General features: G+C 37.2%; 1 protein-coding gene and 1 non-coding gene across 2 annotated transcripts; one reads left to right on the top strand and one right to left on the bottom strand.

The window, feature by feature from the left end:
- Positions 1–57427: 57427 nt before the first annotated feature.
- Positions 57428–58198, bottom strand: LOC145002562 (uncharacterized). The gene has a single exon (XM_078961807.1). It carries the CDS (start codon positions 58196–58198, stop codon positions 57428–57430), a length of 771 nt encoding a protein of 256 aa, XP_078817933.1.
- An 886-nt stretch (positions 58199–59084) lies between these two features.
- Positions 59085–59191, top strand: LOC145003666 (small nucleolar RNA R71). The gene has a single exon (XR_013662114.1). It is a non-coding gene; the product is annotated as a small nucleolar RNA R71 (small nucleolar RNA).
- Positions 59192–72089: the final 12898 nt, after the last annotated feature.

Here is a 72089-nt window from a genome sequence, read left to right as displayed (position 1 = left end):
CACCCCTTGATGAAGATCTCGAGTTTATGGAGTTTTCTAGGAGTATGATCACCAAAGAAACTTGTTTAGAATAAGAGATCTCATGTGAGAGGGGAGTTTTGAAGCTTAGACATGGAAAAACTTACCAAAGGATGATGATAATCTTGAAGAATCCTCTTGAAACCCAAGCCAAATTTCGAGATTTTGGATGGAGAGGGAGGATAGTTCCTTGATTAATCTAGAGAGAGTTTGTGAGAGATTTGTGTGTGTGTGCATGTGTTTCGGCCGAGAGTGAGTGAGAGGGAAAGGAGAAATGATCTTTGAAGTGATATGTTCCTAGGAGTATGGGATGTGCATGGAAACATGTGTTTGCATGGAGATCCATGGGAGAATAAAGAGGTGGCAAGCAAATAGTCAACTCTTCTTCATCTCTTCTTGGATGTGGGCCTTGGGCCGAGAATTTTGAAGAAAAAAAAAAAGAAAATTTGGGCTTTTTGCCCCTAAGCCCAATATTAGAGTTAGTTAGGGTGTTCATTGGCCTTATAAAATAAAATTGTGATTTTCATGCTTTGTTAAGCTAGATTAGGTTAAATCATGGATCAAAGCTTTTAATTCATTTCATTCTAGGCCCAAAATGACCCCAAAATGTTGAATTAAATTGATGTGGGTCCAATTAGAGCCCATTAAGGGTTCTAAGCCCATGTTAGTCAAATTGGAATCTTATTGGTCCATAGAGTCCAATAAGGAAGTCCTAGTCCAAAATGGACCTAATCAAGAACTTCTAGGGTTTCCAATTGTCTGATGTAGTGAATTTGGGGTTTAGTTTTCCATTGAGTAAGCATCATACATGCTCTTGAGTTTTTGAATTCAACATTTACTTGAGTATAGTGATTACAAGACACAAAATTTCTAGTTGTGACGTCATCCCCCCGTTAAAGGGAATTTCGTCCCGAAATTCTGTTTGAAAGCTAGATTTGAGAATGCTAGAATAGGTGAGGGTACTTTTTCTTCATTTGGTCTTCGCGTTCCCACGTGAATTCTGGCCCACGCTTTGCGTTCCACCGTACTTTCACGATCGGGATGCGACTTTGCTTAGTACGCTTCACCTCCCTGTCCATGATTTCAATTGGTTCTTCAACGAACAGGAGATTCTTGTTGATTTCGATTTCGTCAAGGGGAATGATGAGGGTTTCATCCGATAGGCACTTCTTCAGATTAGAGACATGAAACACAGGGTGAACGCTGTTCAGCTCTGCAGGTAGTTGCAGTCTGTATGCTACCGGACCTATTCGGGCGATGATTTCGAAAGGTCCGATGTATCGTGGGTTCAGTTTTCCCCGCTTCCCAAAACGAATAACTCCTTTCCAGGGTGAGACTTTCAATAGTACTTGATCCCCGACCTGAAATTCTAAGGGCTTTCGCCGTTTATCAGCGTAGCTTTTTTGTCGGTCACGCGATGCTTGCAATCGAGCTCTGATTTGAACGATCTTTTCCGTTGTTTCACGAATGATCTCCGGTCCCGTTAGTGCTTTGTCCGACGTATGTGTTTTTGCTAGTTGGGTGTCACCTACTTCAGCACAACATAACGGTGATCTACACTTACGCCCATACAGTGCTTCGAAAGGAGCCACCTTGATGCTCGAATGATAACTATTGTTATATGAGAACTCGACTAAAGGTAGGTGGGTATCCCAAGACTTCCCAAAGTCTATCACGCATGCACGGAGCATGTCTTCGAGCGCCTGGATGGTTCGCTCGCTTTGACCATCCGTTTGTGGATGATAAGCGGTGCTCATGTCGAGGTTTGTTCCCATCGCCTTATGGAGTGATTGCCAAAATCGTGACGTGAACCTACTGTCCCTATCCGAGATAATAAACGCTGGTACTCCGTGGAGTCTCACGATCTCTCGAATGTACAGACGTGTCAATCTTTCCATCTTGTAGGATTCTTTAATTGGCAGGAAATGAACAGATTTCGTCAGTCGGTAGATTATTACCCATATGGTGTCTAATCCATCCGACGTTTTGGGTAGCTTGGTCACGAAATCCATAGAAATCCCCTCCCATTTCCACTCTGGGATTGCCGGTTGCTGTAACAATCCTGAGGGTTTCTGGTACTCCACCTTTACCTTGGCGCACGTAAGGCACTTACTAACGTAGATCGCAATTTCCGCCTTCATGTTAGGCCACCAATAGTGTTGTTTAATATCCAAGTACATCTTGTCTAAACCGGGATGAATGGAGTATCATGTCTTGTGGGCTTCCTTCATAACAACATCTTTAAACCCTCCAAGTTTAGGGACCCAAATACGGTTCATGAAATAGTATACTCCATTCTCCTTTGCCTCCAGGTTCTTTTCCATTCCGCGCAGTGCTTCACTTGCTTTATTTTCCGTCTTCATGGCCTCCGACTGGACTACTGCAATTTGAATGGCCAGATGAGATTGAATGGTTATCGAGAGAGCTTCCGCGCGGCGATTAGAGTACTCCTTCCGACTTAATGCGTCAGCTACCACGTTGGCCTTGCCTAGGTGGTACTTGATCTCACACTCGTAGTTGTTTAGCAATTCAACCCATCTCCGTTGTCCTATGTTCAACTCCTTCTGGTTCAAGATGTGCTGGAGACTTTTGTGGTCCGTGAAGATGATGCACTTTGTACCATACAGGTAGTGCCTCCAAATTTTCAAGGCGAAGACCACGGCTCCCAATTCCAGGTCATGGGTAGTATAATTTACTTCGTGTGTCTTTAGTTGGTGAGATGCGTAAGCTATCACCCTTCCACGCTGCATGAGAACACAACCTAAGCCCTGATTTGACGCGTCGCAATAGACTACAAAATCTTCCGTTCCTTCCGGTAGAGATAGTACAAGGGCGCTACAGAGAGCTTGCTTTAATGTCCGAAATGCAATCTCTTGTTTGTCTGTCCATTTGAATGGTATGCCCTTTTGCGTAAGGGAAGTAAGTGGCTTGGCGATCTTAGAAAAGTTTTGAATGAATCTCCTATAGTAGCCTGCTAGACCCAAGAACTGACGGATTTCCGTAGGTGTTGTCGGGATTGCCCCATCCTTCAACAGCTTTGACTTTAGAGGGATCCACATGGATTCCATCTTGGATGACTACATGACCTAGGAAGTTCACATTCCGGAGCCAGAACTCACACTTGGAGAGTTTGGCGTAAAGCTTTTCCGATCGCAGAGTTTCTAGGACTTGTCGAAGATGTTGGCCATGCTCTTCCTTGCTTCGAGAATAGACGAGGATGTCATCGATAAAAACAATGACAAAGTTGTCGAGGAACGGTCGACAGATTCGATTCATTAGGTCCATAAATGCGGCAGGGGCATTCGTTAGACCGAAGGGCATTACGACAAATTCATAATGTCCGTAGAGGGTTCGGAAAGCGGTTTTTTGGAATATCCTCTTCCCGGACTTTGAGTTGGTGGTATCCGGACCGTAGATCTATTTTAGAAAAATAACTAGCTCCTTGGAGCTGGTCGAATAGATCATCGATTCGTAGGAGTGGGTAGCGGTTCTTGACTGTTAGTTTATTTAACTCTATGTAATCGATGCACATCCTAAAGGATCCGTCCTTCTTTTTGACAAAGAGTACTGGAGCTCCCCATGGCGAGTAACTAGGTCGGATAAATCCCTTGTCCAGAAGCTCACTGAGTTGGCTGGACAATTCCTGCATTTCAGCAGCAGCCAGCCGATAGGGTGATTTAGCGAGAGGAGTTGCTCCTGGAATGAGGTCGATTCGAAACTCAACCTGTCTCTTTGGGGGTACTCCGAGAAGATCTTCAGGAAACACGTCTGGAAATTCACACGCTACCGGAATATCTTGAAGGTTAGTCTCTTTCTTGGTTTTATCCACTATGTGAGCCAGAAATGCCGAATCCTTCTTTCGTAGGTGTTTTTGTGCCTTGATGCACGAGATGAGGCGAAGGTTCATGCTGGGTTTGTCTCCGTAAATTACTAGGGTTTCGTGATTTGGGAGACGAAGACAAACGGCCTTCTCGTGGCACATAATTTCAGCATGGTGGGGGCTTAGCCAATCCATGCCGATGATCACATCGAAACTCCTAATTGATACTGGCATTAGGTCTATTCGAAAGGCGCGTTGATTAAGGGTTAGGGTACATCCGATGTAGATTTCCCCAGTGGATTCGGTTTTCCCATTGGCCATTTCCACCGTATAAGTTTCATTTAGCTTTTGGGGCAGTTGTTTTAATAAATGCTTAAACTTATTGGTTACGAAACTTCGCTCCGCTCCTGTGTCAAATAAGATGCATGCATAAGTGTGGTTTAGGGGAAACGTACCGGTAACAACAGAGGGGTCCTGAATAGCCTCACCCTGACCCATGGTCAGCATCCTTCCTGTTCCTCCATTTCTTGAATTGTTGTTGTGAGGGCAGTCTCGGCGGAAATGCCCAGTCCTTCCACACCCATAGCAGGTGTGGCTAGGTCCTGCATTGCTGCCGCTGGTGATGATGTTGTTGTTGTTGCGATGGTTGTTGTTGTTGTTGTTTCCTTGTTGTTGGTTCTGGGGAGGGTAAGCCCTGCAGTACCTTGTCGTGTGTCTCTTTCGATTACAACGGGTGCACTGAAAATCCTTGCATTCTCCATGGTGATGGAAACCGCACTTGTTGCATTTGGGAAGATTACCAAAATAGGGTCTGGAAGCATTTGAAGCGGCTGAGGTTGGAGCATGTGGTGCGGCTGGAACTGGTGCGGTGACAGCGTTAACCGCCACTGTCTGCTGCTTCTTGGAGGTGTCGGGGCCCTGACGCCCCTTCCTCTTATTGTTCTTTCCCTTCTTGCCATCACCTTCCTTCTTCCCCTCAGCCTCCACTTGCTTCTCGCCCTTCTTGTTGTTATGGTCATACAGCTTCTTTGCCAATCTTTTTGCACTGTCAAATGTTTCGGGGTTTGCAGCTATCACATTCCCTTGAATTGGTGCTGTTAGTCCCCAGATGAATCGCTCAATCTTCTTCCCTTCCGAAGTGATCATATCCGGGCACAACAGAGATAGTTCACTAAATCTCGATATGTAGGCATCGATATTCGCGTTCTGCACAGTGAGGTTCCACAGCTCCTGCTCCATCTTCTGTATCTCGCCTCGCGGGCAATATTCAGCCATTAACATTTCTTTCATCTCCGCCCACGGCATAGAGTTGGCTATAGGGAGCGTCATGGCTTCTACATGTCCGTTCCACCAGGTGAGCGCTTGATCGACAAGAGTGCAGGCTGCGAACTTTACTTTCATCTGCTCAGGACAATCGCATATCTCGAATACCGATTCCACCTTCTCGATCCATCACTTTAGAGTGATCACCCCTCCAGTGCCGTTAAAAGTTCGTGGTTTGGCGTTTGTGAAGTCCTTGTAGGTACATGTCTTGGTGGGTCCTTGATTCATTCCGTTGTTCGAACTTCCGGCTCCTTGCCCGTTGACTCCTCCATTGTTCCCTTGATGAATTTGCGCAATCACTGCAGTGACTGCTGCAGATACAACTGCCTGGAACGCGGCTGAGTCAACTTCAGGTGGAGTTGGTCCTGGGTTTCCGCGAGTAGGTCGGAGAGGCATCTTTCTGTCACAAAACGGAAAGATGTTGATGGTATGTGGTTTCTGTGAGGTCGTGATCCTACTGACTAGGTGCATGGTACGAACTTAAACACTACTACCATTGACCATTCAATCATAATTTCTTAACACATAGCAATTTGTAATATCGTAACAAAACACGTAAAAATTTATTAATATTATCCGCATTTGATACATGAAAATTTTGCTTGTAAGAGCATACATGAGTGATACTAGTTCGATAGCATAACGGCTCTATGAGTAGTGTAGTCACTTAAACATAGAGTCGGGGTACATAGCATAGTTTCTAATGACCTACTAAGATAAGTTTATCCCTAACCACGATGAGCTGCGTCCGGAGGTGGTGCCGAGGATGTGGATGCTCCCTGAAGGCGAGCCACCAAGCGTTTTGGCATCCTCAAGTCGAGACTCCCACCGAACCTGTCTCATGTGAAACTCTCGAAGGACGTCACGCGTCTCCTGCTCCGCACGCTCGACCCTAGTCCTCAACTGGCGCACCTGATCCGCAGTGTCCTGGGCAAGGTCGCATGTGTTCCGTAACCGTTTCACCATGACTGGAAGGGCTCGATCAGCCGGTCCTCCGTCTTTCAGGTCAAAGAACTCGGGTGACATGCCGTACGGGGGTCGCTGTCCCTGCTATCTGCTCCATCTCCAAAGATCAATACCCCAGGGAGGTGTAGGACCAGTGGGGCCCACCCGGTAAGCAGGCACCCTGATCGGGTAAGGGGGTTGATGACTTCGGACTCCGCATCCGAATCACCCCCTTCACGGTCATCGGGTTCCTCCTCGAAGTTTCCTTCATCTTCCTCCAATTCGGCAGGCTCGCCCTCGACTCCAGCCTCCGGTTCCCCGTCAGATTCCTCTTCGGGGTCTTCCTCAGGCTCTTCCTCGGGCTCCTCCTCTAGCCATCCGTTGTTCCCCTGGTTAGGGAAGTAAGGATCTCCGGGGTGATGAAAACCAGCCATGTGGTCTACGAGAGTGTGTAATTATGCTAATGTTATTCCTAGGATGCTACAACTATCGCATAGACCAAGTAAGCGTTCTCTTTTTGGTGGTAGAAGGGTATAGTTTTAGGTTCCCTAGCTATCCCGATCTCATCAGGACGTGTGTTAGTTATACATTGGAGAGAGTGTAGTTGATCAAGCTACATCCACTTCTTGGTACCACTAAGAACAGTCCTGAATTTAACCGAGATACTAGTATTATTTTTGTTTGGTTCGGCGTTATGTTCCTATTCCTAATGCAAGCAAGGGTGTTTTATTTACTTGTTTTGTTCAGAGTTATGTTAGTCCCTCTTTTTGGTTTATAGTTGCATATCAATGTGTGGCTAGACATGCTAGTTCACTATAAACAAAGCTCTGATACCAACCTGTCACACCCCCGAACCAGACGGCAGAAACGTCCGGGGGCTGTCGTGACTCAATTGAATACCATCACAATGAATATATATGAAACTTAACATCAATCATTACCAAGCATTTGAATATTACAACCGATAGAATTAACATCCATTACATCGTTACCAAAATATTACATGCCCAAAAATAAAATTGTTTGTTGTAAATTAAACACTCGCAAAACATCATAGAGTAAAATTCCTTCTTCACTTTACCTGGTACCTGAGAATACAAGTATTTTGGAAAAATGTCATCATATGAAATATTGGTGAGTTCATAAGTAATGTTTAAAATCCAATGTTAATATTGTTTTGAAAACCACCAGAAAATCCGATATTTTCTGAAAATAATATAGCGAAAAAAAATATGTGAAGATCCGTGAGTATGCTTGTTTTTTTTCTATAGATGTAAGCGTACGAGTTGTAAAATTCGGCATGTAGTTCGTAAGTGTATTAGTTGAAAACCCTAGGAAAACCCAACGTTTTCCTATCACTTTGCTTTAATTAGTTTATGTGTTGTTGTTTCGTTACGTTAGAGGTATTCGTTGAGCTCCGGAGGCATTGGGTATACAGTGGGTTGTGAATTGTTGTAACGTACGTTAATGAAAACGTCCAATTGACAACCGTACAAGCGATCCCTTAGGCGTCGCTCGCACTTATTCACATAACCCAACCCTCCCGGACTTGTGTAGCCCCACGACCGAAGGGAAAAAGAGAAGGTGCGAAACCCTCGGTATTTCCCTACGTCGTTCAAGACCATAGCGAATGCGAAGGGCCCGAAGCCCAACTCGCAATCGTAAGTTCCCAACTTTACTAGCAGTACCGAAGGACCCTTGGGGACCAGCAGCACGTTTGCCATTGAAAGTCCTTTTACACGAGGTTAAGTCGTATTAGACCCAACTACATGTAAGTAAGTATCCTTTGGGCCTAAAGATCATGTCATCGGGCTAGCTAGGCCCAACAAGCATGATTTGAAACTTTTGGGCCTAAGGAAGGTACGTCGATGTATTGAGTAGTTCCACGAGAGTATAGAGTTCCGAGAGTTCCATGTGTGTATTGAGCGTCGTAGTGTTAGTGGTTTCGTATTTGTTATTGATTCGAGACCGAATCAATTCGTTTGATAACGATTGTTGGTGATATTGTGTATTGTAATTCATCGAGAGTCGTAGTGTCAGTCTTTGTTCACAATGAGTGTATTGAATTATCATTGAAAATTTTCTGTTTACAACCCCTCTTTATTTTGTAAATTTACTTTTTCATCCCTTTAAGTAAATTAATTTCCGGTTTAGTCCTTAAACAATTTTTCTTGGCATTTTAACATCAAAACTTAATGAAATTGATATTTTTCAGCACCTTTTTAGTTGAAAACAGTTTTAGACCCTGAAAATACAATTTTCTCGGTTGTAGCCCCTTCATTTCGCAATTTTTACACTTTTGGCCCAAATTGGAAAATTTTTGCAACTTTGGTCCTTTTTAACTATGGAAAGCATTTTTGACCTTTGAAAAGTACTTAGAACACTAATAACCCACTTTTTATAGAAAAACAAGGTTCAGCCCCTCAAGTTTGGGAAATTTCGCATATTGGGCCCTATTGGGCCGAAAATGTCATTTTTAACCCATTAAGCTTGAAATTTATGTTTTTAATCCTCCAAAAGAGTATATTTTCAGAAAATACGTTATGGAAACTGTTTTGACCCATCTCACCCATCAGATTTCGAAATATTTCATTTTGGGCCCTTCAACTTTGTATTTATAACATTTTATGTCCAAAAAATGAGTTTTTAGCCCAAAGTATGTGTTGTTAAGCCACTTATCTATTTTTCTTGGCATACTTTGTATGTAGTAGTATATTTTATGCTAGTATCATTTAACATAAAGTATATCTCGGTTTTTAGTGATTCATGACTAGATCCAACATCATAATCATACAAAACACACATATAAGCATAGAAATCATACAAGGCATACACATAATGATAGATTTACACATTTGCTTGTATTCTCCCCCACAAAACTTATAAAAACCGAAAATAAGGGGGTATGAAGCTCACCTTAGGGGGTAGTTTCGGTTCTTGAAGAAAAGATGGAAGAAAACTTGGTGATTTTCGGCCCTAGCACCCCTTGATGAAGATCTCGAGTTTATGGAGTTTTCTAGGAGTATGATCACCAAAGAAACTTGTTTAGAATAAGAGATCTCATGTGAGAGGGGAGTTTTGAAGCTTAGACATGGAAAAACTTACCAAAGGATGATGATAATCTTGAAGAATCCTCTTGAAACCCAAGCCAAATTTCGAGATTTTGGATGGAGAGGCAGGATAGTTCCTTGATTAATCTAGAGAGAGTTTGTGAAAGATTTGTGTGTGTGTGTTTCAGCCGAGAGTGAGTGAGAGGGAAAGGAGAAATGATCTTTGAAGTGATATGTTCCTAGGAGTAGGGGATGTGCATGGAAACATGTGTTTGCATGGAGATCCATGGGAGAATAAGAGGTGGCAAGCAAATAGTCAACTCTTCTTCATCTCTTCTTGGATGTGGGCCTTGGGCCGAGAATTTTGAAGAAAAAAAAAACAAAATTTGGGCTTTTTTCCCCTAAGCCCAATATTAGAGTTAGTTAGGGTGTTCATTGGCCTTATAAAATAAAATTGTAATTTTCATGCTTTATTAAGCTAGATTAGGTTAAATCATGGATCAAAGCTTTTAATTCATTTCATTCTAGGCCCAAAATGACCCCAAAATGTTGAATTAAATTGATGTGGGTCCAATTAGAGCCCATTTAAGGGTTCTAAGCCCATGATAGTCAAATTGGAAGCTTATTGGTCCATAGAGTCCAATAAGGAAGTCCTAGTCCAAAATGGACCTAATCAAGAACTTCTAGGGTTTCCAATTATCTGATGTAGTGAATTTGGGGTTTAGTTTTCCATTGAGTAAGAATCATACATGCTCTTGAGTTTTTGAATTCAACATTTACTTGAGTATAGTGATTACAAGACACAAAATTTCTAGTTGTGACATTTTTGTACAAGTGTTTAAATAAATTTAATATATCACCTAATATTTTACCTGCCATTAATCTATGTTTATCGAAATTCCGTTGAATGTAGTCGCGAATTGCCTCGGTAAGCATTATTATCGGTACATTGCATTGATTTACTGGCAACACAAAAAATTTGGGGAATGTCAATGTCAATTACATTCCAACGGAAGTTAGGGACTAAGCTCTTGCCCATTTCGCATGAACGATGTTGGAAAGCACTTCACAAGAATTAAGGGTCAGCCGAAGGAAGTCTTCTACAAAATCAGACATTGTATATGAGTTGGATGTCATCCAAAACAAAGGTTGTAATTTTCTATCAGAGACAGCTCTTGTGCACATATACTTGAACACACTTTTAGAAGGACACCATCTACGAAGATAAAATGCTACATGAAGGGTCCAGTTATTCCCATCGATAGCAACTGTGACAAATATTTTTTTTTAGATACTACCCTCTAAGAAGGACACCATCTACGAAGATGATAGGCAAGAACTATATTTTTTTGGGAACAAAAAATTTAGATGTAGAAACATTATATATTTTGAAGAAACAATAGAAAAGTGAAAAAAAAATATACCACCAATCCAATAGCCACAAAACATGCTTCGAAACGATCTATCAAATCAATTTTGATGTGAGTGTAAGTATGTGGGCTAGTTCGACACACTTAAAATCATAATGGGCACAAGAAGAACATTTCTATTCTTAACTACTAAGGTTAACTCAAGTGCATGAAAATATATTTTAATACCTTGAGCAAACCTTTAAGTTATAGATATATTATTCATACATAACTAAAATAATGTATTATTGTACATTAAGTCTACTAAGAAAGTACATAAAAACACTTGTTAAAGGATCAAAATAAGAAGATAAAATATCAAACAATGAAAAGAACAGAAAGAGGTTAATCAAAAACAAATTTCGATTAAGAAAATCTCTCACAAAGAGAGAGTGCACAAAGCGATATATTTACATGAAACCATAATGTAACTTATATAATATATCGATGGATATTCTAGATTCAAATGTCTACATATCAGGGATTAGAATAACTAAGATAACTACCATATTGTAAAGATATATACTATATAAGACAGAGCGTATCACAAAGATAACGGAGCATGATACTTTACTAACAAGTAATATATCACATTGTCTTCTTGAGTATGATCAGCGTCACATGCGTCGATGATGTGTTCAACATGATAAAGGTTTTACACACGAGATTATAAGGTTTGACCTTAAAATCTCCACCAATTTGATGATGTCAAAACCTTGTAACGCCCCGTTCTAAAAGTAATTAATTATGGATTCACGAGATCAAGAGTAAGGGCGTTTCGGTCTTTTATGGGCAATGGATTTCATTCGAGAAGGTTTCGGATGGTTGAGGGCCTAAGGTATTCCAACCCGATGGTTGATTGGACCCATAATATGGTGGCACTCCAACCCGATGGTTGATGGCCTGGGGTATTCCAACCCGATGGTTGATTGGACCTATAATGTCTTGGCATTCCAACCTGATGGTTGAGCGCCAGCGGTACAACAACCCGATGGTTGATTGGACCCATAGTATGTTAGCATTCCAACCTGCTGGTTGAGGGTCTAGGGTATTCCAACCCGATGGTTTGTTGGACCTATAGTATGTTGGCATTCCAACCCGACGGTTGATTGGACCTATAGTATGTTGGCATTCCAACCCGATGATTGAGGGGTATGGGATATTCCAACCTGCTGGTTGATTGGACCCATAGTATGTTGTTTTGTATATGTGCTATTGTTTGTGTGTTGGTATTTTGGGGGAAACTCACTAAGCTTTGTGCTTACGGTTTTGGTTTATGGTTTCTAGTGCTTCTGTGGATCGTGTCAAGGTGAAGGCATGACCGTACACACCCTCTCATTTTGGACTTATGATTTATGAGAAACTTTGATAATGTGAAAGTTTTGAAAACTATGTTGAAAGAAACTTTATGTTTTAAAGTAATGTTTTGGAAACAAGGGTTTTGTAAATACTTCTTTATAAAAAGGGTTGTTTTGAAAAGTTTAAATTTTATGAATTTTTAAGGATATTTCACTATTGCATTACCACTTAATTCTAGAGTCATTTGGCTTAAATTAATCATAAGTTTCATATAAAACATCATAGAATGATAGGTGGGGGTCATAACATGCTAGACTGTACTTTTCTACTTTTGGTGTTAATATGAAACACGATGAAATTGGCTTGGCCAAACAAACAATAAACGCATACATACAAATAATTATTCGACTAAGTGGGAGAATGTTGGAAAATAAACCTGTTTAATATGGCCTTCAGACTATTTTGCAATGTTTTATGTGTTAGATACATTTATATTGTGTACCATAACATTTAACATATGACATATCAGGTCCCTAAGCTTTATTATTTGTAGTATGATGGATATCACATATATCCATAATTTAAGGGACCAAATTAGTGTGGTTCTAAAACTTTTCCCTAAGGTGTAAATTGATTAATTAAAAGCACACATATGAGGGGGCATATGTTTCTAAGAGAGACATAATCTATTCTTATAATTGATGCTCATAGACATCTCTACAAACACCATAATCATGTGTGTGATTCATCCATGATAATCGATTAGTTAAACACTAATACGGTAAGTGAAAGAATCATAAGATAAAATTAGCCATCTTCAACATCATCTACTCCAAGTAAGTGTTCTTCAATTGATTTAGGGTTATCTTATTTGTGCATAAAACTGTTCTTGGATTATACCTTAATATCCACTCTATGTCCTCCCCATTAATTTAAGGGCCGGTCAGTACACCCATAAACGCACACTCTGTTAAGGTGGCATTACAGTATGTGGTGCACACAATACTGACCCCCCCCCCCCAAGGTTTGACATTATGGTATCTTCACCGCACCAGAAGACCTTATCGCAACATTTTTCTTAAGATTTAATTGGTTGGTCAAAAGTTAATGAGAAGATAGCACTACTAGAAAAATAGCCTTTTACGACGCACAAATTACGACACTCATTAATTTATGTTACGCAAACGAGAGTGACATTAAAAAAGTGTCATCTCTTCAGAAAATTTAAGGATTTAGGTTACGCATTATTGCGTGCCTTTAAATTAGTGTCAAAAGAAAAAAAATTAAAAACACGAAGGGCGCTGTACCTTAAATGCGCGTCCTCTATATGTGTCGCTTTATAATTTTAATGAACGCGCGTTCCTTAGTTACAAGCAGGAAAAGAAAAGCCAAAAAATTAGAAAAGCCCGCTACCCTCCCTGCCCTAAGCATTTTCATGCATCTTTCATTCTCCTCACACTGTTGTGCAACTTCTCAATCAAAGATCAAAGGTTACGATTTCATCTCCATCTCTCGACTTCATCATCTCAATCAAGAAAAAGGGCTTATGAGACTCGCTCAATCGCTAAAAGCCTGGGATTTGCTAGCTTCTCTCTCATCACCACCACACTTCTCCTTCTCGTCACCATTACCGCCGCCCAAACTCCAACTCCAACACCACCGTCACCGCCACCAGCATCAGATTCCAGCAACAGCGTCTACTTATCCTACACTTACACATCCGGATCCAAGCTCCCACCAAACCGAACATCAAATCAACCCTACCGCTTCGAATCAACCCTTAGAGTCCTCAATAACGCCGACGAAGAGCTTAAATCATGGAGGGTGTTTGTGGGTTTTCAGCATGATGAGTACTTGGTATCTGCTTCTAATGCTGTAATTGCTGATGGGTCTGCTACTTTTCCGGGTCCGGTTGGAAACGGCACCGTTTTTGCTGGATTTCCAAGTGCTGATCTCAAGACTGCTATTGAAACTGCTGGAGATGTGAATCAGATGTCGGTTGAGGTCGATTTTGTGGGTATGCAGTTCGGAGTCGACTCGCCCGCTGTTCCTATGCCTTCAAATATTTCTCTAGTGAATGATGGCTTTGTTTGCCCTAGACCTTCTATGCAAGGTGAATTTCTCTTTATTGATGCTTTATAACCTTACTATAGCTTACCATGGATGAAAAGGATTATGATCAAAGATTGCCCTGTTTAATAATTTTTAAAAACTATCCTTTGACTTTGATGTCTACTATTTGAGTAGATCAGTGGAGCGTTCTTATAGATATGATCTTGGTTTATATGTGGTCGTATCACTGAATAAACTTACTAATCTGATCTTACTCGAAGTGGGTTATTTTGAATTGCTTGAAATTTGCCATGGTCGAACTTAGTGTGTGCTTGAAACTTACATTACTTTCTTGATTTCAATTGTTTGAACGTTTCTAATCAAGGGTTCTTTGTTACAATCTACTTGAATTTGTTTATGTTTCTTTAAAAAGTTTGAACTTTGTTACCTTCAAGCAATTAATCAGCAAATTCTTTGGTAGTTCCATCTTCCATGAATAGACAATTTTATAGATGTTTGACTTTCTTGAAATGGTTTCTTTTATTAATTGCTTAAAAACTTGCAGGATTGAACTTTTCATTGTGATGTAAATTTACCTAATTTTAACATCTTTAAAATACTATCTTGTTTTTAATTGCTTGACCAATTCATTCAAGGGCTCTTCTTGATTCATTCTTACTTGAATCAAGTCCATAATTGAAAATCAACAAATTCTTTTATAATTGGTTCTATGACCAAACAATTTTACTTGATTAATATATTTGACTAAATCTTGTTGAAAAACGAATGCCTGATTTCCAATTAGGATTTCGTATTTATGGAATCCAAGTTCTTGATTCCTGAATTTGATTTCCCTTGACCCTCCTTACAGATCCGTAGAAAATTCAGAAGAGCCGCCACATATCTCAAGCACACGGTACCATCATGAGTGACAATGGGAATGATCATTTTGGGGATGTTACAGATGTTTCTCCACTTGCTGGCATGGTAATAATATATATCCACTTGCCAATGATTCTACTTTTTTTTTTTTCTATGAACTCTATGAATTCATTTTTCTCCAATGTGTTTCTTAGGATGGTTTGTTGGGTGTCTCTGCTTATGATGCTGACAAGAACTGCACGTGCCTCTTCGTATCATCAAAAGCAACCCCTTATCAATCTATTCCAACAATGGTTGGCTCAATGATTTCCATTAGGTATTGAACAAAATCGCCTTGACCTAAAAGGATATATCTTTTAATAGCTAAACAGTGTTCTTTAAACTTATATTGGTTGAAAATAATATCCATTAAATGTTTATCTGTTCTTTTTGATGATTCAGTGACTAAAGATTCAAGTGCATTAGTTTCACCATATCCAAGACCCCCTCTCTTAGGATTTGTCCATGTGGAAGATTGCAGGATCCATAAACTCCAAATCACCACCCAGAAGAGGAATTTGACTCGTCACTTGGTATTCCATTTATTTGATGATTATTTTATTACTTCAGTTGCTAATGCTTCAAAATTATTAGTTTATGACCTTTTCTTATCCTTTTAAGTAATAAATCTTGTAATATATTATCTAAAATTTAGGAGTAAAAGTATAGGATATTCCTAATGAATTTCTTTGATTTGTGTAGCTTACCTGGCCATGTGTATACGAATTTATCATCATATATTTCAATAACTATATAAAAAATTTGATGTCACAGGATCAAGAACAGGAAATTCTACCAAAATCAGTATGCCTTCTGCAACCAGTATGTACAAATTATGGTTTTATATCCTTGTAGAGTTGTAGGCACATGTTACTGATCACATTTACACATTTAGTAAAGTTTGGATGTTATCTTTTTCAGGCTTTTAACAGCCCCGGCTACTCCTCTTTTCCCTTCACTGGAATCTGAATCACATAAAATATTCATGAATCAGAATGGAGATTCTAAAGATCATCATCCAAATGCACCAAAATTTAGAGTAAGAACCACTATTAATGAAGGTATTCTACTAGGCTAGGATGCTTGTTGTTTGGATATGGAGCCATGGAAGAACTTGGACCCTTCCGTGTTAACAGTGATGGAAAAACACTCTACCCCAACCACTATGCATGGAACAATGGTAACAAAAATTCCTTTAAAAATTCCTTTAATTACTATGTCCCATTCACATCACTTATAATCTTAGTCCCTGTCTTGCTGGTGCATGCCTAACCCTATAAAACCTTTGCTTTTGAGGTACTAACTGTTTTCTCCTGGAAATTTTTTTGCCTGAGATTTTTTGCTGCCAGCTATCCCTTCGGGACCACTCTTATGTATTATGTCAAAAGCACCAATTCAGAAATTTGATGATTATGTAAGTCAGCTTTCCTCTTTCTTTTTGCTTTTTATTATTTATGCACCCTTATGCCACAAATCTCTTTATTTATCATACTAAATATGCAACCATCCCTTATTTTACTCCTAACTTGCTATATAATTCATTCATGTCAGCTGCATATATGTTGCATAAAATAAATTGGTAAAAGTAGACATGTGAATTATGGTTCGAGTGTTTATATTTAAAAGGATTAAATGCATATGCATATTTATCAAACAACATTCACCCTCTTCCCGATTCTGCAACAAATTTGTTTCTTTACTAGAAAATATGCACCGGTGTATTATTTATTGTAGGACCAAAACATACGATGTTTTACCAGCAACCTGTTTAACCTGATGAAGCATGGGTGTATAAGTTGCATAAATAGGTTAAATAGGGAAAGATGATTGCATAAATTGGTAAAAGACAATTCACTTATTATGCGTATTATGACTATATATATATATATATATATATATATATATATATATATATATATATATATATATATATGTGTGTGTGTGTGTGTGTGGTTCAGGTTGCAAGCATTTTTGTCCCTATGGTGGTTGGTTTGTCATTAATGACGCTGCTAGGGTGGTAAGTTTCGAATCCATAGACTTGCAATAAATTACATAATACATAAGAGAAAAGAAGAGAAATGACATGTGGTAAATTTGATTAGTCCTCTATCCAACTCTTTGGCATCCTTATGAGTCTTCTTTCATGTATTCAAAACTGAGTCCTGAAACTGAATATCTTTTGGTGCTATGATCATTTATTTGAAGCTCTAATGTTTACCCAAGACTTAAAGGTGTGCTTTCCCAAGTTCTTCCTATTTTAGGGAATGTTAAAGATCAACATCGACCAATTTTTGTAAATGGTATGCTTAAAGACCCTTTAAATCCTTGTTTCCATGATTCCTTTTCACTAATTCTATCATCTATTGGTTCTTTCATACACATGCATCTGTTATCTCAAATCTTACATTTATTTTTATTTCTGTTTCTGTTTTTTCCAGCTTTTAGGTGTTGGTGTCAAGCTTGTTGGCAATACAGTGTGGAGTACCCTCTTTCATCAATTCTTAATAGTGATGTCACGTGAGAAATCATTTTTCTTTTTGTTAAACAAGTCTTTATTATCATGTATTAGGTCATACCATGGGTAAAAACAGCCTTGCCCCTGGTTCCGGGGTTGTCACAAAATACTTGACTTTTTAACTTTGTTTGTGGTTTCATTTAGTAATAATCCTTCTGAGGGGGTGTTTGTTGGGCTGCTTCTTCCAATGTCATTAACAACAGTGGTAAGTAAAATCTTACTACTATAAACCTCTTTTGCTTAAACCTACCTTATTGACCTGTAGCTGATTAAACATTAAATTAATTATGCAGGTTTTGAAGTTTTTGATGGAAAAGAATAGTGTTAATGCTCTTCATAGAAAAGTATGTTGGTATTTTATGAAATTTGGCTAATAATTTAGTTAATTATATAAAAAATGTTGAAATCTTACATTTGTCTACTATTAGAATGATTATTTGTAGTATTACATTTGTCTACTATTCGAATGATTATTTGTATAACATTAACTTTTGTGCAATGCATTGTATTATTTGTATATGGTATTTTATTTTCCATTATGTGACATATAATGCAAATTTAATATGAAAATAAGTAAATCCATAAATAATTTTTTTTTAAATTTAAAATTACGATACGCAAAAATGTGTGTCATCTTCATTTATGACATGGCCTTTCTTGACATGGGCTTTTTTGATACGCATTGCGTGTCATTAACACGCGCGTCGTAAGGTTACGACACGCGAATGCGTGTCGTCTTCCTTTATGACAGGGCCTTTTTGATACGCATTGCGTGTCGTAAATGCGCGTCGTAATTGTGCGTCGTAAATGAACGTCGTAAATGCGCGTCGTCTCTCTTTATGACAGGGCCTTCCTTGACGCGCATTTGCGCGTCGTCTGAGCCGTTTACGATACGCAATAAGCGTCGTAAAAGGCTGTTTTTCTAGTAGTGTAGATGTGGTACAAGTCAAATATAGGTTGTTTATAAGTGACAATTGCACATGACAACGTTTATTTTTCCATTTTATTTCTCTTCTATTTTTGTTTTTAAAATCTATTGTTTGTGAAATTTATATTTTAACTTGTTTCGATCAATTTTATATCTACTTTAGATCCCACTAAAGCAATGGATTTGTTTGCTTTTGTTTATACCTTGCAAATATTTTACATGTAGTCTTAAATCAATTTTAATTAGATTGCTATTTAACTAATTTAGCGAGTGACATATTAATATGTTTCTGGTTTGGGTGTTCTCTAGTTATCAATCTTGATACATCATATTTTTGATGTTGTTTTGCTAATTAATCACATGATAGTTTTGCGATTATTTAGTTTAAGTAACCTAAGTTGGACATATTCTTAATCATTGTTATGGTGTTATTGTCTTAGCAACTTAGCAAGTGTTGCCACAATTTGTTTTCAAAAGAATATGTTAGTGTTATTGCGTGAGGTGTTAATGTATTTAGGTTGCAGCTAAGTTGATATTGGTATGTGTTATTAAGTATACTCTAATTGATATTCCATAAAGATATCAATCTTCAATTTAAAAGTAATTGATATTGATCTTGTTATTGTTGGGGGTTAGGGATGGGAAGACGATTAAATGTTGATTTTATCACATAAATAAGGGATGACGATTTCAAAGAATTATCAGAAAATATTATCCAAAAAAAATATTTTCCATATTACTTAGCTTAGGACCCTACAACGAGACGCATCCCTCTTGACTCCCGTCATTTGGTCGAATCGAGGTCAAAATCGTTTTATACAAACACGCACTCCGCACCTCCTAATTCTAAATAAAATCAATAATAAACTTCATTGATAATCTATAAATTTCATTATACTAAAATTACTTGGTGATATTAAAATCATCAAAACTTATTAAGTTTTGGTTTCGGCCCATCTAGTTGATGTGTCCATGTTTTGCCCCTACATCTATCCATCACAACCTAGGGGGTGGTGGTCACAATCTTCATGTTCGTGAAGAGGCACCAAGCAACAAAGAAGTTGTGTGGTCAGTCGTTAAGAAGACGACGATGTTTCATGCCGTGAAAGGCTTCCACACCTACACAATGGGGCTCGGGTGATATCCATATCGTAACATACTTAGATGATCTCCAACCTTTAACACTATTTTTTACACTATACTTATAATTATAACGTAAACACTAAAATCCTCCAACTGATTACAATATATTTAACACTAAAAATAATATTCTATGTATATTGTTCTTTATTCAACATCATATTTAATGTTACACTAAAATCCAACACTATATAGAGTGTTAGTTATAGTGTAGGGTTGAAACATTATAATATAATTTATAGTGTAAAAGTGGTTTTTTAGTGTATAGTTAGAGATGTCATAGACATTATTTAAAATTCAAATCCCCCTAAGGTTTAGCCTTACTACGAAAACCTGTTTTTTGAAATTGATTTCACAAAATTATATGCATTTACCAAGTCACCCTTGCTATATATATATATATATATATATATATATATATATATATATATATATATATATATATATATATATATATATATATATATATATATAAAAGTTCAATAGAGAACCATAATTATTGCTTCTTCAAGGAACCAAATCTTTTTTTCAATTTCTAAAGTTTATTCTTTATCGAAAAAAAAATCTAAAAATATCAAAATTCATATATTAACATTGTGAATGTGAAAAATATTTTTCGGATTAACCGTGTGAATCCGGATTCATGTTGTGAATTTTCAAAAATTCACATTGTGAATTTGACTTAAAAAATCGAATTTGATATTATTGGAAAAGGATAAAATATTATGAATTTATGTATTTTTAGTTTTTTTTTATAAAAAATAAGTTCTAAAAGTTGAAAAAAAGATTGGTTCCATGGTTAATTATGGTTCTCTATTGAACATCACTATATATATATATATATATATATATATATATATATATATATATATATATATATATATATATATATATATATATATATATATATATAGAGAGAGAGAGAGAGAGAGAGAAAGAGAGAGAAAAAATTAAATATCCTCCTACCATTTGTTCATACTTTTCCTCCTATCGTATCAAATGTTGACATGTGTTACTTTTGATTACATATTTAATGAAATTAATAATCATTTAATCCACTTGTCAACATTTGAAAAAAAAACGGTACTTTTGTTTTAGTTAAATAAAGTTCCGAAAAATAATAATTAAAAAAAAATTTTGGATTTTTCTTTTTATTTTGCATCTTAAAATTATTTTTATATTTAATATCACGGTTTCACAAAGTTAGTATGGTCTCAAATGAACCTGAATATATATATATATATATATATATATATATATATATATATATATATATATATATATAGAGAGAGAGAGAGAGAGAGAGATATTTTGATTATATACAGATTTCAAAACTGTCACTTTATTAATCCATTGTCAAATACTTGTGGTAATGATTAAATTTAAAAGGAATTACATGATTCATGCTATACAACTTGAGTAAAATGATGTCGGTGTCTAGCTATGTTCTAAAAGTTCAACATTACTAAGGTGCATGCATAAACATAAAACAAACAATGTGTTTTCATTTTGGATGTTAGGGAAGACTTTAGAACGTATAAACCCATTTAATCTTTTCGCAACGCAAATAAAAAATCGCATGAGAGAAATATTCTGAAACAATGATACTGTTTTTAGTTACGCAAACTTAAGGTGTGCTTTCTGTACTTACATGAAAAGTGGGGTTAATCCTATAATTTGGTGGACACAAATTTGAAGAAACATGTACCGTTGAAAGGTGGGTAGCACGTGAGGTTCTATTCCCGCATGCAAAAAATTCGAAATGTTAATAATAATAATAATAATAATAATAATAATAATAATAATAATAATAATAATAATAATAATAATAATTATAATAATAATTATGTTAATAATAATAATAATAATAATTATTATTATTATTATTATTATTATTATTATTATTATTATAAATTACATAAATGGTCGGTATGGTTATCAAAACCTTGTATTTTCATTCTAGTTTTTTTTATCGAACTTAAGATCCCTAACCATATACTATTTTGGAGTTTTGATCATTGGCACATATTTTCTACCCTTACTAAAATTTTCTATCTTTTAAAAAACTAATTTAAATTTAGTAAAAAAAAGTGTGAAAATGAGAACACCCCACCAGAATCGTTATTCACTATTACGAGACAAACTATTGCAGACATTCCTCTCTACTACTCATCTGAGTTGCTCTAGAAAACCCCTATTTCTCTGTTGACGTCCATCACCCACTTAAAGCACTTTTTTTTAACTGTGTGGTCTCAGTGATGGCTTCCATTTGGAAAAACTAATGAAGACTACTCTCTCTTACTATGTCATCGACATTGATCATCAATTACTAACAACCAGCACTCGCATCGTCCATGTTGAAGTTTGTAACATTCCCCTCCTGTGCGTATCATAATATTGTCTGTTTTGGGCCACCTTGTTCGAAAACTTCCAAGTGGTTCATCCATTTTGGAATTTCTTGTCCGAACACACTTAACTGGATAATTCTTATGAGACTTGTTTCCTTTACTGCTTTTAAACATGATGTGATATGCAACGTATTCACACAATTTATGAGGAATGCTTAGTTCTCATTACCAATCATTGTAGGACTAGGTGCAGGTAGCCACCCACCTTCACATCCCCTTTACAGGGTTCAGCGTCCAAGGCGAACACACCAGCATGTGCCTTAGCTCATATACTATTTGTAACATCCTCTCTGGAACATATCACCCGACATGAAATGTCCTAGTTGTTCACTCATTCTAGCATTCATCTTATCCGTACATGCTTAAATGCAGAGTTCTTATGAGATTTGCTACCCTCACGGCTTTAAAAACACGTTGTAATAGGGAAAGTATCCACACCCTTTATGAAGAATGATTAGTTCTCTTTCCAATTGATAAGTACAAGTAGCCACCCACCTTCGCCACCTTTACACATGTGGGTGGCTATTTGCAGTTGATCCTACATTGGGTGAGAATGAGAACTAAGTATTCCTTATAAAAGGTGTAGATACATTCCCAATCATAAGACATTTTAAAGTCGTGAGGGCAATATATCCTATAATAACTCTATAGTTAATTGTGCTTATGCGAGAGCAACTCTAGGGTAGGTGGCCCACTGAGAAATTTTTGTGTCGGGTGGCCTAATACGGACGATATTATGATACATGAAGAGGGGGATGTTACAATACTTACATGTTGAATTTTCCTTGGTTTGTAAAGGAAAGGAAAGATCGGTGCTTGATCCATATATGTAAGGCCTGCAAATCCGGCCTACACATTTGAAGGATTATCAATTATAAATAATGTTTTATCGAACAATGAAATTTTTTAATAGGATAATCATAAATAAATAAAAATCCACCATACTTCATTCGTGTTATATAAATGATATTTACATATTGCGTCCATGTTTTATGAAAAAATATTACGGGATTATAATATTTGTATAAAACCTTATTATAATTTTTTATAAATTAAGTTAAATAAAGTATAAAAAGTAAATGATTATTTAGGATAAATCATCTTAACAAGGTTGTAGTATTCGTGGTGACAATTATGTGGGTATAAAGAACACCCAAATTTGACTTGGTATTAGAAAATTATGATTTATCCAAGTTTCTCGTTCAACACGATATGACAATGCTAGTCATAAAAATTGAACCGGAGACAAGATCCTTTTTAGCCAAAGTAATGTAAAGAAATTTGAAGTCCTTGTGAATACGAAGTTGTACATAAAAAGAAAACTTAAATTTTACTTTGTATGAACAAATTATAATTTTTCATAATGACATAGTACAGTAGTATGTGTCACAGAGTATAAAATAAAGATCGGTCTATCATTAGACAAAACTATCTAAACAAAAGTTAACGTCTATGAAATTATGAATCTGTTGATATAGTGAACCTCGAGAACGAAGTTCATATGTGAAAAATATGAGCGAAACTTGGTCCCTACTATTTAGGGGCGACGAAATATGTACTGATTTGTAAATTTGAAATAGAATGAGAATTAGCCAACGGAGTCTAAATGAAAGTTCTAGTATTCATCGATAGGAAGTCAGGGGTATAAAGAACATTAAAAATGGTGCTTGTATGCAAAAAAAATAAAAAATACAAAGGAAACATGGTCCCTAAGCTTGATATGCAGCGCCTTTCACAGTGTAATCTTTACAGATTTGTAAATTTAAAATAGAACGAGAATTTTCCAATGGGCTGTAAATTAAAGTTGTATTACTTGTCGATATGAAGTTAGAAATATAAAAAATGTCGAAAACGAAGCTCGTATACATAAGATGCGAAGAAAACTTTGTCCCTAAGTTTGATATGTAGCGTCTTTCGCAGTGTAATCTTTATAGATTTTTAAATTTAAAATAGAATGAGATTTACGGAGTCTAAATGAAAATGGTACTACTCATCGATACGAAGTCAGTGATATAAAGAACATCCAAAATGGATCTTGTATGCAAAAGATACGAAGTAAACTTAGCGCCTCAGCTTGAGGCGCGACGCTTATAATTACAAGTCCGATTTCGGTTCATTCTTGCACAACTTTCCTCCAATTTCTCTCTAGAAATTCTTTCATTCCATTTCTGATTATTTCTGGTTCCTAAAGTAATTTAGCAAGGTTTTTTTTATGTCAGAGTGCCCGACGAAAAGAAGTTTTCATAGTTGAACATCTGCCAAGGACTTTCCAAGTTTTTCATAAAAAATATGTAAGTTGAGTTATGCTTATCGTACTTTAAGTATAACTTATATTTATGTTCGTAGTCGTTATTATGAACTTATAAATAAGATTTATTAGTAACATCAGTCGTTATACTGATAGATCTACTTATAAGAGTGAGACTAGATTTGTGAGGAGTTTAAAATGGATTTTCCAAACAGTGTATCTCTATATATAATTATATATACTAAACGGTTCCTAGCTCCGATACGATCTTACATGGTTGTTCCTTATAAGCTATAAGTCAATATTCTTTAGGGATTATTGATAAATCTAAGAAAACGTTCTGAACCCAGTAACGATTAAATATAGTTTTATAAATATGATCGAATACTAAGTCATAGTAATATTTGTATTTAGATCATTTTAAAGGAAAATCTCAAGTGTCGGTCAAAGAGTTAACTTTCTCGTGAATCTTACTCCTAAGGTGAGTACATAATTACTTTTCTGAACACAATTTTAAAAAGTAATTATCAAAAAAATATTAAGTATATGTTGAAAACTTATATATGAATAAATGTTTATTATCTGGAATACTTGTTAAATGTATATTTGAACCATATATGGTTATATATGTTTTATTGTATTTATATTTTATTATTACATGATAATCTTAAAAACTTAAAAGATCATAATATATTAAAATATATGATGCTCTGTGTTATATTTAAACACTAAATTACGATAGTATTATCTAAATGAAGTTAGTAATAAAATTTGATTTTAAGGGTTGTAATCTTGTCTAAATTTAAAACTAAGACGTATAAAAAATATTTAGATCTAGTTAAGTTGAATAAAATAAAACTTACATATTGTATTGTGATATTGTGGCATAGACAAATTTTTTTTTTAAAATTGATTAAAAGCATTATCGTTTTACCTAGTAATGAAATGAGATTTATAAATGATGCTTAGTTCGAGTTAAATCAAAAGACTGTTTAGTTATACCTTGTAGTGTAAAAATATTACATAGGAAGGAAATTATGTTGATTACAGACAGTGTAATCTTGTCTAGCTATACACTAGGACGTAAAGGGGATGCTCAATTCATTTAAGTTCGAATATTGGGCAGTATTATATTAAGGGTATGTGTAACGTCCGCAGACTCGGACTAGTCAATTTAGAGGCAATAAGCATCAAAAAAATGACTTTTTGATAGAATATTATATAGAGTAAATATGTTATAGTATACGTCACAAGGATGTCGTACATATAAAGAACGCTAAAATCTGACTTATAACGAAGAAGTTATGATCCGTCGAAATTTTGCGACAAAACCGACACGGCACCGCATAACGTAAAAAGTGAATTTTTGATAAATTAATTTTTAGCCTTAGCGATCTAAACGAAAGTCATAGCATACGTTAAGCCAATAGCGTGCATATAGAGAACATCCGAATCTAACTTCGTATGAGTAAGTTATGATTTTTCTAATATTTAGCATAGCAGTGCACAGCCCGAAAATCAAATTTTAGATCGATCAATTATTAAACGACACAACCTAAACGAGAATCTAAGATCTCATTCATAGAAGCTCAATGGTATAAAGGCATACCAAAACGAACGTCAGATGACAAAGTTATGAAATTTTAACAGACTTTATATGTCTAATCCTGTTAAAATATAACTTAAAAAATAAATTCAAAATTAACCGACGGATTCTAAATAAAAGTTGTAGATCACGTCGCCACCTACGCGTGGATATAAATAACATAAAAAACGGAGCTCGTATGCGAAAGTTACGGAATTCATAATTTCATTAAATTATGGATGGATCGAGGGTGACACATGGCCGAATCAGGTCCATTCCTTTCTCTCCATGAATTTGATTTGAATGATGACACATGCCCGTCGTACGCACAACATAAGGTTGCGTACTCCCATTGTACTCTGAAGCTACACCCAACATAGTCCAAAGATACAGCCTATAAATAGAAGTGAGGATCACCTCATTTCTTCACACCTTTCCGTTATTTCTCTCTCAAATACTCTTCTTAGTCCTTCCCATTCCCTAGTACTTCCCAAGTTCTAGAGGCGAGTCCCAAAGCACCATAAGGCTCCGAGAAGAAGAGCTTTCGGCTCAGAAGTTCTTCCCCCGCAGAGCCCGACTCCTAACCAAACTCCATTGTAAGTGAGTTATGCTTACCATACTTTAAGTATAACTTATATTTATGTTCATTATCGTTATTATGAATCTATAAACAATCTATGCGCTAAGTACTATAAATTATACTAAATGTTCTTATAATACATTTTAACTGCTCGCGGTACGGGGAATCTGGTTTGAAGGGCCATATAGGGTTGTTGGATTTCAGAACAACTTAAATGTCAAAATGGTCCCGCCCCCCAGTGTTTCATGTCTGGCCCCTGTCTGTACATAGTAGTTGAAAAGTAGTTTTTAACACTTATAAAACAATATCGCTTGTAGACTTGGAGTTAATGATAAATCCAGACTAATAATTAGTCGCAATAAATATTAGACTAAAACTTAGCAATAATAATGCAAGGTTTCATCAAAGTAAAAGACGATTGCTAGAGGCGAAGCGTTGTCTGAATTTCGAGTCATCACTTTAACAAGTGAGTGCATAGTTACTTTCATCTTACACATAGATATGAAGTATTTAATATAAATTACGTACTATATGTGCCAATTATCTATGTTCTTGATATCTATGCTAGATGAACGATTTATACGAGTTTTACTTAATTTAAACTATATATGTATTTTTATTGTAACACCCGAAATCCAGAAGGCCAACTAAGGAAAGAAAACCCCCAAATCAAAAGGTCTACTCGTCGAGTCCAAGAGGGTAACTCGGCGAGTATAAGCAATATTGGGACGCGGGTGGAAGGACCTACTCGACGAGTTGGTCTGGGTTTGGGAAACCCTAAATCCGGGTTTTGTACCCTATTTATGCATCCTCAACCCACACCCCCTGACCTCATTTACAGCTTCCATTGTCCAAACCCTAATCCACGAACCCTAGTACTTTGTTTAAGATAGTGAGCCATTTTGAGTGTTCTTGAGTGCTTTGATGCTTAAGGAATAAGGAGGAGCTTGGGGAAACAAGAAGAAGCTAGTAGATATGGCCACATCACCTCACTTCCATCATTTTCTGGAAATCATGTTTCTATCTTGGCCATTAGTTCATTAGATATCTTCCTTTCTCTTTTATGATGGTTTATGGTCCACGAATGATAACTTTTGGGATTTGGACATCCCAAGCAAGGATTCCATCAAATCTGGGATCACTAAGGGTTGTTATGGCATAAACATGCAAACTTTATGCCATTGGAACCCTCATACATGCTTTAAGGAATTATTATGGCTTTTTAAGCACCAAAAGACCATGCATGGAAGAAAAGGCAGAGACTTTACTCTTTACATGATCAAACGATCTCTAAAGTCTAGATCTATGTTAGTACGCCTTAGTTTGGAATGCTATGGATTTTGGACAAGAATCTATGTCTTAAGGAGTTAGGGTTTGAGCTTAGCCCTTGTAGGAAAGGTATTAATGGATAAAGTTGGAAACTTTACCCCTGTAGTAGTGTTTCCAGAGTGTATAAGGAGTTTAGAGTGTAGATCTGAAGTGTAGAGGGTTTAGTCTGTTAAGATGGCCCAAACTGACTGAGGAACTCGGCTAGTCCAGGGAGGGACTTAACGAATCGAAGAGAGTTGTCCCATTTCTGTTCATGCTAGAACTCGACGAGTTGGATCGCGATTTCAAGATCCTAATTTATGGAACTCGGCGAGTTGAAGGAGTAACTCGGCAAGTTGAGTTAACTCGGAGCGCTGACTTTGAGCGTTGACTTTGACTTTGACCAAGGTTGACCTAATTTGACTTTTGAGGGCATTTTGGGACTAAGTGTCATTTTGATACAGATAGCTCGGGGAGCTGAAGGAGTAGCAGTTTATAGAATTTCAAATTAGCAACCAGAGAAGTATCAGCAAGATGTCAGCTTGTGAGGTGAGTTTTCTCCAGTAGGAACGGGTCGAAGGCACTAATGACGGCTCGTTTATGTATGTTAGTGTATACATGATTTAGATCAGATGTCGGGGTTAGTCTGATGTAGTTTATATGTTTTGGATTTTGTTCCGATGTTAGGTGAGGCTCGAGGAAGGTTTATATGTATGTTATCGAACTACAGTTCAATGTCGGGTGGTACCCAAGGAAGCAATTCATGCTTAATTATACTTGTTGTCTTTGTGATACTTGTATGTGCCCGGTAGGGAGATGATTGTGGGTGGGGGGCATATCTCATCACTAGCTGAGTGTGGATGGGGGTCATATCTCATCACTAGTTGAGTGTGGATGGGGTTCCATATCTTATTCATAGCAAAGTAGGGGTGGGGCCCAAGATAGGCGGGGCCTTGAGACTAGTAGTTGTAGTAATGTGTTTGCTTGTTATGTACTAGCTTGATTATTGATATGTGTACTTTTATACATATTTTTATACATTATATCTTAATATTTTAGCCTTTATTATTCTTATTTAGAACTAAAAGGGACTTATAATGCTTTGAATTATAATTTACAGCTACTAGTTGTCGATAGAGCGAAAAAGAAAAGATTGGAGCAGAATTCGTGCTTAGAAGCAAAAAGAAAGAAAGATTGTTGAAGGTTGTCATTAGACCCAACGTAATATAAGTTACACCAAGCGTACTGATGAGACAAGGACTACACCGCGCGTAGAAGAAATTACGCCTAGTGTACTGGGCTTGTGTCCGAAGAATGGATCAGGATGGCTTTCTTAGTACTCCCCGCGTACACCGACTTATTCCCAGCATATGTAAGTCGGTACCAAAAGTTATAAATAGCGAATTTCATCCAACCAGAAGAGAGATTTCGACTACTACCGATCCTTAGTCGACATGTAACACATATTTGGCCGTTTTGAGGGTCTTGAAGGCGGTCGGAAGGCCGTTAAGCTGACGGGAGTGAAGATCTGAAGGATTAGAGAGCGGATTCGTGTCGGTAATCATGTGGTTTGTTATCATGACCATGTTTAGCATTCAATTGTGATACTACTACGTTTTTACTGTCTGATTTTGGAGTTGAAACCATTTTCTTTTTGTTTATGATTAAATAAAACCTTGATATATGGATTAATTGTTATATTGGATTGCTTTATTTATGTTTAATTTATCTTTCCAAGCTTGTTAAAAGATCCTTATGTGTTAATGACAATAATTTTCTGTTAATTATTATGTATATTGAGTTGTATGAACATCTGCTTGATTGCTTGCCTCTTATGATCTTGATGACCATCAAGATTATATGCCTAGGAATAGCAACGTGAAACTAGGGTTAACGAGAAAATAAGTAAATTAATGTGTGAGCATGTGTGATGACCAACCACATATGAGTTAATTGAACCAACCAATTTGATTAACTATTACTACAAGTCTTGTGTGATACAAACTGAACACTAGGAAATATGTTAGTTTAATCAATTGATCACCGCTTGAATTGACTAGTTTTCTAAAGGATTGGTAATAATGAACATGAACCTAATCATTTTAGAAATCAGTGAACATGAATAAATAAATCTGTGTGTGCAATTTTCTACGATTTTGAGGTGTACTTTGTCTAAACCGAAGTACCTAAAGAGATTTGTCTTCCTGACAGTCTATCGAGATTTACTATTTAGTTATTCGTTTGAGATTTAATGATACATTTATTTATTCCTTTCGTGTGTTTTGTAACCTATAATCAAATATTTTAAATTAATTCACTACCGTTCCCCTTGAGTTCAACTGGGTTCACTACTTCTAAGGTGTGGTTTAGATGCGACAAATTAGGAATTATAAATAACAAAAACTATTGCATTAAATATTCACATCAATTATGATTATATGTTTGCATGTGTATAGCAAGCGGGGCCCAGATACAGGCGGGGCCTAGTAGAAACAGATTTGTATACCGAGTGGGGCCAGATGTCGAATTCATCTAATGCCAGACAGGGCCCGATGTAGCAGGCTAGACCCATGTTTGCAGTATGTGATTATATGTATGATATGTGGTAGTTTGGGGAGACTCACTAAGCTTAGGGCTTATAGCTTTCAATTTTGGTTTCAGGTACTTCAGCTAGCCAGGGGAAGAGCTCGGGATGACTGCATGGCACACACCACAGCTTTTAGCCTGGAATGAATACTTTGACATTTTGATAAAAGATTTTGATACATTAATTGATATGGTGTTTTGAAATATTTTCACTTATGCTTTCATGAGATGATTTGGATTACTATGGTTTATTTGTGACTTAAAAAGAAATTTTTGGATCGTATTTTGGAGATGTTTCATTTATACCTATAAATATATTGGGTAAAGATGGGTAGATGAAAGATGAGATGAATGACGAGAGTTGAAAGATGATATAGATGCTGAGAGGTGGAAGTTGATGAGAATCCTTGACTGTAGCGGTGATCCAATGATCTAGCAGAGTATAGATGACAACCACAGACTATTCTAGATAGTCCGGTGGAACGCTACCAGGCTCGCAACCTTTAGGTGTTGTAAACAATGTGTTCACCAGATGTACTTTAAAGTTTATGGCAATTGCACCTAAAGGATAATATTGGCAGTTGTGCCTAATAGATAGCGTAATAAACCTGGATGTTGTGCCTAAAGGATAATATTGGTAGTTGTGCCTAATAGATAACATCAACAACTATGGACTTAGTGTCTGTTAGATAAACCTTGGCAGCGATGGACTTCGTTCCTATTCCTTAGGACAATCCTTAGGAATAAATGAATGAAAAATATATGATTCTTAGGGTTGATCCTTAAGAATAAAGAAGATAACGGGGATGGGAGGTTGGGTTAATTGTTTGATGATTAAACATAATAGTTATATTATTGTGGGTTGAAAACCCTATGTACTCACCAAGTTTACCAACCTGACCCACTTTATTTATTTGAATCACAAGTGTCGATACAAAACTACATTACACTAAGAGATTTAGGGAGATCTAAATCATCAGTGTAAATGAATGTAAGGTTTGTTTATGCTTATGTTTTCTATATTGACGATGGAATCCATTTGTTTTAATATTAAAAAAATACATTTATTCAGAAATTCTTTGATAATATCTTTATCATGTTTTCTGGGAACAAATTCCGCAATATTCATCTTTAAATGGATACTCTAGTTTTTAAATAAGCATAAATAAATTTTTTTAAATGGCCATGAATTTGGGGATGTCACAGTGTGTGTGATAGGAATGGAGAGTATATTTATTTTCTGTGACACTATTAGCTATCGATGTATGGATTATGTAACATAGTACAATTTAGTAATCCTTTGGACAAACAGATATGTTGGGTCTTATCAGGCAACCGAAACAGTATATATGGTCATCTACCATAGTAAGATGACAACACTTTAACATTCTAGACGACCTTGTGAGTTACGTTGCAAGTGTGCACTTATAACCCACATACGTAGATGAAATGAGATACCATATTCATCAAATACTCTGATAGCTTAAATTTTCTTTATCACTTACACAGGCCGAGGATGCCCCTAGTTGTGTAGTAAAACCATTGCTCTAAATGATTCACTAGGTGAATTGATTTTTTGTAATAATCGCAGACTAGGATTTGTGTGAATCGGTTGGGATGGGTATGTATAGGTGTAAGGTTATATATATATATATATATATATATATATATATATATATATATATATATATATATATATATATATATATATATATATATATATATATATATATAAGTTATGAGATATATCTATATTGTTTGGCAACAACTGATTTTGTTGGTTTCATAATTATAATTTATTATCGGAATAATAAGAGCATGAGTTGATTGAGAAATCGAAGTCTGCAGTGCAGGGGGGTTTGTTCTGAAGCATATACTGCAGTAGGATTTGACGGCGAAGCCTAATTTAAGTGGGGGAGAGTTGTAACACCCCAAATTACAGAGGTGCTATTGAAGGACTTAAAGTGTAAATTAAGGAAAGGGACTCGACGAGTAGGCATGCTTACTTGCGGAGTCGGAGCAGGATTCTGTTGTGGGTTAAGTGACCAACTCGCCGAGACGGCAGCTTGGACTCGACGAGTTGATGATGAAGAGAGAAAACCCTAATCCAGGGGGTTGTACCCTATATAAAGCACATTATAACCCACCCTCAGCTTCTTTGCTACCCTTTTGAGATCCAAAAACCCTAATTTTCATGGAAGACTCCATTATTGAGGAGATTGGAGCTTGGAAGAGGAAATTGGTGGAAGGAGCTTGTCACACCCCTAAACCAGACAGTGGAAACGTCGGAGGGCTAACGTGACTAAATTTGAATATCATCATAATGAATATATATGAATCATAACACAAGCATCACCATGCATCAATATATTGCAACTGGCATTGTTTACATCAAGTAAATTGTTATAACATTACAAATCCTTAACATAAAATGTTTGATAGTTTTCAAAAGCACAACACCCTAACATACTTGGTACTGCTCCTCAGCTTACCTGTTACCTGAGAATACAATTTATTTTGAAAACGGTCAACATATGGAATGTTGGTGAGTTCATAAGCAGGTTTGATATGAAAATGTTTTGTGTAGTTTGTAAGAAAACAACCCAGAAAATCCGATATTTTCTAAAAAGACCATTGTTTATATAAAAGTGTGAAGATCCGTAAATATATGCATGATGATTTCAAAACGTGTATAGTTGAAAAACTTCGTATTAAAAGTACCAGTGAAAAATGTTGAACTTCCCCGGAAACCTAATGTTTTCCAAAAATTAAAAAAAAATATCATATAACTGTTCGTATTGTTATCCCATCCCTTGAATGATTTTGATTTACCTTGATTACTTGATTAGTATTGGATTTATTTATGTGAGTCGTTATAACCATGCATGATAATGACTAGTTCGTCTGTCTTGGCACTCTGGTGAACACCGTAATTGATCTTAAGATTTTGTCACCCTAGATGGCCGAGTCTAACCGTAGCGAACAGTTGAGGTGTGGGGGAGTCACTCCCGTATAGATCTATACACAAACTCTCGCTCTCCCTCCAGGAGACTTTGATTATAACTACAGACTACGACCGACGCACGTTGGTGACACCCGTTATTACTCACTAAATCCCAATTGACTTTGATTACTATTGATTATCGACTCGTATTTGTTTACTTGTATTGACGATAGGCCTAATAAACGAGGAGAAGAGGATTACAAGATCCTACTATTCCCGCGTACTATTTATGGCTATTGATTATACGAAGGACACGCTGGCGCATTTCGCATTTGATTTACTTGGACCTTACTAGCAATGCTAATGGGCCACTAAGGCACAATAGCACTTAAAAGTCATTGAGGGTCTCTTAAATATGAAATTGAATCATAGAAGGCCCAATAACATTTATTATTATCCCTTGCGCCCAAAAATCATGTTAATGGGTCACAAAGGCCCAACAAACATGATTAGAACATTCAAGCCCAAAGATTTGAATGTTTACTTGTTTTAGGTGTAGTTTAATTGTTGGAAAGTTTGATTGGGTGATTATTAATTTACCACCGGAACAAGGTCGGTCGGTTACTTTTAACGATGTTTGGAATGTTACGTACTTTCATCTTTCCCATTTTCATCAGTGGTAGTTTGGTATTTTTATTTTAACTCAAATATCATGAAAATAAAATAATTGACTCAAATATCTTGGTTTGAACCCATTTTAGCCCTTCTTTGGTAAAATTGACAATATTAGTCCTTCATAAGAAAAAAAAAAAAAAAAAAAAAAAAAACCATTATAAGCCCTTAAACCATTTTCTTGACACTTTTGACCCAAGATTTGTTCAAGTGATATTTTTTTTCGCTCAAAACTTATTCGTTTTCAGGTTCAGCCCTTCCAGAAAAGTATTTTTTGGTTAAAGCCCAAAATTTTGTAACTTTTACAATTTTGGCCCAAAATCCAAAACGTTTACATTTTTTATCCTTGTTTGGAAAATACATCATTTTGACCCCTGAAATAGTTTTGTTTACCCTTTTTACCCCCCTTTTTGAGAATTTTATCATTTCACCTCTTTGAAAGTTGAGATTTTCGCAAGTTATGGCTTAATGGGCCGAAAAGCCCAAAATTTGGCCATTAAGCTACAATTTACACTTCAAGCCCTTAAAAGAGTATGATATCCATGAAAACATTTATTTTTACTGATTTGACTCTTTTAGTCCTTAAGAAACCATGAGTGACAATCTTTCCCCAAGCTTTTGCTTATTTGACAAAAATAACCCAATAATGAATCTTATATTGTAACATGTTTATTTTAACCCTTATATGGTAGATTTTTCTTAACTAGTGATGTGTAATACACCCTAGATCACATATTTTCCCTTATGAACTATAGATATCGAAATATCTTTCATTTTTGGCACATATTTACCATATATACACACATGAAATCACACATAGCACACACATACACATAGATCTACACATTTTACTTGTATTCTCCCCCATAAAACATATGAAAACCAAAGATACAGGGGTATGAACTAACCTTGAGTTTGTAGGTTTGGTTTTGAAGAAGAAATTAAAGAAGATTTTGGTCCTAGCAACTCCCTTGAGTAGATCTCGAATTTAAGAAGATTCTACGAGTAGATCATGAAAAACTTTCTTAGAATGAGTGATCTAACATGAAAATGAAGTTATACAACTTAAGTGTGGTAAGTCTTACCAAGAATTGATGGTTTTTGATGATGAAACTCTTCTTGAAGATGTGCAAATTCTCGAAAATTAAAGAGGAAATGTAGAGTGTTCTTGTGAGCCGCTTATCGGCGTAGCTCTTTTGTCGGTCTCGTGATGCTTGTAGCCGAGCTCTAATTTGCACTATTTTCTCTATTGTTTCACGTATGATCTCCGGTCCCGTTAATGCATTGCTTGATGTATGTCTTCCTGCTAGTTACGTATTACCCGCCTCAGCCTAAACACAACGGTGATCTACATTTACGTCCATACAACACCTCGAAGGGAGAAACTTTGATGCTCGAGTGATAACTATTGTTGTACGAGAATTCGATTAAGGGAAAGTGGGTATCCCACGACTTTCCAAAGTCTATCACACGCACACGAAGCATGTCTTCAAGTGTCTGAATGGTTCGTTCACTTTGACCATCCGTTTGCGGATGATAAGCGGTGCTCATGTCGAGATGTGTTCCCAGTGCTTTCTGAATTGCCAAAAACGTGATGTGAATCTGCTATCTCTATCTGAGATGATAGATATTGGCCCTCCATGGAGTCTCACAATTTCCTTGATGTGTATCCTCGTCAACCTCTCCATCTTGTAGGATTCTTTTATTGGCAGGAAATGAGCGGATTTCGTCAACCTGTCGACTATTACCCATATGGTATCCAATCCGTCTATTGACTTGGGTAATTTGGTCATAAAGTCCATAGTAATCCTTTCCCATTTCCACTCGGGAATTACTAGTTACGGTAATAATCTTGAGGGCTTCTGATATTCCACCTTCACTTTAGCGCAAGTAAGGCATTTGCTAACATAGGTGGCAATCTCTGCCTTCATGTTCGGCCACCAATAATGTTGGTTGATATCCAAGTACATTTTATCTGAACCCGGTTAGATGGAGTATCGTGTCTTGTGGGATTCATCCATGACCACTTCTCTGAATTCTCCAAGTTTAGGGATCCAAATGTGGTTCATAAAATAATATGCCTCGTCCTCCTTCACTTTGAAATTCTTTTCCATCCCTCGTAACGCTTCGCTTGGTTTGTTTTCCGTCTTCATGGCATCGAACTCGGCCGCTCTGATTTGGGAGGTTAGTTAGGATTAAATGGTTATGGAGAGAGTCTTTACACGATGATTCGAGTATTCTTTCCGACTCAAGGCATCAGCTAGCACGTTAGCCTTTCCTGGGTGGTACTTGATTTCACACTCATAATCGTTCAGTAGCTCAACCCACCTTCATTGCCTCATGTTCAACTCTTTTTGATTTAGGATATGTTGGAGACTCTTGTGGCCCATGAAAATGGTGCACTTTGTACCATAAAGGTAGTGCCTCCAAAATTTTAAGGCGAAGACCACAAATCCCTATTCTAGATCATGGTTCGTATAGTTCACCTCATGTGTCTTTAGTTGTCGGGATGTATAAGCTATCACCTTCCCACGTTGCATGAGTACGCAAAGTAATCCCTGATTCGACGCATCGCAGTAAACTACAAAGTCCTCCATTCCTTCTGGTAGTGATAGTACCAGTGCACTGCAGAGTGCTCGCTTCAGAGTTCGGAATGCAACCTCTGGCTTATTTGTCCATTCGAAGGGTACACCCTTTTGTGTAGGCATGGTAAGTGGCTTGGCGGTCTTAGAGAAGTTCTGGATGAACCTCCTATAATAGCCTGCTAGACCTAAAAATTGACGAATTTATGTGGGTATCGTTGGGGTCGCCCATCCTTCAATGGCTTTGACCTTAGAAGGATCCACGTGTATCCCTTATTGACTAACAACATGACCCAAAAAATTCACACTACGGAGCCAGAACTCACACTTAGAGAGTTTTGCATATAGCTTTTCGGTTCGCAGGGTTTCCAGGATTTGTCGGAGATCTTGGCCATGCTCCTCTTCGCTTCGATAGTAAACTACAATGTCGTCAATGAAAACGATGACAAAGTTGTCGAGTAATGGTCGACAGATTCGATTCATTAGGTTCATGAATGCGGCAGGGGCATTCATTAGACCGAAGGGCATTACGATAAATTCATAATGTCCATAACGAGTTCGAAAAGCGGTTTTAGGGATATCCTCTTACCAGACCTTGAGTTTATGGTATCCAGATCGTAGATCTATCTTGGAGAAATAGCTTGCGCCTTGAGGTTGGTCAAATAGATCGTCGATTCACGGAAGTGGATAGTGGTTTTTGACAGTGAGCTTATTTAGTTCCCTGTAGTCAATGCACATCCTAAAGGATCCGTCTTTCTTCTTAACAAAAAGAACCGGAGCTCCCCAGGGTGAAAAACTAGGTCGGATGAATCCTTTGTCCAAAAGCTCACTAAGTTGGTTGGACAACTCTAACATCTTCGCAGGAGCCAATCTGTAGGGCGATTTGGCAATGGATGTAGCTCCTGGCACAAGATCAATTCGAAACTCGACTTGTCTTTCTGGGGGTATCCCTGGAAGATCATCAGGGAAGACATCCGGGAACTCGCAAGCTACTGGAATGTCTCGAATATTGACCTCTTCCTTGGATTTATCCACTATATGAGCCAGGAACATCAAGTCTTTCTTTTGTAAATACTTATGTGCCTTAATGCATGAGATAAGATGAAGGTTCGTGTTGGGTTTGTCTCCATATATAATTAGGTTTTCGCGATTTGGAAGGTGAAGGCGAACGGCCTTCCCGTGACACATAATTTCAGCATGGTGGGGGATTAACCAATCCATGCCAACGATCACATCAAAACTTTTAATGGAAACAAGCATTAAGTTTATTTGAAAGGCATGTTGGTCCAAGGTTAGGGTACATCCGATATCGATTTCCCTAGTGGATTCTATTTTCCCATTGGCCATTTCCACCGTAAAGGTTTCATTAAGCTTCTTGGGTTGTTGTTTTAACAAGTGTTTAAATCTATTACTTACAAAGCTTCGTTCTGCTCCGGTGTCAAATAGGATGCATGCATAAGTGTGGTTTAGGAGAAACGTACTGGTGACAACAGTGGGGTCCTGAACCGCTTCTCCCTGACCCATGGTCAACACTCTTCCTGTTCCTCCATTCCCAGGATTGTTTTTGTTGGGGTAGTTTTGACGAAAATGCCCAGTTTTTCCACATCCATAGGAGGTGTGGCTTGGTCCCGCATTGTTGTCACTGTTGTTGGTGTTGTTGTGGTTGCGGTTGTTGTTGTCTCCTTGTTGCTGGTTCTGGGGAGGATAGGTCCTGCAATATTTGGTCGTGTGACCCTTTCGATTGCAACTGGTATAATGCATCTCTCTGCATTCTCCATTATGATGGAGACTGCACTTGTTGCACTTTGAGAGATTTCCGGAATACTGCCTAGGAGCACTTGGAGCAGCTGAGACTGGAGCATGGGGTGCGGAGGGAACTTGGGTGGTTGCAATATTAACTTTCACTGTTTGTTGCTTCTTTGATGACTCTGAGCCTTGTCGTCCCTTCCTCTCAAGTCATAGAACTCGCATGACATGCCGAATGGGGGTCGTTGTCCATGATATCTGCTCCACCTCCAGAGGTTACTACCCCAGGGGGTGTAGGACCAGTGGGGCCCATCAGATGAGAAGGAACCCTAATCGGGTAAGGGGGTTGATGACTTCGGACTCCGCATCCGAAGCACCATCTTCGTCATCACTGCATTCCTCCTTGAGGTCTTTTTCGACATCCTCTTCTTCCAGGTCCACCACTGGCTCAGCAGGTCTGCCCTCGACTTCTGCCTCAGGTTCCCCTTCAGATTCCTCCTCGGGGTCTTCTTCAGGTTCCTCTTCAGACTCCTCCAACCATCCGTTATTCCCCTGATTAGGGAAATACGGATCTCCGGGGTGATTGAAATCGGTCATGCTATCTGCGAGAGTGTATAAATACGCTAGTATTATTCCTAAGATGTATTTAATTATTGTATATATTGAATTGATGTTCTCTTCTTGGTAATAAAGGGGTATGTTTTTAGGTTTACCGACCTTCACGATTTCCTCGGGGCATGTGATAGTTGTACCTCGGAGGAATGTAGTTGATCAGGCTACATTCACCCCTTAATACTACTATGAATAGTCCCGACTTAACCGAGATGCCAGCATCATCTTATTTGATTTGGTATTATGTTAGTTTTCCTATATCGTACAAGAAGGGGTGTTTTATCATTGTGTTTTATTTTTTTGTTTTGTTCAGAGTTATTTTTGTCCCTCTTTGATTTATAGTTGCATATCAATGTGTGGTTAGATATGTTAGTTCACTATAAACAGTACTCTGATACCAACCTATCACACCCCCGAACCAGACGACGGAAACGTCCGAGGGATCACGTGACTAAATTTGAATATCATCACAATGAATACACATGAATCATAACATAAGCATCACCATGCATCAATATATTACAACTGACATTGTTCACATCAAGTACATTGTTTTAACATTACAAATCCTTAACATAAAATGCTTAATAGTTTTCAAAAGCACAACACCCTAACATACTTGGTACTGCTCCTCAGCTTACCTGTTACCTGAGAATACAATTTATTTTGAAAACGGTCAACATATGGAATGTTGGTGAGTTCATAAGCAGGTTTGATATGAAAATGTTTTGTGTAGTTTGTAAGAAAACAACCCAGAAAATCCGATATTTTCTGAAAAGGCCATTGTTTATGTAAAAGTGTGAAGATCCGTAAATATATGCATGATGATTTCAAAACGTGTATAGTTGAAAAACCTCGTATTAAAAGTACAAGTGAAAAATATTAAACTTTCCTAGAAAACTCGATGTTTTCCGAAAAGAAAAAAAATATCATATAACTGTTCGTATTGTTATCCCACCCCTTGAATGATTTTGATTTACCTTCATTACTTGATTAGTATTGGATTTATTTATGTGAGTCATTATAACCATGCCTGATAATGACTAGTTCGTCTGTCTTGGCACTCTTGTGAATGTCGTAATTGATCTTAAGATTTTGTCACCCTAGATTGGCCGAGTCTAACTGTAGCGTACAGCTGAGGTGTGGGGGAGTCACCCCCGTATAGATCAATACACAAACTCTCGCTCTCCCTCCAGGAGACTTTGATTATAACTACAGACTACAACCGACACACGTTGGTGCCACCCGTTATTACTCACTAAATCCCAATTAACTTTGATTAATATTGATTATCGACCCGTATTTGTTTACTTGGATTGACGATAGGCCTAATAAACGAGGATAAGAGGATTACAAGATTCTACTATTCCTGGGTACTATTTATGGCTATTGATTATAAGAAGGACACGTTGTCCCATTTCGCATTTGATTTACTTGGACCTTAATAGAAATGCTTATGGGCGATTAAGTTCTAATAGCACTTAAAAGCCATTGAGGGTCCCTTAAATATGAAATTGGGTCATAGAAGGCCCAATAAAATTTATTATTATCCTTTGGGCCCAAAAATAATGTTAATGGGTCACAAAGGCCCAACCAGCATGATTGGAACTTTCAAGCCCACAGATTTGAATGTTTACTTATTTTAGGTGTAGTTTAATTGTTGGAAAGTTGGATTGGGTGATTGTTAATTTCGCACCGGAACAAGGCCGGTCGGTTATTTTTAACGATGTTTGGAATGTTACGTATTTTCATCTTTCCGATTTTCATGTGTGGTAGTTTGGTATTTTTATTTTAACTCAAATATCTTGAAAATAAAATAATTGACTCTAATATCTTGGTTTGAACCCATTTCAGCCCTTCTTTGGTAAAATTGACAATTTTAGTCCTTTATAAGAAAAAAAAGACATTTTAACCCCTTAAACCTTTTTCTTGAGACTTTTGACCCAAGATTTGTTCAAGTGATATTTTTTTAGCTCAAAACTTATTCTTTGGCAGTTTCAGCCCTTTCAGAAAAGTGTTTTTCGGTTAAAGCCCAAAATTTTGTAACTTTTATAATTTTGGCCCAAAATCCAAAAAAGTTTACATTTTTTATCCTTGTGTGGAAAATACATCATTTTGACCCCTGAAATAGTTTTGTTTACCCTTTTTACCCCCCTTTTTGAGAAGTTTATCATTTCACCTCTTTGAAAGTTGAGATTTTCGCAAGTTATGGCTTAATGGGCCGAAAAGCCCAAAATTTGGCCATTAAGCTACAATTTACATTTCAAGCCCTTAAAAGAGTATGATATCCATGAAAACATTTATTTTTAATGATTTGACTCATTTAGTCCTTAAGAAACCGTGAGTGACAATCTTTCCCCAAGCTTTTGCTTATTTGACAAAAATAACCCAATAATGAGTCTTATGTTGTAACATGTTTATTTTAACCCTTATATGGTAGATTTTTCTTAACTAGTGATGTGTAATACACCCTAGATCACATATTTTCCCTTATGAACTATAGATATCAAAATATCTTTCATTTTTGGCACATATTTACCACATATACACATGAAATCACACATAGCACACACATACACATAGATCTATACATTTTAATTGTATTCTCCCCTATAAAACATATGAAAACTGAAGATACAGGGGTATGAACTAACCTTGAGTTTGTGGGTTTGGTTTTGAAGAAGAAATGAAAGAAGATTTTGGTCCTAGCAACTCCCTTGAGTAGATCTCGAATTTAAGAAGATTCTAGGAGTAGATCATGAAAAACTTTCTTAGAATGAGTGATCTAACATGAAAATGAAGTTATACAACTTACGTGTGGTAAGTCTGACCAAGAATTGATGGTTTTTGTTGATGAAACTCTTCTTGAAGATGTGCAAATTCTCGAAAATTAGAGAGGAAATGTAGAGTGTTCTTGTGCATGTTTGAGAGAATTTGGAAGAGTGTGTGTGTGTGTGTGTGTGTGTGTGTGTGTTTGTGTGTGTTTGTGAGGTCTCGGCCGTGAGGAAGAAATGACAGAGGGAAAGAGAGAGGTGAGGTGACTTGCTTGGTAGCATGGTGGTTTAAAGCCTTGATGCATGTTAGATCTTATGGAGGTGGCACTTCAAAGTCAACTCTTCTCCTTATTTAACGTATTTTCTCTTTTTTTTGTTTTCTTCTTAGGCCGAGAAAAAGGAAGAAAGAAAAAGAATTTAAGGCCTTTGGTGCTTAATTCCATCTTATGGGCCCAGTTTTGATGATTTTTGGTCCATTGGGCTCTTATGATGGATTACGACCCAATTTGTCAAAAATAATGGGTTTCATAGCCCAATAAGAACAGGAGAGACTCTGCGAGTCACATGGGTGTACTCGACCAGTTGTATGAACATCTGCATGGACTCGGGGAGTTGGAAGAACAACTCGGCGAGTCTGTTGAAGATTGCCTTGGACTCGGCGAGTCTGGTCATGGAACCCTAACCTCTTCTGGTTAAGCCTCGAGGAGTCGACGGGTTGAATCGGTGAGTAGAATCGACCAGGAAGGTTGACTTTGACTGAGGACTTTGACTTTGACCAAGAGTTGGCCAGTTTGACTTCCAAGGGTATTTTAGTAATTTTGGTATTTATGGAATTGGTTCTTTGATAGTGTTCTGTGGTGAAGTTTGTGTCGGTGGTTGGAGCAGCTTGGTTTTATTTCCTCAGTCAGCAATTGCAGGTGAGTTATCCTCACTATATCGACAGGGTCTACGGCACCAAGGTCGGCCCTTTATCGGATGGAACTTCGGGTATTGTTTGTTATGTTATTGCTTTGCTAGATCTGCATCCTGGTATTTAGGATGGTGTTATGTTAGTGACCTACTTAAGGTCGGTACCCGGTATATAAGGTAATGTTATGCTAGTGACCATTTAGGTTGGAATCCTAGTTAGGATGTTGATATCCTATGTGATCTGTTGGACTGTTTGTCTGGTTAAGGATTTGTTATGTGATTAATTGTTTTATGTGCACATGGTTGTTTGATGGGGGTTGGGTTGAGGCGGGTCTTCCTTTGTGTTGTATACCAATATACCTAGGGAGGACCAGATATTCCGAAGGCCCAACGAGCGGTCCAGATAGGCTGAAGGCCCCATGAGGGCGGACCAGACGTGTCGAGGCTCGGAAAGTGGACCAGGCCGACTGAAGGCCCAATGTTGGTGGACCAGTCATACTGTAGAATCATAGAGTGGACCAGGTGGATTGAAAGCCCGGTGTGGGCGGACCAATCACATTGTAGAATCGATGTACATGGATAGACTCGGAGGGTGGACCTGGTGGACTGAAGGCCCAGTGCGCGCAGACCAGTCACACAGTAGACTCGATGTGCATGGTTGTTCTATCTGTGATATGTTATGAGTATTTTGATGTGTGGTTGGTATTTTGGGGGTAACTCACTAAGCTTTCGAGCTTACAGTTCAGTGTATTGTTTCAGGTACTTCTGGAGATCGTGGCAAGGCGAAAGAGTGATCGTGCCGCTCCTCATATTTTATGATTTATGTGATATGGTTCTGGGGCATACTCTGAGACTTAAACTATTTTGAAAACAAGATGTATGAACTTTATGGTTTTTGAATAAATTAATGATGTGTGTAAAATCCACTAGTTTTATTCGTACTCTAAAAATATAGATTTAGCACACAAAGGCAGTGAACCTGTCTTTTAGTGGTATAGTTGAATAAGTAGGGTGTCGAACTCAGTGAACGGAAATTAAACTAATAACTAATTTTAACTAAACAAGTAATAAAAGTAAAGGGTTTTCTCTAGTTTTACAAGACTAGAAACTTAAACATACCACCTTACACATAATTAACTAATCAACTAAAGCAAGTAAAAATTCACCAAATTTAATAAAAGGCTTTTTATTTAAGTCCAACCAGTTCACTCCTATGGTTAATTTTCTGATAAAGTAATAAATTAATTGTTATTGGTTACCAACTATTGTGATTAGATTCGCATTCGCTATTACCAACCCTTAGGAAATTAATCAATTCAAGTAGTGATAAGGTGTTTAAACTAATTAACTCCCTAGTTCTATTATTTGGATTAAATAAGATTTGTAATTGGTTAATCAAATTAGTAATTCAACTAACCTCTTGTTTGTTGGTTTCTCAAACAAGCTCACACATTAATTTACCTATTCTCTAATTAATCCTTGTTTCATATTCACTAATCCTAGGCATATAATAAAGTGTTCTCATAAATCATATGAGGTTAACAATTAAGAGATGTTCATGCAGCCTAATTGTCTTCCAATTAACAAAAAATATTTATGGTTAATGCATTAGGGTCTTTAACAAACTTAATTTAATAAAATCACCAACAATCAATCAATCAAAGTATAAATCAAACCATAGGAGTAATTTGGTCTTTCCTAAACAGAAACTATGAAAATTCAGCTCATGATTACAGTAAAAGAAAAGCTAAAAACGAATTTAGTTGATCTAAACATGATTCACTTCTAAGAATAAGTGGAAATTTTAACCTAATTCACCTTGAGCCTTCTAAAGATTAAAGGTTAGGGTTCTTCAGGTCTCCAAGGGTTTCTTCAGTCACAGGTTATTCTCCAGGGAAGCCAAAAAACTCCCCAATTTGGAATTAGATCCTCTATTTATAATTATCTCAAAACAGGGGCAACTCGGCGAGTAGGTGCCCAACTCGCCGAGTTCCTCTGTGAAATACATGTACGGCAAGGATCCTGGACATTACTTTGTGAACATTCATTGGAACTTGCCGAGTAGCTTCTGGACTCGCCGAGTAGCTCCAGGTTTGTTCTTCTTTCTTCATTCCCCGGCTTCTGATTGCTTCTCCTTCTTTCTTTTTGCTCCCAAGCATGTCTTTTAGACTGAAAATATAATTTAGACATTATTAAGTACCTTTTATCCATATTTTGAAAATAATTAGCGTATAATTGAAAAAATTCTATACTAAACACATGGCTAAATATGCACATATCAAAATACCCCACACTTGGCTTTTGCGTGCCCCCAAGCAAGACCGAATTTATCATACTAGAATCACATACAATAATTCCAATTGAACCCAACCATTATGCTAAGACCGCAACGCATGCATTTGTGTCTAAAATTTTTCCTAAGGAACCCCCATAGCCTAAATACTCACAATCCTCATAAACATTCGCCCACTTGTTCCGAACAATGCTCATTTTATGCATCCCTCCGAATCCATCCGCAGAAAACTTCCTAACCTCAAGGTACTTTTGGTTGAGCAACCCAAGCATACATAATCTAGAAAATTATAATTTATGATACCACTATGGAGTTCTTTGGAATCTTCACTTCTTTGACAATTTGATCTTCGATTTTTGGGTATCTTCAAATTTTGAATTTCTTCAGAATTTTTTTTATCTTTGATCTTCATACTTTGACTTTGATGCTCCAAAAATTCTTCAAACTTTTTTCTTGTAATTCTCTCTTTCTTTCTTTCTTTCTTTCTTTTTAACATGTAACTCACTTTTTTTCACTCAAACCTACATGCTTAAGCAAGGGTGCTCAACTTTAACCTTTATTGGTTAAAAATAAAATTTTCCTAGATATATTTCTGGTACACGATGCTAAACATATTGCATCCCTCAAACTAAGCAAGGTCGTGTTTTTGTCCCATGATTTCACTAGAATAAGGAAGCCACAAATGCACAAGAACGTATATAGTCTCATTTAAAGATTTGGGTCTTCATGCAATCATCAACATAATTCTAACATGGAATCCTACTTACTTTTACCATATTTTTCTATGTTAACTCCTAACCAATGTTTTATGCAAAATTTTGAAAAAAAATCAAGCCTAAATTAGGATTAGGATTCTAAATTGACTAAAATGTAACCAACCCCCTACCCCACACTTACATTATGCAATGTTCCCATTGCATGTTATGCATGAAAAGGAAAAATATAAAATATAGAGGGAATTGAAACAAACTCCCCTGGAATAGTAGTCGTGAGGTTGATACTCTTCAATTAAGCTCCTACTTCGAATGACTTTAGACATGGGAACAACTCATCCATGCCTTGGGTATCATGTCGCATGTGGTAAACATCTAAATAGCTCTAATTGTTTAGGACAAAGCTCTCAGAAATCTTCCAGGGATGAATCTTTACGAAAATATGGATAAAGGTTGCAGTGAATGTGCCCAAAACAGATTTTGAGAGTGAAGCATTAAGTGACTCGACGAGACAAACGTGAACTCAGCGAGTAGACCGGCCCCAGCAGAAAGTTGAGGAATTGCACATGAACTCGGCGAGTACCGTAGGTGCACTCGGAAAGTAGTAGCTGAGTCGAAAAATTAATTTTTTTTGTTGTTTATCCTTGGCTAAAGTGCTGAAACAGGACACTTCAATGACTCTTCTTTTATTTTCTTCAATAATAATGTATTTTGTCACTCTCATTCCTAACGGACTCAACCTTAAATGTAACATTTCACATTCTTATCTACACCATCCGTCACTTTAGCCTTGACCAATGAGACTCCTAAATGCACCCTAATCTTCAAACCTAAAAAACAAAGCAACCACAAGTGAAAGAAAACGAACAAAGTCCTAATTAAGATTCGGGTACATCAAAGTTCAAGCACCATACAAACGAAATAAAAAAACATCCAAATAAAAACAAATTTCAAACTTCTTCTTCCATGTCTTCTCCTACTTCTCCACTTCCACTTGCTTGGTTGTTCCTCCTTTGCACACGCTCCTCCCAACTCATAATGTATGGATATCCAAGCCCGAGCCGTAGAGCAATGTTCATTTGTTGAAAGAGATAGGTGAATGACTCATTATTATAGTTAATGCATCGGCCAATATCATCCAAATACCCCCTATACTCCACGTTATTCAAACCCTCATTCTCGTCTTCTCGGGCCCATTCCCTCCTATACCGAACTCTTCTTCCCAGCTCCTCGGAACAATCACCTCGTCTTCGATTGGGATTGCAAATGAATCCCCAAACTTTTCCACAATCGTCGCCCTTCGGAATAATGTAATGCTAAATGGAGGAGGAGAAATCACGGTTAAAGCCCTTGCCTCTTGCATATCCAAAATCCCATATGACCTTGCTAGTCTTGTTACAAACATATCCCCATTAATTTTGGAGGTAATCTTCTCCTTCACCGCTCCATCCGCAAGATATTTTTCCAAACAATAAGGCAAGTTTCAAAAAACACCCGGGGTGATGATGCTCCACAAGTAGAAAATGTCGAGAGTAGGAACTTTGTCATCATCCTTCCTCATGGTGATGGTACTAGCAATGAGGCGGTGGATGAGATGATGGATCGGAGAACGAATATGGCCTTCCTGAGCAGAAGAGGGAATATAAACCCAATTCAATACTATTCCACCAAGTGGAGGCAATGAATTCCTCGAGAAGATCCTTATGACATTGCTCTAAAAATGTTTCAAAATCCTTCGACATAATGACATTTTGGTCATAGAGACCTACTGTCCAGGCAAGTTCTGCTATGTTGCACTGGCGCAGCTCCCCTCCAAGGCAAAAAGTGATAATATTTGGGTTATAGTATTCACTACCACCCCGAAATGAGATAGTAGTAAAGAATTCCCAACACAGTTCTATGAATACGGGTTCTTGTATTTTGAAAAGCTGCATCCACCCATCACAGATTATTGTTGTTCCTTCCACTTCAAAAGATTTCACCAAATAAGGGGTTAACTCCTCTTCCAACCTGGTTTGACTCAGCCAATCCCAATTAATTGCATTGGGGAGGTAAATCTCTTTATGTTTCAGTGCCTCCAATCTATTTTTCGCCCGAGCTTGCAAAGACCTTGAAGTAATTTGTGGGAAAGCAAGCCATGAAATGTCTCCATAACTTCCTCCTCTAGCGCTCTGGCCTCTTCTGGACATGATTTCTGCAAAACAACATCAAGAAAACAACAAAAAAAAACCTAGATAATTAAAACTCACCATAACAGATTCAACAAAGCATGAACTCGCCGAGTTCATGAACTACTCGGCGAGTAGTATGAACTACGATAGCAGTTCACCTCCCGGTCTAGATTAGCTCAACAAAACACAGATATTTACTTTGGGGTTTGCTGTTCTAAGTCCCTTAAGCATAAATTCGCAAGAAATTTTGTCCATATCCTCCTAATTCATCCTAAAATAAAAACCCTAGAATTGGAGTAATCCCCCAAATCCGGATTTTAGCAAGAGAAGTACTCAAAACTATTAAAGTCGGGACCTTTAGCAAGAATCCGAAGGAAAAATCTTACCTTTGGCTTTTTAGATGAAGATTCAACAAGAATTCAAAGAATTTGCTTGAGAGAAAACACAGTGCTCGGCTAGTAGACTTGGGAGGCGGCTGATGAAAATGATTGGGGTAAAAAGAAACCCTTATTTACAGATTGTAAAAAAATTCAATTAAAAACGTGGACTCGTGAGTAGAAACGCGAATTCGTGGTTTTTTATGGATTTCAAAAAGTACTCGCCGAGTAATTTATGAACTCGGCGAGTAGATCATTCAACTTGAAATCATATTAAGCATAATTTCAGAAGACGATTGGAAGAAAAAAAAAACAAATCCTAAAAGTAAAAAACAAAAATAAAAAATAAAGGGAAAAGAAATGCAAACTCTAAACTCGGGTTGCCTCCTGGAAGCGCTTCTTTTTAAGGAGTCGTTAGCTGGACTCCTTCCCGCTCTACGTTTCTGTCATGCCTTCCAGCAGCATCCCTTCTTCAAGTTCTTCATTCCTCGGGATTCCTTCTTCATATTTTTTCACCCAATGTCCATTAACCTTGAAAGGAGTGCCTTCTCTTGATAGTAACTCGATAGCTACATGTGGAAAAACTTTCTTCACTATAAATGGACCATTCCATCGCGACTTTAGCTTGCGTGGAAAGATTTTGAGCCTTGATTTAAAAAGCAACACTTTTTGCCCTTCGTGAAAGTCCTTATTACGCTTGATTCTTTTGTCATGCCAATTATTTGTTTTTTCTTTGTAAATCAAGGAGCTAGTGTAAGCTTCATTCCTAAGTTCTTCAAGGGCATTCAATTGCATCAAGCGGTTGGTTCTAAGTTCGGCCAAATCAAAGTTACACATTTTTAAAACCCAAAAAGCTTTATGCTCTATTTCTACCGGTAGATGACATTGCTTCCCATAAACTAGTCTATATGGTGTAGTACCAATAGGTGTTTTGAAAGCTGTTCGGAAGGCCCAAAGTGCATCATCTAACCTATCAAACAATTCCTTTCGATTGTTACCCACCGATCTCTCCAAAATTCTTTTTAATGCTTTATTCGTCACTTCAGTTTGCCCACTAGTTTGTGGATGGTAAGATGTAGAGAATTTATGGGTTACCCCATATTTTCTTAACACATTTTCTAATTGATCATTGGCAAAGTGAGTGCCCCAGTCACTAATAAGAGCTTTAGGGACTCCAAATCTTAAGAATAACTTCTTTAGAAAGCGCACCACCACCCGAGCATCATTAGTTAGTAAAGCTTGTGCCTCCACCCACTTGGATACATAATCAACCGCCACCAAAATATATTTGTTCCCTTTTGACATTGGAAATGGTCCCATGGAATCGATCCCCCACACATCAAACACTTCACACTCTTGAATACTATGTTGTGGCATCTCATTTCGGGATGATATATTTCCCGCTCTTTGGCATGCATCATACTCTTTGACATATTGGGTAGCATCTTTAAAAATTGTGGGCCAATAAAACCTAATATCAAACATCTTCTTAGCTGTGTAACGTGCTCCATGATGTCCACCGGTGGGCCTGCTATGGCAATGCTCCAAAATTTCTCGGCTTTCCTTCCCAAATATACATCTCCTTATGATCCTATCCGCGCAGCTTCAAAAAAGATATGGCTCGTCCCAAAAGTAGTATTTTATTTCTAATTTGAATTTCTTGTTTTGTTGGCAGGTAAAATCTTTTGGGATATACTTGGTAGCTAAGTAATTAGTTATATCTGCAAACCATGGCTCCACCCCCGTGATCACTAAAATGTACTCATCCGGAAAGTCATCTCCAATTTTATCCTCTTCCAATGCTTCCAAATGCGGGTTTTCTAGTCTTGATAAGTGGTCGGCAACTACATTCTCCATTCCCTTTCTATCTCATATCTCGATATCAAATTCTTGTAAAAGTAGAACCCAATGTATCAATCTTGGCTTTGCATACTACTTGGCAAACACGTACTTAATAGTAGAGTGGTCAGTAAAAACAGTGGTTTTAGATAAAATAAGATCAGGGCAGAATTTTTCAAAAGCATACACCACGGCTAGTAATTCCTTTTTAGTTGTGGTGTAATTTTTTTGGGCCGGATTCAAAGTCTTGCTTGCATAATAAATGGGTTGAAAGTGTTTATCAACCCTTTGGCCAACACTACTAGAAAAAAGGCCTTTTACGACGCTCATTGCGCGTCGTAAAACGCTTAGACGACGCACAAATGCGCGTCAAGGAAGGCCCTGTCATAAAGAGAGACGACACGCTTTTGCGCGTCGTCTGTAGACGACGCGCATTTACGACGCGCATTTATGACGCGCATTTACGACGCACGGTTATGTCACGCAATGCGTATCAAGGAAGGCCCTGTCATAAAGGAAGACGACACGCATTTGCGTGTCGTAACCTTACGACGCGCGTGTTTATGACACGCAATGCGTATCAAGGAAGCCCCAGTCAAGAAAGACCATGTCATAAATGAAGACGACACACATTTTTGCGTATCGTAATTTTAATTTTTTGAAAAAAAAAAATATATTTATTAATTTATAAATTAAATTTGCATTTAATCTCTCATAATAGAAATAAAATACCATATACAAAAAATACAGTCCATTGCATAATATAAAATAAAATACCATATACAAAAAATACAATCCATTGCATTTAATTTGTATGTATAACAAAGACACATGTGTTAAACTTGTTACCATTAACATCTAATCGTATGGACTCGAGTGTTAAACTTGTTACCATTAACATCTGATTCATAAGTCCTTTCAACAAGATTGTTACCTGCATAAATGAAAACAAACAGGAACATTAACAGCCCATCTATGAACAATTTGACAAGATGCGCCAAAAATGAATCATTAATAACTCCTTTCAAGGATAATTTGGTTTGGATAGAAGATTAAACTAAATACAAATCACAAAGAATCTAAAAAAAGTCAAATGGGAGACTGCTATATATTACTCAACTTTATGATCAATTTGAAGCTTACTCTTGTGGTCTAATAATTTGTGTTTGCAAGTAAAACTTACACATGGTTGCTTTAGCAATTGATTTTGACATGTTAGGATAGTTTTTATTTGTTTTGGAAGCAACAATTCATTACCAAATGGCAGACTGTTATATATTGTACATATATTTCTAGTAAATTCTACCATAATAGTGCATGTGCAGTTCAATCCTAGACACAAATATCCTAGTATTCATCAGATTTTAGCTATACTTACATTGTCATGGACCAACACTTCAATTCCTTCATCAATTATCTCCTTCATTGCAAAGAATTAGCCACCAATAATATTTCACGCAAATCTGAGTTTCAGGACATGATCAATTATGGTTGTGATAGTTTGAATGAATTTATATGAAATTGATTCAGTAGTTACGTACCTAGAGTGTATATGTATAAATCAACAATTATGTTTACCTAAATAACTGAAATACAAAGGACGTCACCTTGCAAAGTCATGATAAGAGAACTAACAACCATCGTTTCTACTACAAACCTCAATAGCATCCCAAAGGCAGTTAGAGTCACGCCACAATTAATTATCTTGGGTTGTAATGCTCCTGAAAAAGATTAAGTAAAGTTTGTAAAATAGTTCATATAGAGTACTTAAAAGGGTAAAAATGGAATTAATTTATTTATATTATAAAAAATTAATAATCACCTTATGTAAAGCTTCAACTAAAGTTGTTTTATATAAAGCTTCAACTTTGTAAAATAGTTCATATAAAGTTGTTGTATATAAGACCAATCACGACCCTGTGCAAGCCTTTTCTCTATAGCTAATTTAGCATATCTTAAAAGTATAGGAATTGCTAAAAAAAAGAATAAATAAAAAAATAAGCATTTTTTATTAAAATTTGTAATGTTTTTTGTGAACAGGATAGACAATAAACAATTAAATCTGAAACAACAGCTTTTCGAACTTCTTCATGAAAGTATCATCTTGATCACCCATCTCCTATCATAAAAAAAAGCGTTATTGAAAGATGGAGAAGATAAATAAAAACATCAGTTATTTTCTCCCAATAGAAGGGAAGAGGCTAAGTAAGAGCTACCATCCAAAATGTTACCTATGGCTCCAAGCTTGCTCGCTTTTTGGTGAATATGAAAGAACAAAACTTGAAAGTGAAAGCTCATCTTAACCATCTTTTTAAACTTGGGAGTTGGGATTTTTTAATTAAATAAAATTTATATGTTTAATACGAACAAAGTGTGTTCAAGCCCATAAAAAACATGCGCCCATCTAAAAATTCCGTACAATCTCTAAAAAATCTCAGATTCTTTAGTGTGTATAGACTATGGACAATAACATGGTATAAAATCACGCCATCGCCTTATAATTCAAGAGGTTACTCATAGCTATAATGGGTAAAAAAATTAAAGTAAAACACCCTAACAACTTGGCGCTAATATTAGGCACACAGGGGCATTTTTTCCGCAAAAAAAGTCTTATGATTTGAACGACTAACAGCAATAGCCTCTAATCGAGCATTCAATGAGCTTTGATTTTTCTTCTCATCTTCCGATGGAAAGCTGATAGCTTTATAACATTCTAACATTTCTGCAAGGTTTGCCAACATATATAAAACAGAATTTTAATCGAAATTAATGTTTAATTATAATACCAAAATTAAGGTGCTAAAATATTTATTCTTACCTTGCTCATTAGCCATGTCAAAAAAAGCATGAAGCTTCAACGCCCTTTTGTAGTACATCATTTCTCTAACCGAACTGGTGGATAAAGGAAAATGTGGTGTTTTACCTAGTGTGCCTATCAGATCCCACCACAACAGCTTCGCCAAGTTAATAGTCGTCCCCGACTACCACCTCTTGGAAAAAACTGAAATAACACAACAAAATCTCCATAACACAAAAGCCAAAAGAAAGCTCTGAATTTAAGCAGTATAGACACCAACATCTAAATCTGTAAAAACCAACCGCTTGGGAAAAAAATTAAAAAAAAAAAAAAAAAAGACGACACAACTTTTAATATAAAAAGAAAAGAAAAAGTTGTGAACACGCAAGCAAAAACTGGTAAGCGTGACTACCTTAAATCCCAAATGAACAAGAAAAAAGACACAAGGTTACAAGCTGAGTGTAAATTTAAGAATTTACCCCTTCTGGATATATCACTTGGCTTTTTTCATGAGTGTTTTGGTTCTATATTCACTGTCATCATGAATAAAGCTCCACCAGATATAAGACACAGGAACCACAATGGCATGTGAAATAGCATGGGCATCAAAAAAACCCTTGTAGGGTGGAAAATCATAAATTTGAAATAAAATAATTAATCCTTCACCAATTTTCACAACCCAAATCTTCCATTCAGATGGATGATTCGAAATTCCAGCCCATACCCCCCAAATCAGTACCTTTGCTACTCCTATTATAGCACAAGCCTTCATATTTAAATATGTATATAAAAGGTTTAAAAAGTCAAAAAGCTTAAAAAGGTCTTTTCCTTTTTGTATTATGAGGGGAAATGAACGCTTACCATAGTCAAATTGGTAGCATTTTAAATAAAGAATGAGGGGTAAAGTGGTCATTACTTAGATTCAGATAGTTCAACAGCAATATTAAGAGAAGAGAGTGCCACAGACACAGCTTCCTGAAATCTAGATTCAAGAATCAAGAATGAATAGTTATCAAGGAGTTGATGTAATGTAGAAGAATTTGATGCACCTCAATCCTAAAGGCACGTCTGAGTGGCCATTTTCAATGATATTTGACAGTTGTATCGCCAGCTATCTCTCTTTCTTCTTCCGTAACAAGCATACATTAGAATCTGCAGCCACTGAGACAATCCCATTTTATCCATTTTATGTATAGTGGCTCTTGTAGATACCATGAATCCTCACCAATCAGGCATATAACTTGAATGCTATTCCATATATTATTTTAGTTATATTTAACGAATTTATTTTTTATAAAATAAGAAACTGAACATAAAAGTTGTTTAAAATCCAAGTAAATCATCATAAGTATGATAATTTTATTACTTTTATTTAAAAAAAATGTCATTAAAAATTACACAGATAGAAATGTAGTATTTTTGCAATTTTTCATTCCATTCCATGATTAACTTAATCAAAGGTAAGGTATGAGCATAGTTCCACCACCAGCTGTAAATTGAGAAAATAAATATGAATAAAGCTTTCAAACCTTCAATTGAGCTGTTCACACATAAAAAGGTTTTTATAGTATTTTGCACCCAAACCTTAGTTGAATTGTACTTACACAGTACTAGTTAAGAAGATGGCTCAGCTTTTTGACCACAAAAATGCAGGGGATGTAGTTGAGAAGGTAAGCCCGAGTAGCAGTTCAGATAACACGAGCAAGACTACTACAAAAACAGTAAACTGTAACATAGATAGGTCAAAATTGAACTTCTGAAACGTTTCATCCTGCAAACTATAACATAGATAGGTCAAAATCTTACCTACATCAACTTTAAGGTTGCCTTGTTAGAGAGAACGACTAGAATAGATTTCCCTTTTTAACCATAAAACATTTTATCTGCATTGTCAATGATCACATCTGAACAGGTGATTCTTCAGAGGTTAATTCATGTCTCACAATAACACATAAAAGAACAGTACATGAAACCTACCTCAATGTTATTGCTATTGTACATTACACTTCAGATTTAATAAAAACATGTGTAGTTCCTTGCTCAAAATATATAAGATAACATTAAAACACAAGAGTCACTCATTGGGGCATTTTATCAAATAGTTGGTGTTCACCACAAAGTATCCCTAAACAGGCGGTGTTTAATTATTCAAAGACTACCAGGTTGTTGTCTTATCTAGTAACAAAGCAACCAAAAATAACAAGTAGTAGCCCAAGTTGTAGGAGCGTAGAGAAATAAAACATCTATTGTGTTTAGAAGATTCAAAAGATTCACAAACAGCGTAACTCAAAAAAAAAACGTATTTACTGATGACTATAATAAGATTTGATTACTCACCTGTATATATAAATGCCTGATGGTTCCATCATTGGCAGTGGGTAACAAGATCACGAAATCAACCACTTTGTAGTCATGAAACCTTGTGGTGAGATTCGTGAGGGTTTAAACAACCGTTGTAGGCTCGAGAGTAACCAAGTCGCAGGGTTGTGTTGCCATACCGGGAATTCATAGCCAAGCTGGGTGAAGGAGTAAGACGATTTAATAAGATAATTCAAAAATAGGAGATAGAAACCTAAATTGCCTTTTAGGTTTTGAAAACGTGAATTCAAGGAGAGGAGGAAACCTTGTTGGGCTTAGAATCCCTAGTATTGCATCATAGAGCCCACGATCGTAATGATTTTGTAAGGTCTATTTTTAGGAGCAAAAAAGCCTCAATCTCAACAGTCTTATTCCGCCTTAAGATTTGACGAAGGTGAAAGCTAAACTCTATCATCTCCATTCCATACGATTTCAACCCTTTGTAATAGCCTCTTCAGTTGTTCTATTATGTCTCGTACCTGTCGATCACCACCAGAAACCCTAGCACGTACTAAGTCGATAGAAAAATGAGAGAATCGGAATTTTAGGAGAAAATAATAGACCTCCCGCTACCTACTAAGAAGAAAGACGCACGTTAGGGTTCTTCGTTGTGTGTTGTTTTGATTTATCTATGGGAAATCAGAAACAAACGAGAATCAAGCTTTGCATTCCACACTTCATAGCGATAACTCATGGAATTCACAGAGTTTCATTAAGACAAACCATGGAAAAGAGAAAACTAGAAACGAAGGAAGATGAGAAAAAAAGCAGGGTTTTCTAATTTTTGGGGACTTCGTTCCCGCTTAGCTATTAAAGGTCGGAAAAGGCGCGTTCCATTAAAACTTATAAAGCGACATCCTTAGACGATACGCGTTTTACTATAGGTGCCCTCCGTGTTTTTTTCTTTTTTTATTTAGACACTAATTTAAGGGCACGCAATAATGCGTGACATAAATCATTAAATTTTTTGAAGAGATGACACTTTTTTAATGTCACACGCTTTTACGTAACATAAATCAAGGAGTGTCGTGGTTTGCGCGTCGTAAAAGGGTCTTTTTCTTGTAGTGCAAGTACAACGCCTAATGCAAAGTTGCTTGCGTCGCACATTATTTCAAAAGGTAGGTTCCAATTCGGGGCAATAATGATCGTGGCATTAGTTAATTTTTCTTTCAGAAATTCAAATGCCTCTAGAATCTCTTTAGTGAAATTAAATGGTGCATCTTTAAAAAGTAATTGTGTTAGAGGTTTAGTTATTTTAGAAAAATCTTTTGCGGTAAAAACCCGCGTGACCTAAAAAACTCCTAATGCCCTTTACATTAGATGGTGCGGGTAATTTAGCAATTGTATCTATTTTTGCCCAATCCACCTCAATTCCCGCTTTGGATACCTTGTGGCCTAAGACTATGCCCTCTTTAACCATACAGTGACATTTTTCCCGATTGAGGACTAAATCGGTTTTTCACACCTTGCAAGCATTAAATCAAGGTTAGCAACACAATCATGGAAGGAAGATCCAAAAACAGAAAAATCGTCCATAAATACTTCCATGAATTTTTTCCACCATGTCATTCTCGCAGGTGCATTGCATAACACAAAGGGCATGCGACGATAGGCAAAAGTTCCACTCGGGCAAGTGAAAGTAGTCTTTTTTTGGTCAATTGGGTCTATGAGTATTTGGAAGTAACCCGAAAATCCTTCTAAGAAACAATAGCAGTTATGGCCAGAAAATCTTTCAAGCATTTGATTAATAAAAGGTAAAGGAAAATGGTCTTTACGAGTGGCATCATCTAGTTTTCGATAATCGATGCACACTCGCTAACTGGTTACTGTTCGGGTCGGAATAAGCTCGTTCTTCTCGTTTGTTACAACCGTCATCCCGCCTTTCTTGGGCACCACTTGAACAGGACTAACCCATGGACTGACGGAAATAGAATAAATGATCCCCGCATCTAAAAGCTTGACTACTTCCTTCTTGACCACTTCTTGCATGTTCGGGTTCAGTCTACTTTAGTGTTGCATTACCGACTTCGCTTCTTCTTCTAGGTTGTTCTTGTGAGAGAAATAAGAGGGGCTTTTTCCCTTGATATCGGTGATACTCCATGCAAGGGCACTCTTTCTCTTCTTTAGGACATGGACTAATTCTTCTTTTTCATATTTGGAGAGGTCAGAAGCTATTATAACAGGTTTGTGTTGACCATCTTCAAGGAATGTGTACTCCAAGTGATCTGGTACTGATTTCAGCTCAATTTTTGTGTTCTGCATGGTGAACACGTCGAGTCCAATGAAGGGACTCGTCAAGTCCTGGGCAGAATTCGAGATAACTATGGGTTCTTCATATGGACTCAACGAGTAGATCGGGGCTACTCGGCGAGTAGGCTGCTCATTGGTTTTTATTAGTTCATTATAATCAGCTTCTTCCAGTGATATCTCTATTTCTAGTAGGTCTCTTTTAGCACCAAGTTCTTCATCAAAGGCGATGGTGGACTTGTTTGGTTCTTCATTGTTTCATTCCTCCATTAATTCATCCAACATATCAATTGAAAATGTTGTGTCATCATTGTTCCTTGCATGCTTCATGGCTTGATCAACCCCGAAAGTGACTAATTCATCTCCCACCCGTAGAGTAAGTTTTGAATCTCGCATGTCAACGATAGCGCTCGCGGTGTTAAGGAAAGGTCTTCCAAGGATAATCGGGACTTGAGGATCCGCTTTCATGTCCAAAATTATAAAATCCACAGGGAACAAAAACCTATCCACCTTTACCAAAAGATCTTCACAGATTCCTCGTGGGAATGTAACTGTTTTATTTGCTAAGTGGATTGCCATTCGAATTGGCCTCGGCTCCGGGAGATCTAACTTTTTGAAAAATGAATAAGGCATGAGGTTTACACTTGCCCTCGAATCAGCTAGTGCATATATGGTGACCAAGTTTCCAAATTGACAGGGCAATGTTAAGCTTCCCAGATCTACTTTCTTCTTAGGAAGTGTGCTCAACATAGTAGCTGAACAGTTTTCGTTTAGGACCACCTTCTCCACTTCTTCCATCTTCCTTCTATTAGTTAGAAGCCCCTTGAGAAATTTGGCGTATTTTGGCATTTGGGCAACCGCTTCTATGAATGGTATGTTGATTTGAAGAGCCTTTATGTGTTCTAGAAAGTTCTGGTAGTCTTCTTCATTCTTTTCTTGCCTAGCTCGGGTTGGATATGGCAGTGGAGGCTGATATGGCTTAACAGGAGTTTTACTTTTTTGATCAGGTGGCGGACTCGCCGAATCCATATCATGGACTCAGCGAGTAGGGTCTGGGTTCAGCTGGTTTTGCTTTTGGCTTGGGTTTTTCGCATCCTCCTTTTGTAACTTATTAGGATCTTCGTTCTGAATAGGAGCCATGGAAGTAATGATCTTCCCACTTCTAGTTGTCACAATATTTATATGCGTGCCTCGTGGGTTGTTTTCGGTTTTACTAGGAAGTTCTCCCAGCGATCTTTGATTAATTTGTTGGGCAAGTTGCCCCAGCTGTGTCTCAATGTTGTGGATAGATGCTTGTTGATTTCTAAGTATTGTTCTTGTCTCTTGTATTGCAGCATCATGGTCATTGTGTCTCTTTTCTAAAGAAGCTACAAATTTAGTAAGCATGTCCTCCAAACTTGGTTTTCTTTCTTGCACCGGCTCCTCCTGTTGGTAAAAACCTCTTCCTTTTTGTTTATACTTCTCCTCCTTAGCCTTCTTGTACTCATCACAAGGAAGCCATCCCTTCTTGGGTTTTTGCCAATCATCATCATATTTTTCACCTTTTGAGTAGCATACTTGCGCCTTCTTGTTCCCATTCTCATCCAAGTCACAATCTCTAGTAAGATGAGGTCCAGTACAATTCTCACAACCCACCAGAATAGCATGTATTGTTTGATCAATTTTACCCATCCTCCTATACATGGTTTTCAACATAGCCATAACTGCTGACAAATCTTCTGAAGTTGCATAATTTGATCCCCTCGTCACATCATTCCTTGGGTTATGGTATTCCCTATAATGCTTAGAGAATTCCTCAATTAGTTGCTTTATCACCGGGGGTGCTTTCTTTGTGAGTGGGCCTTGTGAGTCAAGTAATTTCCTTGTTGTAACATTCACTCCATCATAGAAAATGGAGACTTCTTGTTGACTATTGAGATCATGATGTGGGCAATTCCTTAGTAGACTTTTGTACCTCTCCCAAGCCTCATAAAGTGATTCTCCAGCTTGTTGTTCATAGTTAGCTATGGCTTTCTTTAACTTAGATATTTTGGAGGGTGAGCAAAATTGATCAATAAACTCTTCTTTCATCTTGGCCCATGTAGTGATGGATCCGGAGGGAAGTGACTTGAGTCAATCCTTTGCAGCACCCTTCAATCTAATCGAAAGCATGTGAAGCAGCTGAGTCTCGCGAGGCACGTTTGGAACATTGAAATAATCAGCTACATCATTAACTTCATCTAAGTGTTTGTAAGCATCTTCGTGGTCTTTTCCGTAGAAGGGGATCCCTTTGAGTTGAGCCAGTATGTGACCCTTAAGCTCAAAAGTGGCAGTTGCGGGAATTGCGGGTTGCACAAATCCTGGGCCTGTATCATCCCGTATCCTCTTCTTCCATTCGCCCATGGGCACTTCATCGATGTTTTCCATGGTGTTGTCCAAGTCTCCTTCTTGATCGCTTTCCTCTTCGTATTCGGTTTCGTAGTCGTATTCAAATTCGGCTTCTTTTGGATTGTCTTCAATATCTTCTAGCTTACTTTCTTCGCTCTTACTACTGCTGGTCTCTCCTGGTTTCTTGTTCTTCTTCTTCCCGAAACCGTTTTCAAGCTGGTCAAAGGTGACTTCTTAGGTGTATTCGAGCCTTCAACGTCCTTGCCTTTGTTTTTCCTCAACGCGGATTCTAGGTCTTTAAAAGGGGGAACCAAAGGAGTGTTGGATCCTCTGGTCATGAAAATCCTACAACCAGAACAAGAAAAAAACACGTAAAAAGAACAAAAAAATGAAACATAACGAAATTAAAAAAAATAAAAATAAACTGTCAATCAGCAGTGGACTCGCCGAGTAGGGTCGAATGCACTCGGCGAGTTCACTATGTAATAAGCTAAAATATATAAAATTAAATAAAAACGACTAAAAACTAATAACTAATAAAACTTGACCTAATTACTGAATTACTGGAAAAAAAAAAAAAAAAAAAAAAAAAAAAAAAAAAAAAAAGAAGATAACTTTGAGTAAAGATAATCCCACACAAAGGATCGATAAACCTAGGAATTAGATTTAATTTTTGAACCGCTCCCCGACAACGCCGCCAAAAACTTGATGTGTGTAAAATGCATTGGTTTTATTCCTACTCTAAAAATATAGATTTAGCACACAAATGCAGTGAACCTGTCTTTTAGTGGTATAGTTGAATAAGTAGGGTGTCGAACTCAGTGAACGGAAATTAAACTAATAACTAATTTTAACTAAACAAGTAATAAAAGTAAAGGGTTTTCTCTAGTTTTACAAGACTAGAAACTTAAACATACCACCTTACACATAATTAACTAATCAACTAAAGCAAGTAAAAATTCACCAAATTTAATAAAAGGCTTTTTATTTAAGTCCAACCAGTTCACTCCTATGGTTAATTTTCTGATAAAGTAATAAATTAATTGTTATTGGTTACCAACTATTGTGATTAGATTCGCATTCGCTATTACCAACCCTTAGGAAATTAATCAATTCAAGTAGTGATAAGGTGTTTAAACTAATTAACTCCCTAGTTCTATTATTTGGATTAAATAAGATTTGTAATTGGTTAATCAAATTAGTAATTCAACTAACCTCTTGTTTGTTGGTTTCTCAAACAAGCTCACACATTAATTTACCTATTCTCTAATTAATCCTTGTTTCATATTCACTAATCCTAGGCATATAATAAAGTGTTCTCATAAATCATATGAGGTTAACAATTAAGAGATGTTCATGCAGCCTAATTGTCTTCCAATTAACAAAAAATATTTATGGTTAATGCATTAGGGTCTTTAACAAACTTAATTTAATAAAATCACCAACAATCAATCAATCAAAGTATAAATCAAACCATAGGAGTAATTTGGTCTTTCCTAAACAGAAACTATGAAAATTCAGCTCATGATTACAGTAAAAGAAAAGCTAAAAACGAATTTAGTTGATCTAAACATGATTCACTTCTAAGAATAAGTGGAAATTTTAACCTAATTCACCTTGAGCCTTCTAAAGATTAAAGGTTAGGGTTCTTCAGGTCTCCAAGGGTTTCTTCAGTCACAGGTTATTCTCCAGGGAAGCCAAAAAACTCCCCAATTTGGAATTAGATCCTCTATTTATAATTATCTCAAAACAGGGGCAACTCGGCGAGTAGGTGCCCAACTCGCCGAGTTCCTCTGTGAAATACATGTACGGCAAGGATCCTGGACATTACTTTGTGAACATTCATTGGAACTTGCCGAGTAGCTTCTGGACTCGCCGAGTAGCTCCAGGTTTGTTCTTCTTTCTTCATTCCCCGGCTTCTGATTGCTTCTCCTTCTTTCTTTTTGCTCCCAAGCATGTCTTTTAGACTGAAAATATAATTTAGACATTATTAAGTACCTTTTGTCCATATTATGCAAATAATTAGCTAATAATTGTTAAAATTCTATACTAAACGCATGGCTAAGTATGCACATATCAATTAAAATGTTTTAATTTGGCTTAAATTTTATGGGTGTTACAAGTTCGTATCAGAGCCTTAGTTTGAGTGAATTGGAGGAACATTCGTGTGAATCCAGTATCAAATCAAGGAGGGATTTTCAAAATGGTTTTCAAAAGGTTTTTCAAAATAAGTAAAGGAGGATGCAGAGGGTACGATCAGCCAGAGCCGGTAAGTAGACCCCAAAATACCATACAAGTTGTTTGATTATGTGATATTTTAGAACAACATGCTAGTACTAGGCTAGGGGTCTTCAGGAATTTCATGATAGAATTGCATGATTATATGATGCCTACTAGCCTTGGGTTTCCTTTGTCTGAAATTGACATCATTACTGTAGTTATTTAGTGTATGCATCATGGTTATACATAATTAAGATCTTATAGCTTGAGAATGTTTGATTTGGCCTTATGTTCTATTCTTGTATGATTGGGAGCTTAGGGTAGGATTGGATATTCGAAAGTCTATAGGGTCCAGCGATATATATGATTAGCATACACTAGTTCTGCAGGGTTGGTGGAAGTTTCATGGATGGGAGGGTTGCATGAGACCGGTAGGTCGGTCATGGGATAGTGGTGCTCCTCTAGGAGTGGGGATTGAGTGTTCGTTATGTATACGCTATTGTTAGGGTGTTGTGGTGATACTTGATACAAATATGGGTAAGTATGGAAGGTAGTATGGGCCCGTACTACTGAAAGCACAGGACCCATACGCGTATCAAGGAAGTCACAACCCCTAGGGTTTTGTTGGGAGCTAGTTCTCGAGGTTATTATGAGGAATGTCTAATATCTTATGGCATATTTTTCAGTATGGCGATTACAAGACGTCTCGGGGTAGGATCCGGTTCGGGATCAGGATCAGGAGAGGGTGATTAGGATGGATCAATACCACCCGAGGTCATTGGTCAGATGAGTATGGATGAGTTAGATGCTAGGATTCGTGAGTCCTGCATGATGAGGTTGCTGCTATATTCTAGGCTGAGTTGGCAGAGATGTTTGGGTCGATCAAGACCGCCATGGTTGAGTACTTTGATGAGTACTATGCAGCTCTTACGGAGGCGGCTGCTGCGGCAGCTATAGCAGCTGTAACAGCGGCAGGGGGGAACCGATCGAGGTTTTCAGTATCGGGACTTTTAATAATACGAATCCCCCTACTTTCGATGGAGTTTAGGATACAATCGTTTCCATGAGATGGTTGTCAGATGTGGAGGGCTGTTTCTTCACGTGTTCATGCCCTGCGGATCAGAGGGTGAGGTGTGCTTTGAACCTTTTGAGGCTCGGAGCGAAGGATTAATGGAGGTTGACTACGGGATCTTATTCTGATGCGCAGTGGGCTGCAGTTACTTGGGATCAGTTCCGGGAGATGTTCAAACTCGTTATTTCCACGGGTTGAGAGAGAGAGAGAGAAAGAGAGAGAGAGAGAGAGAGAGGTTGGCTCAAGAGTTCCTAGAGCTAAAGCAGGATTCAGAGTCGGTGACGGAGATCACCAGGATGTTCACTGAGAGTGCGATGTTTTGCCCGGAGTTTGCTTCGGAGCAGGCTCAGATGTCCCGATATTTAAGTATGCTCAAGAGGGACATCAGGCAGTTTGTGTCCATGCAGAGGTGTGATACCTTGTTAGAGCTGCAGGAGGCCACCAGGCGGCAGGAGTTAGAGATGGAGTTGCAGTTATGAGAGAAGAGGCAGGCCCCGATGCAGTCGCAGCCGATGCCAAAATGGTCCAAAACCGTTGACTCTAGGGTTGGAGATCAGAGCAGCCGCACTTGTGAGAAGTGTGGGAAGGGTCATGCCGGAGTTTGTGGGTCCGGTGGTGCGTGTATCAAGTGTGGGAAAGAAGGGAACTATGCAAGGGATTGCCATCATTCGGTCCCAACTCAGGATATGAGAATTTGTTATCATTGTCATCAGGTTGGACACTTGAGGGTCAATTGTCCATAGCTTGCTGCAAGACCAGTGCAGGCTCTAGCAACGGCCGCTTTGAGGACTACAGGTGGAGGTCAGGGTAGAGCGGAGCCTCCAAGGGCTCACGAACGAACTTTCCAGCTTGCAGCAGAGGAGGTCAGGTCAGAGCCGGATGCAGCTGCAGGTATGTTTCCAATTTGATATCTTGTTATTTGCTAATTATGTGGTATTGTAAATTTGTTCGCCGTTTTCGCATGATTCATAGTATGATTGGGGATCTTAGTAGTTAGGAGTTATAGTTGGTTAGCATTCAGGAGGATTCTTGGACGAAAGATAAGGTATATGATCTCGTTGCTTGGAACAACAATGACGTTGCGAGAAGTGTTTAGTTGAGATTCAAATTTCCTTGGAGTTCAGGATGTGCGATGTCGGGAGAGTGACCTGTGGAGGTTGCTCACTCTGGAGGGATTTAGTCCGGGAGAAAAGGGGGAAACTCTATCAAGTAAGGTCGATTGAGTTATGCCAGTTTGTCTGCGGAAGTTAGTAGTTGGTACACTAAGTTAGGAGAATTGGAAAATTCTTCGGTAAAACAACAAGTATTCAAGGTTGGTTAGCTATTTAGATTTATCAGTGTTGTTAACCGAGAGTGTGGCATGATTGGAGCAAGTGATAGACAAGTGGGGCAGGGAACAGACCATGGTTTCAGGTAAGGTAGTTGGTCGATGTGAGGCCTGGGCTTAGGCCATGGAAAGGATTCTGGGAATGGAACTGGAGTTCGAAACCCCAAGAGGGCTAGAACAGACTGTATGGGAGAGATTCCCGGGAAGGATGGTTTAGGGTGATGTACGATAGTTTTAGCAGTCCGGATAAACTGAAGGTAGGGAGGCGTACCAATCAGGCCGAAGGCTCGAGGAACAGTCCAGACAGGTTGAAGGCCTAGGAGGGCGGTCCAGACATGCTGAAGGTTCTGAGAGTGGTCCAGATAGGTTGAAGGCTTAGAAAGGTGGTCCAGTCATGCTGAAGACTCTATATGTGTTAGTAGATCGGTATGAGGAGAATTAGTGAATATGTCGCTATGCAATAGTAATCGATATTGTCTGGCCCCAAGTATTGATCATGATGATGGAGTTGGCTGGAGGTCGTGCGTTGGCCTAGTTAGTATGTGATCGGATTCGGAGTATATGGGAGTTCGAGAATAGCAGTTGCTCTACATGGATAGTGTAGAGTGGAGTTTAGCTCAATGGCACTTATAGGTGCGGTAAGGGTTGTTGAATAAATTTCCTGGAAAGAAAAGGTATGTAGCTCCGGAAGGAGTATGGGTCCTCTGAAAGGAAGGCAACAGAGTAAATGGATGATCGAAAGTACTTCAGTTATTGGTAGTAAGCACTAGGGTTGTACCAGATATATGGAAGCACATACGGGTTGGATGCCCGTTGAGGTTGTGGTAGTGTTGGATGATGTGCATGCATGTTTTCAGTCTCCTTGGAAAAGGATGAGGATAGTGGTTCAAGACTGGAGATTGGGTCAGAGGAAGGTGAGTCAGTAGGATAACAGACTCGGGAGAAGTTTGGACCAGTGCTAAGGACTGTATAAGGATATTACAGTCGGAGGTCAAGGACCTCGAGATCGTGATAAGGAGATGTGAGTGGGTTGCACTCCGTTGTGTCGAACTGAAGGGTTCGAGGGTGACACAAGGACAAGGTCCTTACTTCCGAGTATGGTTGTAGGTTTGATTTATGTATGTGGAGGTATTCCAATCTGGGGTATTCCATCATGAGGATGACCGGACCCCATGATTGATTGGACCTGGTGTGTTGGTATTCAGCGCGAGGCTGATTGGGCCAGGTACGAGTAGTTACGTGATATGTTTGGTTGATGGGTTATGGGAGCTGAGGGATGCAATATCCTGTCAGCGCATAAGGGATAGAACCAGAGGGTGGAACACGATTCGTTCCAGGCTGCAAGTTATCAGGGTTATCGCCAATTTTGGGCGAAGGAAGAAGGATTAGTGTCTTGGCAGAGCTCAGTGGGTGTTTATGGTATCGAGCATTCGCAAGGCGCGAAGGTGTGTTCCTGACTTGAAAGGATGGTATCATTGGGTGATATATGGTTAATATGTAGTGCTATTGAGTTGAAAGGTCGATGGTCGGCTTGGGGTAGTGGCAAGGATGCCACGTGAGAATAAGTCATTTTAAGAGAGATGCAGAAGTAGGGTTTATGAGAGCATGATTTGATTCAGAAATCGGAGTCTGTAGTGCAGGGGGGTTGTTCTGAAGCATATACTGCAGTAAGCTTCAAGGGTGAAGCCTAATTTAAGTGGGGGAGAGTTGTAACACCCCAAATTCCAGAGGTGCTATTGAAGGACTTAAAGTGTAAATTAAGGAAAGCGACTCGACGAGTAGGCATGCTTACTCGCGGAGTCGGAGTGGGATTCTGTCGCGGGTTAAGTGGCCAACTCGCTGAGTTGGGGGCTTGGACTCGACGAGTTGGTGCTGAAGAGAGAAAACCCTGATCCAAGAGGTTGGCCCCTATATAAAGCACATTATAACCCACCATCAGCTTCTTTGCTACCCTTTTGAGATCCAGAAACCCTAATTTTTGTGTGAGACTCCATTGTTGAGGAGATTGGAGCTTGGAAGAGGAAATTGGTGGAAGGAGCTTGAGAAATTAGAGGCTAGCACCAAGGGGCTTGTGTAGATCTGGGATCTACATCAATTTGGGCACATCTTAGAGGTAAGGATCCATTATCTTAAGCTATTTCCTTTTTGGTTCATCTTTGGTGGTTGATTTGGAGTTCCTTAGCTTGTTTGAGACCTATTTCGGGTTTGGAGTTTACATATGAGGTTGCTACTCCAGATCTAGACTTGTGATGGCCTAGAATGTCATAAAGCTCCTGTCTCTGAGTTGTTGGTGAAGCCCCCTAGTCCTTAACCTTAGCCCTAGTGTGTTTTGGGCCTATATCTCCTTGGTTTCACGTAAAGTTTGCAACTTTATGTGAGGGTTAGACTATAGAACAGTGGATCTATGGATTGGAGCCCCTGCATGGCTCGAAAAGCCACTATATGGATTAAGAACTGGAGAGACTTTACGAGTCACATGGGTGTACTCGACGAGTTGTATAAACATGTGCATGGACTCGGGGAGTTGGAAGAACAACTTGACGAGTCTATTGAAGATTGCTTGGGAATCGGTGAGTCTGTTCTTGGAATCGAAGAGTTTGGTCGTGGAACCCTAACCTCTTCTGGTTAAGCCTCAAATCGGTGAGTCGAGGGGCGACTCTGTGAGTTGAGCAGGATGAGACTCGGAGATTGTTGGACTCGACGAGTCTTAGGGCGACTCGGCGAGTTGAGTTGTGTAATGGGAGTTTCTGAGTATAGAAACTCAACGAGTCGATGGGTTGACTCGGCGAGTAGAATCGACCAAGAAGGTTGACTTTGACTTTAGCAAAGAGTTGACCAGTTTGACTTCCAAGGGTATTTTGGTAATTTTGGTATTTATGGAATTGGTTCTTTGGTAGTGTTCTGTGGTGAAGTTCGTTTCGGTGGTCGGAGTCGCTTGGTCTTATCTCCTCAGTAGGCAAATGCAGGTGAGTTATCCTCACTATATCGACAGGGTCTACGACACCAAGGCCAACCCTTTATCGAATGGAAATCCGGGTATTGTTTGTTATGTTATTGCTTTGCTAGATCTGCATCCTGGTATTTAGGATGGTGTTATGTTAGTGACCTGGTTAAGGTCGGTACCCGGTATATAGGGTAATGTTATGCTAGTGACCGGTTAGGTTGGAATCCTGGTTCGGATGCTGATATGCTTTGTGATCTGTTGGACTGTTTGTCTGGTTAAGGATTTGTTATGTGATTAATTGTTTTATGTGCACATGGTTGTTTGATGGGGTTTGGGTTGAGGTGGGTCCAGCTTTGTGCTGTAGGCCAACATACCCAGGGCAGACCAGATATTCCGAAGGCCCAGCGAGCCATCCGGATAGGCTTAAGGCCCCAAGAGGGCGGAGCAGACGTGCCGAGGCTCGGAGAGTGGACCAGGCCGACTGAAGGCCCGGTGTGGGCGGACTGGTCATACTGTAGACTCAGAGAGTGGACCAGGTGGTTGAAGGCTCGGTGCGGGCAGACCAGTCACACAGTAGACCCGATGTGCATGGTTGTTCTATCTGTGATATGTTATGAGTATGTTGATGTGTGGCTAGTATTTTGGGGGTAACTCACTAGGCTTCCGGGCTTACAGTTCAATGTATTGTTTCAGGTACTTCAGGAGATCGTGGCAAGGCGAAGGCGTGATCGTACCACTCCTCATGTTTTTATGATTTATGTGATATGGTTCTGGGGGATACTCTGATGTTTAAACTATTTTGAAAACAAGATGTATGAACTTAATGGTTTTTGAATGAATATGTTTTAATTTGGCTTAAATTTTATGGGTGTTACACATTTAGTTTCTTTGTATCATAGATAGCGATACGAAGGTACTGATAGATAATGTAATTATCTCCCAATATATATAAGGAGTTCATAGGCTAGAAGAATATTGATTTAAAGCTTGTTTTTGCTTATGTTTTGTATCAGTTATGACATCCCAAATTTCTAATAATAAATGAAAAAACATTTCTCTTCATAAATACTTTTTATGAGACAAATTTTGTATTTATAAAGATCACTCTGATTTCAAATAAGCATAAAAAGTTTTAAAAGTAGCCGTAAAATTAGGGATGTCACAACTGAAATCAAGTATCAAAAACCAATATAATTCTTTGGAGGGTGAACTAAAAAAACCCCAAGAACATGAAATCAAGCATCAAAATCCCGTATAATTCCATGGATGTTGAAAGGATCTCACACAACATGGGAGGATAAAGCAAAATAGGATTGAACGGATGATTTTGCGAGAAAAAGTTTATTTTTTCCAATAACATTATGTAATCTTGCATCGAATGTGTATAATGTAGTCGCTTTTCTCATTAAGTCGACCTTATTATTTGAGGTAGATGATCATTGTTTTTTTGGTAAATAAAAAACCCTTTATCTCCTTCTCTTTTCTTTGTTGTAAGTGGATTATTTTTATGAATTAATCAAAATGACAATGGTCAAAAGATTTAGATCAATCAACATTCACTTTATGTCTAGTTCTCTATCACTTTATGTCTAGTTCTCTATCGAACGAGATTTGATTTTGCCTTAATCTCACCGATTGAAGAACATAAAGTGAAATTTGAAACAAGGGTTCGAATGAAGCCTTGGTGACCGGTTATGGTGGAGGTGAGGGTAAGGAAGTGGTAGAATTCATCTACATCCATGAAAGAAACCCAATTACATCCGGTTCTTGAACACATATCATAATGTGAGAATCCTGATTATTAGGTTTTGACCTTCAACTAAATATGTATGGTGATGTTGTAGCCCTCGAGGTTAAGATTTATTATTACGTCTTTGATTTGGTTACCATTGTTGTTATTGTTGATGAACCGATTTTATATATCGAGCCACGAATTATAAATGTGATGCATGTTCATTAAAAAAAAGCAAAAGTGATGATGGAGGAAGATAAAAATGAATGAGAGAGAGAGAGAGCGAGAGAGAGAGAGAGAGAGAGAGAGAGTTCTATTTTGTTTTATTTAATTATAAATCAATAAAATGATAAAGTGTCAATAGGGTATATTGGTAATTTACATAAAAATAACCTTATTTTTTGCGGTGTTAGCTATAAGGGCTTTTGCGGTGTTAGCTATAAGGGCTTTTCATGCAAGGAATTTCAAACTTAAGGATCATCTTTGCAAGAAATTTCTTATAAGGACCAAATATGGTATATTTTGCCAAGCAAATAGACCATTTGTGTAATTTCATCTTTTTCTTTGTGTTGTACCTTTTTAGCCGACCCCTTGATTGAAATAGGAAGCGTTCAAATCCACGGAAATTTAATAAATTATGTGTCATTTTTGTTTGAAAATCATAACTTATATATATCATCGTGTTTCAAAAATACATTAAAACCCATTAGACGTTTTTACTTTGTCACATGAGATACAATGCCTTGTTTGAATATAAAGTTGGACTATCCGTATTAATAAGAAACAATAACATACCTTTTGAGGTATTAAAAAAATTAAGTTGATGTTTTAGCTTTATTTTAAAATAAACAAATATAAAGGTAAATTAAGGGGAAAAAAATGTGAGATGTGGACGGAAAGCAGGGAATGTGATAAGGCAACGGGACCGACTCGCGGCACCAAAATAATAAGGATATGTTGCACTTTGATTTATTTGTGGATCTATATTATATTTACTCATAAAAAATTATATGCTTTTTAACAATAATATTATTTAATAGCTAGCTGATTAGATTTTTGGTTCCAGGCTTATTGTTATATGGTTCTGATTTCTGAACCGATTAGGCAATCATGTTATACATAAAGAATATAAATATCATTAGCAAATATGATTAAAAATAAAATAATAACCTTATTGTATAAAATCTGTGTTTTTTTTTTTTTTTAACATTTTCGATGATAGAGTTTTTTTAAGTTTTTATTATTTTAAAAAGTTTTGAAACTTTTTACAATTAAAATAAAGTTTATTGGAGATCTTTTAGGTCACTCCGAAAATTATAGTTTATCATACTTGATCCCTATATTTAATAAAAAATTATTTTATACTCTAATTTATAATTAGATATTAGAAATCTTTTAGGTTTTATATTTAATGAATTAATTGATCGAATAAATAAAATAAAATCAAATATATTTTACAGAAAAGTTATATAATTTTATATTAATTGCAAAACTTTAAAAACTAGAAAATATCAAAAATATTATAAAGGAAATTACATTCCCGTTTTATATATATATATATATATATATATATATATATATATATATATATATATATATATATATATATATATATATATATATATATATATATAGGTTCAGGTTCATTTGAGATCATTCTAATTTTGTGAGACGGTGAGAACAAATCTAAAAATAATTTTAAAATGCAAAATAAATGAAAAAATCCAAACATTCTTTTTTTAAATATTATTTTCGGAACTTAAATTAACTAAAAAAAATAAAATAAAAATCTATTTTTTTTTAAAAATACGTGAAATATTCTAAATAGAATACTACACTGTACATATTCTAAAAATAATTTTAAAATGCAAAATAAATGGAAAAATCAAAAAATTCTTTTTTTAAATATTATTTTCGGAACATGAATTAACTAAAAAAAATAAAAAAATGCGTCTCACGGTCTCACAAAATATAGGTGGTCTCAAATTAACCTAACCCTATATATATATATATGAAAATTTATCATTTTTCACAATTTTAGAAAAATAATCCCTACACAGTTGGCTTTTAGTTTTATTTTTTGGCTTTAAATAGCTATTCTATTCGAATTCCAATATTTTTATTTATTTTTATTAAAATGTCAAGAAGTGTTTTTTGTTTCATCGAAAATTTGAGATACGTTAGCAAAATGATAAATTGTAAGGTTGAGCTTAATAAAACTTTTGATATATATAAAAAAATTAATAAGATAATTTTAGAAAAACGTTTTTGAAAATGTTAACAATTAGAGAAGATATTTAATAAAAGCTTTTTGTAAATGAAAATTAATTGAAAATTATCTGAGAAAAAATAAAAGACTTTAGAAGGTTAATTATTAATTTAGAACTATACTATTCATTAACTCTAGAAATCGATTTGAAATTTCAGTTGTTCGGTTATTCAAGTATGAATTATATATATATATATATATATATATATATATATATATATATATATATATATATATATATATATATATATATATATATATATATGGGTAAAGTGAATATACCTAATAACCTTATATAAGCTTAGGTACCTAACCACATTATACTACATTGTTTTGCATTATAATTCCATTATAATCATCTAAGATTCTTAAACTTCAACCCTTAACTTGATTTGCTTCCAAGATTTTCAGATATTCATTATTATATTCTTCCTACACCATTTGATTTGTAACGGTAGTATATGAAGCCCACCAGGGGGTCTCCGATAGAATGACGTCATTTGAAATAAGATAATGGTGAAAGTCCAAAGATTTTGGAAGCAATCAAGTTATGAGGTTGAATTTTAAGAACTTTGGGTGATTACAATGCAAATATGATACAAAATTACGTAGTATGATGCAGTTAGGTACCTAAGCTTATATAAGGTTGTTAGGTATATTCACTTTACCCTATATATATATATATATATATATATATATATATATATATATATATATATATATATATATATATATATATATAGGGTTAGGTTCATGTGAGACGGCCTAATTTTGTGAAACCGTGAGACGCATTTTTTTAATTTTTTTTTTTTAATTCTTTTAGTTAATTCAAGTTCCTAAATAATATTTAAAAAAAAAGAATTTTTGGATTTTTCCATTTATTTTGCATTTTAAAACTATTTTTTACAATATGTCAGTGTAATATTCTATTAGAATATTTCACGTATTTTTCAAAAAAAAATGGAATTTTCAAGTTCTGAAAATAATAT

Source organism: Lactuca saligna, chromosome 6 (genome assembly GCF_052625555.1).
Source record: "Lactuca saligna cultivar CGN05327 chromosome 6, ASM5262555v1, whole genome shotgun sequence".
In the NCBI taxonomy this organism is placed as follows: Eukaryota; Viridiplantae; Streptophyta; class Magnoliopsida; order Asterales; family Asteraceae; genus Lactuca; species Lactuca saligna.
This window is presented reverse-complemented; position numbering and strand designations above follow the sequence as displayed.

What these genes read in the sequence shown, in the direction of transcription:
- LOC145002562 (XM_078961807.1), bottom strand. Translation starts at nt 58,198, where the DNA reads ATGGATTCGGCGAGTCCGCCACCTGATCAAAAAAGTAAAACTCCTGTT.